At 42.0% G+C, this 72089-nt stretch overlaps 1 protein-coding gene across 1 annotated transcript; it reads right to left on the reverse strand.

The window, feature by feature from the left end:
* Positions 1-10082: 10082 nt before the first annotated feature.
* Positions 10083-42198, reverse strand: LOC148019962 (ras-related protein RHN1-like). The gene is made up of 7 exons (XM_087700184.1): positions 41964-42198; positions 41724-41801; positions 41038-41205; positions 11756-11804; positions 10930-11003; positions 10703-10796; positions 10083-10394 (listed from the first exon to the last, which is right to left on the reverse strand). Exons 1-7 carry the CDS (start codon positions 42000-42002, stop codon positions 10294-10296), a joined length of 603 nt encoding a protein of 200 aa, XP_087556310.1. The 5' UTR covers positions 42003-42198; the 3' UTR covers positions 10083-10293.
* Positions 42199-72089: the final 29891 nt, after the last annotated feature.

Here is a 72089-nt window from a genome sequence, read left to right on the forward strand (position 1 = left end):
ACATGGATGTGCATCCGACGATGGTAGAGATTGAAAGATATGATAGCACAAGCTTAGATACAGTGAGTGTCATCATAGTAGCACAGGAGGAGATTACCTCAATTAAAGAAGATTACCTTGTGTCGGATGGTAAATTTGAAGCTCTATAGCATGATCTATTCGGACCAAGGCCCTAGCTTCCTACCAAGGAGTTTGTAGATCCCTCTGACCAAAGAGGTACCTCGCTAACACACGAGAAAATGAAGATACAAGATGATCTGGAGAATGTGAGATTTCTAACTACCATATAATTTTTATGCGACGAAACTTGACGGTAGGGTGCATCGAGTCCCCTGGAGTCCACCGATGAAATCTAGGCCAAAAATGATACCTAGAAAAAATTATGTTGTCTAAAGTCTGGCGTCTGGGGCCACTTTCTTCAAACAGGGTAGCTGCAAGCATTATTTTTTGCCAAGATTTCATCGGTGGATTCCGGGGGACCCGATGCACCCTACCGTCAAGTTTCGTCTTCTGATAACTCTAGGTTAGTTGCTAATTATATTGTTTAATTTGACTTTGTCATTCAGGGCATACTGTATATAGATGAGTTTGCATCAAGGCAAGGAGGAGCTCGACATGCAGATCGACAGAAGGATTCAGCTCTAAAGGAGTACATTGGCAACCTTGTTACTTAGTGGTCTTTCATAAGAAGTACTCACCATGAGGGCATTAAACAATTATGAAAATTTGAGCTTTGACCAAGTTTGGACCTTTTCAAGCAATAACTATGACATCTAGCTTGGAGAAGGTGGTGCTAGTCAAGCAATCAAAGCTTCTTTACTTGTTTTACCAAACACATGGTGGAACAATGTGTGTGCTTGCTACATTAGGTGACCTTGCTAAAGTGTCAGATCCGCTTCTCTTGGAGAAAGAGCTGAAGTGTATCATTTATGAAGCAAAGAAGGAACTTATATTTTCATCGGAAGCTGGTCCCTCCTCTCCACTGATGAAAAAGCCAAGGAACGAATGAGATTTCTTTTTTGCTATCGGCTTTTTGTATCTGTCATCACTATCAGCATCGCATGTATTTCTCTTGATGAATATAAGATATTTTACTTTGTCCCTATAAATAAATATTTATTGAATAAATGTGTATTTCGTGTAAGTGTGACGATAATGTGTGGTATGTGAATGATGCATTTGCATACATTAACATAATCCAATTTAATTATGTCAATGCATAGTACTGCACTTGCAATTGTGCATAGGCAATAACGTAAGTCATATACGTACGTATTACTACTTTCGATACGTGTGTACATTAAACAAAAATTAAGAGTCGTGCGTTTCAAGAAACAAAACAAAATAACTTTACTCAATTATTTGAATTCAATACACATCGCATGAGATATTTTATATATACATATATATATATATATATATATATATATATATATATATTCCAATGTGGCAGACTATACCAAATGTTTTGTCCTTCCAAGATGCTATGGTACTATAACACTCATTACAAAACCTTACATCATTAATCTCATAACCTATGAAGGAGTCCCCTTGCCGTGTTGAAGTCGAACAATAAAGTTCATGTCTTTATCTGTGATTGTGATGTGCTTTGCATGGATGGCTGCTAGCTATGTATCATTGGACAAGTCGATGAGAAACCACTTTCCTGCTGCTAGTGGGCCATCCTGCTCTCGTACCCAAAATCTTTTCGTTCCTTTTAGCTCCATGTCTTGCATAACTTCCCGAACAACCTTATGAAAATATCTTTTCGGGATGAGAAGCTCGTATCCGTGCTAGATTCTCCTTATCTCCCGAAGGGCAACACTGCCTGGTTTCCATCTCCTCTTCTTCTGTGGTAGTCATTGTCTCTATGGGGAGCACCTTCTGCTACTGCTGCACTAGAGGAGGCTCCACCTTGTGCTCCAAGTGGCAGGCCTTAGCGTGAGGCCTTCACGTGGCCGAAACGGTGACATGCTTACTTGGTGCAGGCCATGCAAGACCGAGAAGGGCAAGATGGAGAAGAGACAGAGGGTTGGGGGTGTGAGAATGAAGGAAACAAAGAAAGCAAGACGTGAAAATGAGAAGAAAAATGAACTTTTAACCCATTTAAACCCCAAAACCGGGTTAATATGGCTTCATACACACTGTCCATCGTGTAATCATAAATCCATAACCTTTTATCGAAATGCGACGAAACTTGACACGCACACTCGTTAGGTGGCCAAGAGCCCTTTTTGTTTTGGAAAAAAAAATGCATATAGACCCCTGGTCCAAAGTCTGGCATCTGGAGCCACTTTCTTCATAGCCCAAATTATTATTTTTTTGGAAAAAAAATACCTACAGACCTTGGTCCAAAGTCTTGCATCTAGAGCCACTTTTCTTTTCTTTTTTAGAAAAAAAATGCATGTAGACCCCTAGTCCGAAGTCTGGCTTGGGCTCTTTACCACCTAATGAGTGTGCATGTGAAGTTTCATTGCATTCTGATACAGTTTAGTATTTTAAAAATTATCCCACACCAAAATTATGGATGGATTGATAATCAAGAAATCAACATCGCAACTATTGGCCTTTAGAAACTTCGCACCACATAGACTATACAGAGGCATCAAGAGTAAAGTTTGCAACAAGAAATGGCAAATTTTTACATGTTTTTCCTATTGAAATTTACGGTGCTAGCAAAAACTGTAAGTAAGAGTTGAAAATACAACAAAGATACATAGTCAAAGTTGAGAACGAATGACAAGAGTAAAAATTTAATTCATATTTTAAGGGCGCGTACAACTGTTTTGCACCGGGACATAGTCATATGTCTTATACACGAGGAGAACACTATGCCAAAAAAGATAACATTACAAACTGTGTTCATTCCATTGAAACGAATGCATCCTTCACTGCTTTAAGATTTCTTACAAGTTGGAAGTCATTGGGAGTTGCAGTGATGCGCTTCGCATGTATTGCACAATGCTGAGTATTAGTCATCAAGTCAACTAAAAAGGCCTCTGCAGCACATTGTAGAGTATGAAGACATTCTTTTGTGAAGCAATCAGGTCTATCATGTTTGCTCTCTTTTGCGAGAGTTTAGCTTCATCTGCTACTATAATCCTATACCACCAAGATAGTAATTTGATCATTGAATTGCTACCATTCACCCCTCCACCATGATCGGTTTTTCTTTGGTATGCACCATGCGCTATCCAATGTGAATTTTCCATCCCTTGTATGGACCAAACTCCGATACTTCCCTTTTCTGCAAAGTATGGCCCATGTGCCTCAAGGATATGCTACAAAGATACATATCACACATGAGTAAAACTATGCTCAATAGTTTATACAATTCATACAATTTTAAAATATTAACTTAGTATGCACCATGTAATGTGTGATAGAGCTTTTGCCCCATGCTTTCACCATATTTTCGTAGAAGCTATGCACAGCATTGATGAATTCTTGCTTATCTTCATTATTAAACACCATCTTGCGAAGTAAGGGAGCCAATTTGTTAAGACTTATCCAAACCTTAGCTCTTGGCCAATCTTGTTTTTCCTCCATTACTTCGATCAGGAACTGCAAAATGCAACTTTTTCCACCCATCGTAATCATGCGTCCTGCAAACCATAACATTCCCTTCTTCATTGATGTGGGTGCAAAGAGAAACTTCCTAGCCTTTTCTCCTCCAAAGCAAGGCTTTTTTCGCAAGTTACCAGATTTTCCTAATCTCTTCTCATCTTTTCCAATTGTTACTTCATGCTTGTATAGCCCAATTTGTGATAGCACTCACTCCACATTCCTACACGTTGCAATGGCTTCTTTTTCTAGTTGCATCCTATAAGCAAAGAAAATGTATTCATATACAAGTTTCTCCATGATTTTGACAAAAGCATGCAATGAAAAAATGTGAATACGATCCAATGGAATGTTGAAGATGGGCTTCCAAGTGGGATCTTCTCTATTGCGTGTCGGTGCAGCACTTGTCACCCTTTGCCAGTTATTCTTTCTGTCCTTTCCTTCCACTCTCTCTGTCAAGAAATATAGGCATGGATTCTTTGTATTTGCACCATTGAAGATTCCACACATGCATTTTAAAGTTTTCAAGTCTCCTACAAGATGCCATTCAACCAAGTATTGACTATACCCTTCAACCGAGAGCATCTTACCATGTTCCTAATGATCGATGATGTTTGGAATGCTTGTGTGCGTAAAGAACAGCCGCAACGCCTCAAATGTTTTCTTAGAAACTTCAAATGCAGCGAGCCACCACACATGGCGCTCGGATTGAATACTAAAGTTCCATGGGTTGTTCGTGTCGAATTGTAAAGCTCTATTCATCAAAGTTACACTAACTCTTTCAAGCTTTACTCCTTTGATGACCTCACTTTTATCCAATTTTATAACAAATTACAATTTACCATTACATTCCTCAATAAATATATTGTAGTACATTACCATTGCCAACTGCACCTTGTACAAATCTACATAGTAATTATTGAGTTCGGTGAACTTCACCTCATATGCATTTTTGGTCCCAACCTTTAGTGTTTCCACGCATTGAACATGCATGGGATCTCCTATCAGCTCCAAAACCTTTATATTAAGTTGCCGTCGGGCCTCTATTAACTTTGAAGGTTGAGGAAGAGGCACGATTCTTATTTCTCTTCAGCACACAACCAAACCCATCCTTCACACCTTTGAATATTTTTGAGTAAGTCATTGTGCTAGTACCGGCCTTGTCATAAATGAATTGTGCATCCACAGCTGAGAACTCATTTGACACATCTTTTAATGTGCACTCAATCACCTTTTCCTTGACAGTCTTAAACTTAGGATTGCTCAAAGTGTTTTCCAATGTACTTGCCTTCAACAATCTACTAATACATTATCCAACCTCACCCTCACCTAGGTTCTCATTCTGAGCTACCTTGCATGCTTTGATACATTGCTTCCACTGGCCGCTATTCACAATTAACTCATTGATTGGCTTCTTCTTTCGTTTGCGCTCCTATGTTAGCTTACTGTTGATCTTTCTCAGGTCATCCAATTGAGTCTTTGCCTCCTCATATGAGATACCAATGTCATGGATAGTGTCCTGCATTGAAATAATTTGATTATTTTATTGAATTATAGTGTCATTCAGCTGTACCACTTGTCCTATGAGTTGTTGTATATGAAGTTGATGTGCAGTGATCACATCATGACAATTTTTTATGGTTGCTTGGCAAGTTATAAATACTTTGAATGCCTGATCATTGAGCCGTCTAGTGTAATCGAGCAATCCATTTTCACCCTCGCACACATACTTCAGTAAATTTGTGATTCCTGAGAAAGTTGGAGGTCTATTATTTAAGGGATCAATTGGATAGATTTCCCCATCAACCCACAAGTCCACATGTTTCAATCCCACTTGCCTGTAACTCTGTAAAACCTGAGAATTGACACTGGTATGCTGGGTTCTTTTGAATAATGGGATGTATTCAATCTCTACCTCAATATGTAGCTCCTCCTTTCATGTATTCATTTTACTATTAATAGAAATGGGGAGCCTACTTGGTTGTCACTGGCTGTAGAGTGGAGATGCAAAGAGAGGCACACAAAGGTGCCAAGGGAAAGGAGGGTGTAAGTAATTCACTTTGTTATGAAGGTTGCATAAACACAGAGAAGAGGTCATAACAGAGTCATGAGAGAGTATAGATATGCGGAAAAATAGCTCAGAAAGTAGGGATATCCAAGACTTTTTGTATTTTAGACATTTCTATTTTACCTCCAAAAACATTTTCAAAAAACATGAAATTTGACCAATTGGTTTTTTTTTAACCAAAAGCTAGAATATAAAAAATCCCCAAAATATCTTAAAAGGAACTTCTAAAATTTTATTTTCCTTGTTCTCTATTAAAAAATCAATTACCTCGTATCTACTAATCATTTTGCATTGAAAACGAAGCACCACACTCCCGTAACCAACTCCTTTTTTAATATAAAATTTGGTTGAAAAAGACTTCTTGAATGAGAAGAGAGAAGGAATCTAAGTATATCTTTGTAGATAATTTAAAAAAGGCAAAACGAGATTGCAAAAGTGGAGGTGGATTATTTTAATATTCTTCTCTCCTCTTTTTCTTGTTTTAAGGAGAAGAGAGGGGAAGGCTAAAGGCCCATTGGTGAGTTTATTTTTTTCCTAAGGCTACAACGTACTAAAAAGGATAACATTCAATAAAGAAATTACTGAAATTAAAAACTTACATAAACTAAAAATTGTCTGAAGGGATAAAATTCATGTTAAAAACTATAACACATTAGAATGAACTATGACCATCAATCTTAAAGGGCTAGGAAATATAACATGAGATAAGGTCAATTCATTTCACCATCATTGCCCAGAGTTTAAATTGGTTTCTAGAAAAGGGGAAAGGAAATATATGTGGGCATGCACATATATGTGGGAACATGCATGTGCATATGCATGCATATATTTGTGCACATGCATGTGTTTCACATGTGTAGGCTTAGATAGGTGTGGATATAAGTATGGATATTTATATTTTGATTTCTATTATATTACTATGGAATTTTGTATCTCCCCCTTTACACCAAATGTCTCTATGCTTGTTTGTCTTGCTTTCCCCTAGCATTAAGAAAAATCGCATTTCGTTTACAAAATTCGTGCAAGGCCCAATCAAGTATGAATTATAAATTTTCAACCATTAAAAATGTATTGGAGCTATTTTGATCAACATTGAGTTTAGGAGTAACTTACAATCTAGATCTTAGAAGTGTTTTGTCGCTTGTATATCCAACTTTTGAGTGTTATGAATCTCTTCATACTATGGACACATCCAAAAGGTAACGAAATTGATAGGTTGATTCTATCAACATGCCTACATTACTCAAATTGATAAGTGAAAGTTGTTCACAATTGTAACAATGCAATAGTTACATCTATACTATCCATGTTTCACAAAATGAATATAAACACCTAAAAGAGAAGCAAAAATGTCACAATGGCTTCAACATTTTCAATTGCTTAAAGTTGACACACACAATTCCCACTTTGGTTGTTTGTTCCTACATTAACATTACCCTCGCTTGCTACCATCTTCCAAATATATTGCTAAATACCATGCCACAACCCCTTCATAGTCACATGGCATATTTAGAGTTCGTTGAATATCATGTGCTCGGTGTGATTAGGCTTAGAATTAATGTAACATTGAGCGTAAAGTTGGCGGGCGGCCTGAAGGTCGGTGGAGCAGCGAGAGAGGGAGGCCTTGGGCCGAATCGGCGCACACACACACACAGACATCTCTCTCTCTCTCTCTCTCTCTGTGCATGGGTTCGCCATTTCTGGCACACCTATAATAGGATTCAGCTGGGAGGAGGAAACTTGCTCATCACATCACAAAATCAGAATATACACTCTGGTATATAGATTTGTCGTTCTAAAGAGTCGATACACTCCATCGCCATTCATGTTTAGCACGCGAGAGTCGAGACACTCCATCACCATTAATGTTATACACACTGATGTTATACACTGTGGAGAGGGGACTCGGGGGGGGAGAGAGAGAGAGAGAGAGAGAGAGAGAGAGAGAGCGACGATATCTTAAAACATTGAGGCTTGGATAGAATAGATTATCACCACATCGCCTTTCAAAGAAATGAGCTCGATTAAGAGCTGCGACACGCGCAACTCCCTAGACTTGCACATGCAACTTGACCGTGTGTGGTAGTCGTTCCTCGCGCGAGTAGCAGGTTGGCGAACTGCAGAATCAACCACCCCGAATAAGCACCCCCCAAAAAACACAGTGCAAGCTCAATTCGAGTAGAGAGTCAGCACGATAAGAGAGAGACTCGCATTCCCTATCCAATGGTCATTCGCCACATCTGCCAACTCTCCCCGTCGATGAAGTATGTCTCTTTTTGGAGCCATTTCATCGACTCCACTCAATCCATCCCCAGAATTTCGTTGACGGTGGGCCTTCCACATCCTCCAAGTTCCTCGTGTCACAGACATGCAGAGGAAACCGACAACTGAGTGTACTTCATTGGGTCGGTCGATATACTTGCGTGTGACACTGCTCTAGAAGACAAATGAAACATGGACTAGATGACTCAAAACAGAAATTTCCAAAATAATAAAACAAATCTTCAGCACTTGCACTTTCTTTATAATAATAAATACAGTAATTATACCTTAAGCAATCAATAGCTATAATAACATTGCCTACATACATTCAAATTATGGAATGACAAAAGCAAGGAGATTACACGAAACAATCAAGCTCGAGTAGAATATCAACAGGTCTACATGTAGCTGCAATGCACAATATAGCCTCTCCATTAGCGTTGGTATCATCCTTAAATTTAATGATTATACTAACAATGAAGGCATATCTTAAAGTCAAATTTAACACTCGTGTCATACAGCATGATAACTGAACACAAATCATCAACCTAACACCACTAGTTTATGACAATATACACCTATCCAAGAAGTACCCAAAAGCATTCACATTAATACAAATCCTGATCATATAATATGATAACACCACAAATAATTTCTAAAACGTGCATCTACAAAGACCATCCAAGAGGTGCAAGGACTTACGACAAACCTATGTTAAACCGTACTATCACGAACAAATGATAACACTAGAAACGTTCAACACAAAAATGTCAAGCAAAGAATGCAATAACTGAATAATTAACAATAATGTGACCCGCACAAAATATCATGAAGAAGCGCTTGTACAATCTCTCATTGCAAACAAACCATAAATACGTGTTTGACAGTCATCTTGTAGCATATAGAGATACTTGTATTTGCAAAAAACAACTATTAAACCACACAAACTAATACCAAAGAAAAAACTAAAGTCTATTTTGAAGCTTCGTATAAGTTGTGCACACTTCATTATCCAAAAACAAATCCATATTAATGGGAATAATCACTACAAAGAAAAACATTCTATCCACCATGCTAAGCTAGAATCATCGACAAATATGATACTAATCTTATAAATTTCCTTCAAAATAGATTCTAACACACACCTATCTGAACAACAGTAAATGGCTGATCCTCAATGTGGGAAGCTCAGTGTGTATGGAAACAATGGCACTCAAGAGAGATCCAGTGAGCAAATTCCATAGAGAGAGAATATGTCTAAAAATCGAACTTGCACATTGGTCTACTTCAGAATAAAGGATGCACATTTACCATTAGTATGTTCATTTGTCGTTTGTATTTCATTAAAGCCCTAATAGGTTTCGCAATCAAATAGTTGGAGGAACGTACATATTCAAGGTTCATCAATGAAATTGTTGGAAAATGTCAATGAGTATGTTGAACTGGTAAAGAGTTTGGTTGCCAAATAAGTCCATACTGATTTTTTATAGCTTTGATAGGCTTCCTAGATTTGGACTAAAATTGACAGGACAATGCAGCTTCACTCTCTTTCAACAGATCATCATGGTGCTTTTGTAAAAAAACAAGCTATGTATCACCCACTCAATATCTTAATATGGTCCAAAAAGCTAACAGAGCACCCTCGCAAACATGACTTTGAATGACACCCCAGAAAGTCAGCTTCAAGAATATCCATTCTGAAATTCAAAGTTTGACTAGCATGAATTATCATGCACTTCGGTGGAGCTTTCCAATCAGATTCAAGAATATCCATTGTCGTGATGTTCAAAGCTCACTTTGTGTGAAATATTGTGTACTAAAGTGGAGCTTTAAATAAGAAACAATAAGCATTCCATAAACTATTAGACAAATCTATGATGGAAATCTATGATGGTCAGAACAAGTTCACACAAGTGCACTTCCACGCGGGGCGTGAAAAGTTTCATTTTAATTTCAACCTCAACTAGTTGCTCCCTTCACCTGTGAGGGAAGACTTGCCTTCAAATTAAAGTCATTAAAATTGCAATTCAAAAGGTAAAATAAAGTGGTCAAATCATTTCTGGGAAGATGAGAAAGATGAACCTTTAGTACTGTTGTTACAAATTAGGTGTCCCACCTGTAGTTATTTATTGCACGGGACTTTACATTATAATTTAAAAACCAAAGTAGGCAATCAGACAGTCAATCCTGGATAAAATGAACCCTTTCCTATCAACATAAATACCAAGTTTGCATTTCCACTTTCTCAGTAGCGGAATACAACTAGAGAGTTGTGAGTTGTATACAAGATGTATTTTGGATACTAATATTTGTCCACAGAATTTGTCTGTGAAACAATATGATAATACACATGGAAGCAGCTAAATCCCAACACCATGACTTCAGATCATTGACTGGATCTATGAGCAGCATGAACTCTTCGTGGTTCTTTCTACAGGTCTGTCAGTCAGCAACATTCCACTGGGAGGCTGGACAGGTTGAGCTTTTGGTAGCTTTCTTGCTGCATGCATGTCAACTCAAAAGTCAAAAGTATTTTACAAGATTCCTCAAACACTCACCTAACTGTCTCTCCTCTCTATTCTCAACAAATAAAATGTATTTAGCACACTTTATACTCGAATTTGAGTTATGCCTCTGTTATCGAACATTTCATCAAAGTTCTCATCCTCTTGCAGCTTGTCCAATATAGTTGAAAGTAAGAGTGCTCAAGAGAACCTTGAAAGACATTGAAATCCATGAAGTAACGATGGCACCTTCAGGGATCTTATAAAGAGTTGTCAACAAACAGAAAAGCAATGAACATCGTACCGATTTCATAAAATAGCTCATTCACATTTTGTGCAGTCTTAGCTGAGGTCTCCATGAAAAAGAGTCCATTTTCGTCAGCATATGTTTGTGCTTCCTAAAAGGGAGAAAACACAGCATAACGGAGAAAGATTTCAAACCTAAGGCACAGCACGGACAAGAGCAAAAACGTTTGAGCTGTACCATACTTTACGAAGTCTCAGCACTTGAAAAAGGTACAACACTTTTACCTCTGTTTCAATCTTCCTCTTTGATGCCAAATCAGATTTATTGCCTGCAAGAGCCATCACAAGGTTTGCATTTCCTGCAATACAGTAAATCAGGAGTCCTTCAGAAGTCATTTACATGCCATTTCAATTATTTGATTATTGAAAAACCTCTATCAATTTTAGTCCTTACAAAGGGTTGCCATAACCTCTTGGGTAAAAAGGGTTGACCTAATTTGGAAGCCATGCCTGCAAGTATTTCTGCTACTTCTAAACCCATACAAAACTTCTAGGTCATTGGCAGGACATTAAGGCCATAAGCAGTCACTTGATATAATGAAGTTCCTACTCTCTCAAGATCTCTCCAACATCAAAATACAAACACACAACAAAAGTGGACTAAAAAGCATTCATTTTCCTCTCTTTATACTCTTTTAACATATAGTACTCAACCTTGCTTGTCAGTGAGTACACATGCAGCTGTCCACAGAGTGATACAATGAACAGCATACCAGAACAAGTCTTTGTCAGGCATACCCTTTTCTCCAAGGTACACACTACTTACACCAAGGAGACCCTCTCTCTCAAGTGTCTATTAGACGTACACATGCACCTGTGCACAGAGTGATACAATGAACAGCATACCAGAACAAGTCCTTCTCTGGCATACCCTTTCCTCTAAGGTACACACTACTTACACCAAGGAGACCATCTCTCTCAAAGTGTATTAGACTACATGCCTCTAGTATACACTCTGGTAACCATAGTGAATCACTACTCTTTAATAAGTTTACAGTGACTTCACAGTATAAAGTTAGGGTAACAAAAAGTGACTAATTCACAGCACCACCTTGTCTCTGTAATTCTTGCACCCACTTCTTTGCACGAGTGAAGGAATCCTGCCAGAAGACATCTCCCAATTAAATCAAATAATTCAAATTTTGACCTTTAAAACATGAAAGAGCTCCCGTAAGCTTATAAATACACAGATCAATCTCAACTGCAGTATAAGCTGGTTTTCAATCTTAATGCTGAATATGTTACACAAAGAATTACAAACACAATCAAAGCAGCACTCTGTTAGCTGTATTGAGCATATTTACAGTATACAAAATCCCTCATCAATGTACAACTCCCTCTCTAACAACACAAGCTTGCAACACCATTCCCACCTTATACAATCCTTCTCACCTTGCTTTGATTGTGACATTATGATACAAGCCATGTGGCTGCAGCAGCTCTTTGTGAACTCTGTAGACGGACTAGCCTCATTGAACCAGGCAGAATATACTATAGAGTTCACAAGTTGGGTGAAAAAGTTGCATAAACAGCATTTGGCATTGGATTATAACTCCTTGCATACCCCCAAAGAGATTGTTGCTACAACCAACAAAAAAGAAACCACAAACATCAAGGCAGCATTTTCCGGATACCTAAAAGGCAATTTGTCAGTAACAAATCTCTAAGAAAGAGAGTAGCAGAACAACACACATTCATTACATTTCTGCTAGTCATATCCTGTTTGTCAGCCCTAGTCAGAGTCTGATACAGACATTTTGGAGCTCCAATGCTCTTGTAATTCCAGTCTAATCCATTCCCTACCTAGTGTTACACTTATCGTGTTCCTCCATAGTTCTGGTGTGAGCACTCCCTTATCCATGGACTTTTACCTTCTAACTAGATAAGAGTTTTTTCCCCACCCGTCAGTGGGTGTGGTACTTTGGTACCTTAGGGATTGTCCTCTCATTATCATTCTCACATAGTGGATGTGACCTTCCAGCAACTCTTCTCTTTCTTGCTGTTCACTTGTTCATTGTGAGTGTGTGTGAGAGTGTGCATGCTGCTGAATCCTAACCTCACAGCAGTATCAGAGCCATACCTCTTTCCAGCCACCACTTTGCTCGTGAGCCACCATCACCTCAGCTACGATCAAGTCTTGAACTTGGCCACTACTGTTTGCGATCTCTCTCCATTGGAAATATGTCCACGCAATCTACTTGTGAAGCTTCCCACCTTGTGCAACCTATTCCTACTTACTTCAGCCTTCTCGTCATCCGCTTGTCAGTTCCTGACAGCTGAAACCTGTTTGCCCCTACTCCAAACTTCTCACCATCTGCCCCTTTAGTCTATACACCCAATCCACTTCATAATAAGTTCATGCTCGGACTGGTTGCTGACCAATCCGCTACATGCAGCCGACCTGGTATTGCCTATTTACTAGCCCTAGCTTTTGCAGTCCTCCTCAATTGTGCTCCCAGTTTTCAGGCTGCAGACCGTGGAAACTACCCTTGGGGCTGACAGAGACTGAGATCTTCCAGGTGGAGACATACGCAAACATTCTCTCTGCACCTATGTATATTTCTGCATCCTTATACAACATTCTACACTGCAGATTCTCTCTCTCTCTCTCTCTCTCTCTCTCTCTCTCTCTCTCTCTCTCTCTCTATATATATATATATATATATATATATATATATATATATATATGTTCACTCTTTGTCTTGGTCATTTGCTTCTGCATTGCTACACTCTGATAGTGTTCTGCTCTACAACAACCACACGCGCAACAATCAGCTCCCGCACTTGCAGCAGATAGTTTCTCATCATGTCACCAGCAGCCTGCATGCTAAATCTAAAAGCCTCGACCTACAAAAACACATTAGATTGGCCACATCTTCCTACCCCCAACAACCCAACATATAAAAATCATTATTTTCTAAACCCTTATCATCAATTACTTCAATCTTCTCCTTGCATGTGTCAGAGTGCAGCGGTGCGGAAGCGTAGGACTGAGAGAGAGAGAACGCAGAGAGAGAAGGGAGAGAAAGAGACAGTGTACACTGAAGATCTGCTGTATAAAGAATGCTGAATACAAAGATATACACGGGCGCAGTGCGCTGGACTGCGTGTCTCCACCTCGACGATGCGACCTGCTGTCCACCTCGAAGTCTGCTGCAGTCTGCACTGTCTGCTGTCTGAAATCTGCGAACAGAGACAGAGATCTGCACGGCACCGGTCTGTAATCTGCGACAGAGAATGATGGCCAGACTGCTGAAAACGTCAACAATAAATAGGCGAAAAATCACCTAGAACGGGGCGCCAGAAATAGGGCGCAGCCTGGTAAAAACGGCTGCAGGCAGTCGGACTGCCACGTGGCAGTCCGACTGCACAGTCCGACTGTGCAGCTGGTCCGACTGCTGGACCAGCTGTGCTGCTGCCTAAAAAACAGGCTATGATCTCTAACACCCCCTCTCAGAGCCTGGACAGGGCAGAAGCCTGAGGGATCTGGAATGTTGCCGAAGTAGAGCCTGAGGAAGCGCCTTCGTAAACAAATCCGCAAGATTATCCTCCGTCTTGCAATACTCCACAGTGATGGTCTCATCCAAAAGCTTTTCTCGGATGAAGTGGTACTGGATCTCAATGTGCTTCGTCCGGGCATGAAAAACAGGATTCCTCGCCAAGGCAATGCAACTCTCATTGTCACATCGCAGCAATGTAGGACGAGTCTGGGGGCACCCAAGCTCCTCCAACAGTCTCCGAAGCCACACAACCTCGCATGTGGTGGAAGACGCGGCCCGATACTCCGCCTCAGTAGACGAAAGGGCTACCGTGGGCTGCTTCTTGCTACTCCAAGAAATAACACCTGCACCCAAAGTAAAGCAATAACCTGTTGTAGACCGCCTGTGGTCCACGTCACCGGCCCAATCCGAGTCGCTCCAACCTGCAAGTACAAGATCTGACCCATCTGTCCCTGCGGGGTAATGAATCCCCAAATCAGACGTCCCCCTCAGATACCGAAGTATCCTCTGAGCAGCCTGCCAATGCACCGTCTTAGGTTCACTCATGAACCCTGCCAAGAGCCCAACAGCAAAACATAGATCAACCCTGGTGTTGAGAAGCCAAATCAAAGACCCGATCAACTGTCGATAGCGGGACGCATCCGCCAAAGGAGAAGCTGAGTGGGAAGTGGCCTTCCAGTTCGGATCCATAGGAGTAGAGAGGGCCCGACAATCTTCCATCTCAAAAGTCACCAAGAGCTCCTGCACATATCTCTGTTGGGAGAGAAAAATCCCCCTCTGAGACTGATAAATCTCATGGCCTAAAAAGAAATGGAGTAGCCCCAAATCCGTCATCTCGAACGTCCGATGTAAAGCTGACTTTGTCTCCTGGACCTGCTGTGCATCATCAACTGTGACAATCAAATCATCAACATATAATACAAACAGCACACAACCATCCTCGGAAGTGTGAACATACAGCTGCTGATCGGCCTTGGACCGCTGATATCCCAACTGAGACTGGAGGAACGAATCAATCTTCTCGTTCCAAGCTCGCGGGGCCTGCTTGAGACCATACAGGGCCTTCTTCAACCTGTAGACTTTCCCATCTGAAGAACCAAAGCCAGGAGGCTGCTCAACGTAGATCTCCTCCTTCAAATCACCATTCAGGAAGGCCGACTTCACATCCAGCTGATAAACAGGCCATCTCCTATGGCCAGCCAAAGCAAGAACAGCTCTAATGGTTGCCATACGAGCTGTAGGGGCAAAGGTGTCATGACAGTCAATACCTGGGCGCTGGGCAAAACCCTTAGCAACAAGGCGAGCCTTGTGCTTATCCAAAGTACCATCACTGAGATATTTGGTCTTGAAGACCCACTTGACTCCAATCACCTTCTTCTTCGGGGGGCGTGGCACAAGTGACCAAGTGCCATTCCTCTCAATAGCCTCCAACTCAGCTTCCATAGCTTTCTTCCATGGGGCGGACTGTAAAGCCTCCTTCACGGAGGTGGGCTCTCGATCCTGCATAACACGGGACATCAAACAATAATTGGAGCAAACAAGCTCCGAAGAATGCGCCTGATGCCTCCGTGACCGCCGCGGACCATCCTGCGGTCCCCACTCCTCAGGAACCCCCTCGATCCCTGAATCACGGAGTGTGTCACGGGCCCAGCGAGGAGGAGGCCGAACCTCCCCTCGTCGTTCTCCATCAGTAGAAGACTCTGGAATGTCCACCGGTGGTAACTCCTCAGAAGGATCCGGTGGAACAGTAGACTCTGTGTCAGAAACAGAATCATAATCAAACGGCACAGGCTCCAATGGAACTGTAGAAGGAGCCAAACTCTCCCCTGGATCTCCAAGAACGGGGTGCTCCTCACCCGTTGAAGAAGCCGGAACCTCCACAAACCGCACATCACGGCTAGTATATACATCCCGCTTGACGGGATCATACAGTCGGTAGCCTTGGGACTGGGAGCTGTAGCCAACAAATACCTGTTTTCGGGAAGCCGCTTCAAATTTGTCACGGTGAGCTTTGGGAATGTGAACATAGGCATCACACCCAAAGACCCGAAAGTAAGAAACATCTGGCTTCGACCCAAAATAAGCCTCAAATGGAGTCATCCCTTCCACGGCCGAAGTAGGGGATCGATTAAGGATGTGGACTGCAGTAGCCACAGCCTCGGCCCACAGAACCTGAGGGGTCTGTCGGTGCTCCATCATGGTGCGCGCCATCTCGATCACACTGCGGTTCTTCCGTTCGAGAATACCATTTTCTTGTGGAGTATTCGTATTGGCAAACTCCTGGTGAATTCCTCTATCTGCACAAAACCGAGCAAATTCATTAGAGACAAATTCACCTCCCTTGTCGGATCGCAAGGTCTTCAACTTCCGGCCGGATCGGTTCTCCTCAAAGAGAAGCCAATCCTTGAAGTGCGAGAAAGCTTCTGATTTTAGTGCCAAAAAATAGGCCCATGTCATCCTGCTATAGTCATCCACGATCAGCATGAAGTACGAGCTCCCACGCAGGGACTCAGTCCTCATAGGGCCACATAGATCCGTAGATACTAACTCCATCGGTGAAGTAGACCGCCGCGAAGCGGTGTGGGGAATGGCATCTCTATGCTGCTTCCCCCGTATGCAGGAGACACATGGCTGCTGGCTCACCACTATATCCGGCAACCCGCGAACAAGCTGTCCACGTGACGCCTTCCGAAGATAGTCATAGTTCAGGTGACCAAACCGAGCATGCCATAATTCAGACTGTGACTGTGAGGTAAGAAGAAGAGTAGAGAGGGCAGTGGAAGACTTCAGTTTGTAAATGCCGTTCTCCTCATATCCAGATGATAGAACCTTCCTCGATTCACGATCAAGGACTCGCACTGTAGAACTGTCAAACTCCACCAAAAGACCAAGGGAGCAAATCTTATGAACTGAAAGGAGATGGTACCCTAAGCCTGGTACATGCAAAACCTCTGAGGTATGGGTGCCACCTCGTCCATCCGGAATAAGCTGCATCTTACCCCGACCTGCAATAGAAACTGAAGAGCTGTCTCCAATGAGAACCTGCCCATGTGAAGGGCGCAGCTGGGCAACACCATCTGATGAAGGAGTCATGTGCCGTGAGGCACCACTATCAACAATCCACTCTCGAGCTTGGGGAGCTGCCAGCGCAGCATCAGAAGTATTCGGTGAAGGGTCCTCAATGACAACTAGATGTAGAAATGCAGCTGATGAGGGTGCAGCCACCGCTCCAGAATCCTTGGTTTCCTTCTTCTTGGTGTCCTTCGAGTCTTTGTCAGGGCAATCCTTCTTCCAATGGCCAGTCTTTCCACAAATATGACATGTGGAGTCTTTGTCCTTGTCCTTCTTGGACTTGTTATCCCCCTTCTTCTTCTTTTGGTCCTTCCCCTTCTTCTGAGAGGCTTGACCTGTCAACGCCTCCGTCTTGGAAGCATTCTGTCCCTTCAACTGTTCCTCTTGGTCCAAGACCATAGGAACCAACTCCTCCCACCGAAGAGTAGACTCTCGCCCCGAAGCAATAAGGGCAGAGTAAAATGTACCGAATCGTGGCGGCAACTGGGACAATAGTGTGATCGCCATGTCTTCGGAGGAAATCGGCTTCCCCGCATTCTGAACCTGCATCTGGAGCTGCCTTAGCTTGTTAATGTGTTCTCTGAGCGAAGAAGACTTATTGACGGACAAGGTCCGCATCTGTACCTCCAAAGAAACCCTCTTCATCAGGGTCATCCGATTGTACATTTGATCAAGCTCTAGCCATATCTCACGAGCCACCGTCAAGTGCTCGATGTGAGCGATCACGGCTGTAGTGCATGATAGAAAGAGAAAGGATCGAATCCTGGCATTCAGTTTGTCCCAATGAGACTGGGCCCTGGCCAATTCCGCACGAGCATCGGAAGAGAGTTTGGACTCATCTCTTACCGAAGGCCGGTCAATATCCTCCTATACCAACTCTGCCAAATCATAGGACTCAAGGATGGCCAACATCATAACGCGCCAAATGCGGTAGTTGTCGCCGTCGAGCTTCTGATCTGTAGGAAGAGCCGGTAAGACAGGCACCTTCCGGTCCATAATCGCCTGGAACTCCAAGTCCATCTCTGTAGACATCTTCACCTGCAATGCCTTCTCAAACGCAAAAGCAGCCCCCTCTGACTGAGTAAACTCAGCCTGCTAAGGCTCTTCAGCGTCCCGAAGCTCCTTCACCTGCCGGAGGCGATGAAAAAGCAAAACCTGCACTTTTAGGTTGAAAACTCAAACTTTCTCCGCGACAAACAGCAGTAAACAGCAGCAAATCCACCACCTGTACTCCTTTCCTGTGCGCCCACACTCGTTTCAGCCTTGTTCTAAGGCGCAGCCCTCCTGTCTGCCCTTAAACGCAAAAAACGCAAATTTGTGTCGCGATGGAAACTCCTCTTCAGGTTGATTCTGCGCTCAGTCAGCCCTCAAACACTGCTCTGATACCATGTCAGAGTGCAGCGGTGCGGAAGCGTAGGACTGAGAGAGAGAGAACGCAGAGAGAGAAGGGAGAGAAAGAGACAGTGTACACTGAAGATCTGCTGTATAAAGAATGCTGAATACAAAGATATACACGGGCGCAGTGCGCTGGACTGCGTGTCTCCACCTCGACGATGCGACCTGCTGTCCACCTCGAAGTCTGCTGCAGTCTGCACTGTCTGCTGTCTGAAATCTGCGAACAGAGACAGAGATCTGCACGGCACCGGTCTGTAATCTGCGACAGAGAATGATGGCCAGACTGCTGAAAACGTCAGCAATAAATAGGCGAAAAATCACCTAGAACGGGGCGCCAGAAATAGGGCGCAGCCTGGTAAAAACGGCTGCAGGCAGTCGGACTGCCACGTGGCAGTCCGACTGCACAGTCCGACTGTGCAGCTGGTCCGACTGCTGGACCAGCTGTGCTGCTGCCTAAAAAACAGGCTATGATCTCTAACAGCATGGAGCCTCTCTCTAACGTAATGATAATGCACCTCAATGAGCTTAGTGCGAGCATGAAATACTAGATTCCTCGCAATTGCCATGGCACTCTAACTATTAGTATAGATAGAGTGAGTGATTGCTATCCCATACTAAGATCAACCCTATGAGCCATATGATGTAGCTATAAATGCTGCCCTGTATTCAGCTTCACAATTAGATGTGACCACTATAGATTGCTTCTTATCCAACCAACAAATACATGAATCACCAAGTATGAAACAATTGCCGCTAGTAGACACCCACATGTCAAAACGTCCAACCCAATCACTGTCTATGAATACATGTACGCAAAAAGAAGTGCTTTTAGGATCCGAATGGCTTAATGTCTAAGCAACTTTAAGATAGCAAAAGACATGTTCGATTGCTTGTCAATGCGTAGAACTAGGGCTATGCATAAAGTTTGCCAACTAAGAGATCCCAAACTGAATATCCAACCATGCATTACACAAATACAATAGACAGCCAAGAGCTTGCTCATAGAAAGAAGTATCAACTGAATCTCCTGCATCCTCAAGTGTAAACATATGGCCTACCTCAATTGGAGTAGAGATATCTTGCAATCTTGCATCTAAAAACGCTCTAGGAGCTTCCCGATGTATTTAGACTGCTACAAAATAATGCCCCCCTTAAATTGCAATAAACTGTATGCCAAGATAATAGTGCAAATTATCTTGGCATACAAAATAATGCCCCCCTTAAATTGCAGAAGTATCAACTGAATCTCCCACATCCTCAAGTGTAAAGTACAAAATAATGACCCCCTTAAATTGCAAGAGTATCAACTGAATCTCCTGCATCCTCAAATGTAAACATATGGCCTACCTCAACTGGAGTAGAGATAGCTTGCAATCTTGCATCTAAAGACGCTCAAGGAGCTTCCAAATGTATTTAGACTCCTACAAAATAATGCCCCCCTTAAATTGCAATAAACTGTATGCCAAGATAATAGTGCAAATGGCCAAGTTCTGTGACATCAAATGCATGCTACGATTCAATCTTTAAAGCTGCAATTTGTGTCTCATGAGGTCTAGTCAAAAGCATATCATCCACATAAAAAATGAGGATCAAGAGATTATCCCCGTCTTTGGGAACATAGAGCATGCTTTCAATGCGTGAATTATTAATAGTAACTAAGAGCAATCAAATATGCATGTATCTTTTCATACCATGCCTATGTGCCTATTTTAAACCATAGAGGCCTTATACAACTAGCACACCTTGATTAACAAAGCCAAGAGGTTGTTAACATAAACCTTCTCGTGAAGATCACCATTCAAAATAGCAATTTACACATCCAATTGTTACACATGCCAATCAAAATGGATAGCCAAAGCAATGCCACTGTGAATGGTAGTCATACGTGAAGTGGATGCAAACATCTCATCATGGTCAATCCCATGCTATTGGGCATACCCTTTGGCAATGAGACATGCCTTGTAGCAATCAATACTTACATCAGATCTACCTTTTAATTTGTAAACCTACTTTGTGACTATAGCACGCTTGCCAATAGAAAAGTCGCATAACTCCCATATGCCATTTCTATGTATAGAGCTTTGGCTGCATAGATGTCATCCTCTAAAGCATTATGTAAAGAAATAGATTCCTCATTGCATACAATAGCTACTAGTGTCTACACAACCAAGTTAATTTATGCATGGCGAGTAGCTGCTCTAGTTCTACCAAGAAGTGGACCGGACCATTTGTTGTCCCATAATGTATCCAATAGCCATCTAGGGATTGTTTTACTTTCTGTATTGTAACCAATGAAAATGCATTTGACAACCTTGTCTTGCAGCTTACATCTTCATGCTTGTGGAACCAAAGCATATGCCAAACCACCAAAGACACAAATGTGTGACATCACTAGCTTCCAACCATTCCAAGCCTCATAAGGTGTACATTCAGCCAATGCTTTAGTGGGACTGTGATTCAGCATATATACTGCACACATAATGGCATCAAGCCAAAACTTGGAGGGACACCTTATTGTGTGAAAGGATGCAATGTGCCATCTCCATCAAAGTCCATTTTTTCTTTCAACCATACCATTTTGTTGAGGTGTGTAACGCGTAGTACATTGATGTCTAATGCCCCTTTCAAACCCCCCCCCCAACAAAAAAAGGACTCTCGTGATATGTATTCCCCCCTCGATCTGTACGGAGAGTAATCAACTTGCATCCTCTACCATTTTCAGCCAAAGCCAAGAAGGTTTTAAAGCATGCAAACACTTCTGATTTGTGCCTCAAAGCATATGCCCAACAATGACAAGTAATGTAATTAATGAAAGTAACAAAATATAAGCATCCTTCAATAGATTTGACACGCATGGATCCACAAACATCACTTTATGCCCAAGTTGTAATTTTTTATTAGCAAGCATAGACCACTTTTGAAAAATGAAGCACGATGCATTCTGCCCAAGTATACCACTCTCACATGCATTATCAGTATGTACTATCACATGGAGGGAGATGAAACACCATATTTTTGCGCTCAAGAGAAGTAAACTATCATAATTGAGATGACCAAATCGAGCATGCAATAACACAATGTCATTCATAATAGTGGCATCAACCTATAACACATCCTCTAAGCTTTCCTCTCATATAAATCAAGCAAATACAGACCATTGTACAATGTGACAGTGACAAGAAGGATATCCCCGACACTACAGTCATAAATACTGCATCGATCAATGTGGAATTTAACCACAAAACCAACACATCCAATGGCTGAAATTGAAAGCAAGTTCTAAGACTAAGGCTAATTATCCCTACACTACATCACAACACCCCTCAAACCTCACCTCTCAGTAGATTGAAAGGAGGATTGGTCACACAAAGTACCATATATTGTTGTATGAAGTCCATCAGCATATTAGCCTACAAAGGCCAACTACATTGGCGGATGCTAAAACACATGCTAGATGGTGGGAAGAAGTGCAACTCAGCCACCGTTGAAGTAGAAACAACAAGGCAAGAGATTGGGGTTAGGTCTAAATTCATACCCCCCGTAGGGTGACTTTTGAGACAGTTGACCCAATGATTAGTGTCGTTACTAGAGCGCAAAGGCAACAACAAAAGAAACATGGTCTAGAGGAAGAGAGTCCACAATCAAAAGAAACTGTGAAGGAAAAATCTAAGGATGTAGATCCTAACATAGAGCTTCGGGAGTCGGATTCTCCTCAACAGTCTTCTTCTGACCATCTATTACTACCCCTACCCCTGACAAATCCCTTCTGTCTTGGCCGGGCTCATTGTCCTGCACCATCTCCAATGGCAAAGCACGCAATCCCAAACCACTGGCATTCTATTCTTTAGTGCCCATTCAATATGAAACCGGTCCTAAGGCTCAAACAAACCATTAGTCCAATTTGTCCCAATGGCTACCTCTTCTGGCCATGCAAAGATCTCAGCTTAATCCAAGAGAACTCTGGGGGTAAAAAGCAACAGCAACTAAAGAAAAGAAAAATAAAATATTTATATAAGTAAATAAGGAAAGCAACTGCAAAAAGTATCACCACCTGGTGACATGTAGGGCCTTCAAGGCATATCGAGGTTGATGACAATCAAAGTGGAGGAATTTGATGACCAATTTAAGAATTGGATGAGAATAACAATAAATCTCTTTGATGAATTGGCAAAGGATCCTCAATTCATCGGATTTTTGAATGCTTTGAAGAGGAACAGCAAGGGCAAGAAAAAAAAGTCATCTTCTACACCTTCAAGATAGCAAGACGCATCAAAGGAAATGTCAAAGCCTTCATTTGAAGTTCCCAAAGATGTTAATGAAGCTAAACAATTGGTACTTACACGGGAAATGCCAGGCCATCATGGAAGTGCTAATCCAATGGAATTTGGACAACTGGACATGCATGCTATGATGGGGCAGCCAAGATGCTTTAGTGGAAGCACAATTTTTCATGCTATGGTTGGATAAGGACCGCATACAGGAATGTATAGCAAAAATCCCTATGGTATGCAACAACCAATGCATGGTGTGCAAGGCCCAATGTATTCGGGTATGGCTGGAAATGTGCAAAACCCTATGTATGGCAACATTGGCTTGATGTCTGGGGCACAAAGTAGCATGTTTGGTAATGCATCTACACCCCCGAATGCTCATGGGGCTCAAGGAATGAATGCTGGTCATGCAAATCCTATGTATGGTGTTGGTTTTGAAGAGTATGACAACTTGACACCGAAAGGAGCAGCAAAAGACTATGATGAGGGTGGAAAAGCAATGAAGTTTGAGTCCTTCAACGGTGCACAAGATAGGCTGAAGCCTGAAAGCTTTGACTTTCATTCAGCTATTAAGGGGAAAACTTCACCAAGTTCTCAACCATTCGAAGGGCAGCCACTTTCTTGAAAGGAAATGCATTGCAATCGTGATCCACTCTTTTCATGCAAGGTAGAGAATTGTCATCGTGGGTACAATTCAAGCAAATGTTTACATCGAATTGGTTGAGAAGGACCTTTGAGGTGGACATCATGACAGCTTGGAATAAGCTAGATGCTAAGGAATGTAAGAATTTGGAGCAATACAATAACAAGTTTTGGGATGCATTGTTGCCTGTTATAAAGTTTCTGACAAAAATACGGGGTTGTCTTCTACAGACGCCCCTCTGAGCCCCGTCGACCTCTTGATGCAGCACGAGAAGTCTCTCTCTCTCTCCACCCAACCACACTCAGGAAGATGCTAGAGAAAACTGATGTCTCCCTCTTGCCAGCCGTCATTACCTAGTGAGTTATACTAATTTTTATGACTCACTTACTTCCTAAGCTCCACTTAAACCCGTACGGGCGCCCAAGGCCTCAGGACGGTCATCTCTTGAGCTTGTTTCCCAATAAGTTACATTTATTGATGTAACATTTCCTCCCCCTTAAGAATCGGTTTCGTCCTTGAAAACGATACTTGGAAGGTCCAACTGTAAATTGGGAAACCTTTTTTTTTAAGTGCTTACTTGCTCCCATGTTGAGCTTTCTTCTGAACAATCTCTCCATTTTACCAGACATTCTTGATAAATAGTATGCCTTGTTCGTCTATTACGAACATTTAAAATTCTTTCTGGTTCATGTGGAATAGATTGGTCACTGAATAGCTCCTCAATCTTATCATTTAAGACTAGATTATCCATATCACCCAGCTTCTTTCTTAGCTTACTTACATGAAGAACTGGATGTGTTTTACTACCAGTAGGTAGTTGGAGCTTGTAAGCCTATTTCCCCACCCTCTTAAGTATTGTGAAAGGACCACAATACCTGGGTGAAAGCTTTGGAAATCGTCCCATTTTCATGGTTTTAGTTTGTCCAGGCACTTTAAGATAGACCAATTCCCCTTCTTCAAAGGAGATGTCTCTTCAGTGAGATCTACATAAGCTCTAGCTCGATCTTGAGCTTTCTTAATATTTTCTTGAGCAAATTTTAATATACTATTCATATCCTCCAAAAAATCCTTTGCTGCCTGAACCTTTTCCTTATGCAATCCTACTACATGAGGACCTCTGGGCTGAAACCCATACATTAGCATAAATGGACTATATCCAGTGGAAGAGTGATTGGCACTATTATATGCAAACTCGGCTATCAGTAAATACTCTTCCCAATTAGTTTGCCTTTTACTTACATATGCTCTCAATATATCTTCAAGAATTTGGTTAACTCTTTCAGTTTGCCCATCTGTTTGTGGATACTCTGCTGTGCTCATGCTAAGTTTAGTATCTAACTTCCTAAATATTGCACGCCAAAATTGACTATCAAATTTTCTATCCCGATCAGAAACTATATTTGCCGGAAGGCCATACAATCGGTATATGTTCTCTATGAACAATCTAGCCAATTCTGGTGTTTTAGCATCAATTGAAGTTGGAATAAACCTAGCCATTTTGGTTAACCTATCCACAATCACCCACACACAGTCGTGCCCCCTCTGTGTTCTGGGTAATGCAACAATAAAGTCCATGGAGATACTCTCCCATTTTCCCGAAGGAATCTCTAATGGGTGGAAAAGTCCTCCCATTTTCAATCTTTCAGCTTTATTAACCTGGCATTTATTACATTTGACTACATAGTCAAGGACGTCCTTATTCATTTCAGGCCAATAGAACTGCCTTTTAATAAGACTATAAGTCTTATTAACTCCTGGATGTCCCACACTAGGGATATCATGACACTCAAAGAGTATCTGGCGTCTTATTTCATCATCTTTCGAGACACATACCCTACCCTTGTAGAGTAAATAACCATTATCAATGGTAAAAATCTTTCATTTGAATCCCATTTGAGCAACCCTTGATGCTCCATTTTCTTGTTGAACATCCTCAGATGTTCCTTCCTCAGTGGAGGCCCTTCCATTTGGATCCCCATTTTCAATTGCTTCCCATATGTTGGAATATGTTGGATCAACCTGGCATTTCTCTTTTAAGGATTCAAGCAAATCAAAAGAGAATTGAGTAAAACTCAATTTATTTATGATGGACATTCTGCTAAGTGTATCAGCCACTATATTATACTTTCCTTTTCTATACCTTATCTCATAGTCGAACTCTTGAAGGAGTTTGGCCCATCTGGCTTTACGCCCTTGTAGATCCGGTTGGTCATTAAGCCACTTAATGCTTTCATAATCCGACAAGATCAAAAGTTTGGCACCATACAAATAGTGCCTCCATTTCTTCATTGCATGTACTATTGCATACAGCTCTCTCTCATAAACGGAATAATTCCGTTTTGCACAGTCTAATTTCTTGCTTTTAAAAGCAACCGGTCGACCCTCTTGTAATAAGACCGTGCCTATTGCCCTGTCACTGGCATCAGCTTCAACCACGAATGGTTTATTGGGAACCACAATTAATAGTATTGGAGCTGTAGCAATGGTTACCTTGAGTTTTTGAAAACTTTCATTTTGGTCTATTCCCCAATTAAAGCTAACCATCTTTTTTCTTCACCAATAAAATTGGCGAAGCCCAAGGTGAATTGCTGGGTTATATAAACCCCTTATCAAGGTAATCCTTGATTTGTCTTTCGACTTCTTGGTGTTGTGTCCTATCTAGTGGAAGGCCACAGGTAAGTCAAATGGAAACACATCTTTTAATTCGTCTAACAAACCACTTAATTCATTATTTACATTCAACTCACAAGCATAAGAAAATTGCTGCTTTATATTACAAGAAGTAAAAGTGTCATGTACAGGAAGGGACCATAACATATATACCTCACAAGCTTCCTTCTTTATCAGCTTCTGAACTTCAAAGGAACACATCAAAGGGTTATCAGATACTTCATGTTCACCTTGAATCACAAAAGTCTTACCATCCCTTTCAAATTCCAGTGTATTATGATGATAACTACGCTTTAAGGATGGTTCCAATCCCCATAACCACTCCCTCCCCAAAGCAATATCGGCTCTTTCCATATTCATAATTTGAAAATCAAGTTTATCTTTATATCCTTGAATATCGATTTCCAAATTGGATACCATTGTATCCCATATTTTATTATCTTGACCTTGCATCATACGAACAACATATTGATGCTCACTCTTTTGTTAGGAAAGTTTCAACTTTTTGACAAGTGCATAACTGATGAAGTTGTGGGTGGCAGAGTCATCAATCATGACTCTAACCCTCTTCCCACCTATCAATCCATGCACTCTAACTAAATCATGTGGCGTGAAGGTAGGTTGCCACATAGAAATTGACATACAACACCCATGTTGTACATCCTTGTGCAAGACCTCTAAAGATTTATACCTTTCATACCCCTTTAATTCCAAGGTCTGTACTACATGGATTTATTTCTCTTTTCCCTTGCCCTTGTCCTTATCCTTATCCTTTCCTTTATCTTTCCCCTTTTTCCTTTGAGGGCAATTCCAAGCAGCATGGTTAAAAGATAGGCAATTGAAACACAGCCTTTCTTTTTTGGTTCCCCCTTTTTCCTTTGAGGGAAATTCCAAGCAGCATGGTTAGGAGATAGGCAATTGAAACACAAACTTTTTTTTTTGGCCTTATCAAAGTCATCTTGACTTAGCTTCGGTCGTACATATTGTTTCTTTTCAAAGGGTTGTTTCTTACCCTTAAGGAATGGCATTTTCCTTTTGGATTTGCTTACAAATTTGGAGGCCTCAAATTCCTTAGTCTTGGGCTCCGTGTCAATGAGACTAGTGAGTGCACCTGGACGCATATTATCTTCATTGATTAATGCAAATTTAATTGCCTCTTCAAGCGTCTTAGGTGGAGACCTTTTCACTTTCTTTTTACAGGCCTTATCTAGTCCCCTTATGAATCCTCTTGTCTTTTGAAATTCATCTATTTCTTCCAATTTGAGGATTATCTCACAATACTCCTCGAGATATATCAGCAAAGGTCTTCTCTTTTGTTCGACAAAATCCCAATCTTCCCAATTTCTTTCCATTTCATTCTTAGAAAGAAATTCTTTCAAAAAGACCGACTCAAATTGAGCCCAAGTTTCGGGTATTTTATTTGCCTCCTTTAAAGTTCTCCACCACTTATATGCCTTTGGCCCCAAGGTTAAACTGGTCTCCAGCGCTTAAAGATATGATGGAGTATTCTTTAATTTGTGCAAATCCTCCCATTTTTGGAGGAAGTTAAAGATAGTATCTTTGTTTCTATCTTTTTCCTCCCCATGAAAGTGAGGGGGTTTCATATCTTTTAACACTGGGTTTTGGTGGGGTTCCCTAGGGTCTTGCATAGTCACATCTAGATCTTTCGATGAAGATGGAATATCTAAGGTCAATACCTTACCTTTATTCCTTTCTAGTAATAAAGCTAATTGGGATTTTATTTCGGTGAGTGCTTGAGTTAGCAACTCCATTTGAACCCCCTGTGCTTGCACACGAGCAGTTAAATCATCAAATTGTTCTCGTGTAGCAAAAAATTCTTCCCAGTGTTCTTGCATTTAAGTTTCATGGAGATCCACCATAGGGTGGTCCCCGAAACTAGAGCCTTCGATTACCCCCTCTCTCTCTTTCCCCTCCATCTATACACTGGAATTGGAAAGAAAAAGCAAGAAATTTAGAAACAAAAGTGCTTCCCTCATTACAAAGGTAGGACAGATGTCGACAGCCCCTATAGCTCAGTGGTAGAGACGGCGCCAGGAGCAGTGTGGCTTTCCTCAAATCTGCACTAGTTGTGTGCAAGTAGCGTGGCACGAGAAATAAGACATGTTGGGCAGTGTGACAAAACGGGTCGTGTTTTCCTGTCGACAAGAACTCTGGATTACCGTGTCACCGGATGTGGCCCTGAAAATTATGGAAAATCTGGGCGAGTCGTGGCCGGAGTAGTGATTGGCGTGGCCCAAGACGTGGCCAGAATGGCTAAAGGCAAGACGTGGCCGAAATGACTTGAGGTGGGACGTGGTCGAAGTGACGATTGGCATGGCCCGACTACAATTGCAAGCGGCCCATAGCAACGATACCCATTTTCAATTGCAATTAAATCTCCCGTCTCCAGGCCCCCCGCTCTGATACCAGTATAAAGTTTCTGACAAAATTACGGGACTATCTTCTGCAGATGCCCCTCTGAGCCCTGTCGACCCTCTTGATGCGACACGAGAAGTCTCTCTCTCTCCACCCAACCACGCTAAGGAAGATGCTGGAGAAAACTGACGTCTCCCTCCTGCCAGCCGTCATTACCCGGTGAGTTATACTAATTTTTATGACTCACTTACTTCCTAAGCTCCCCTTAACCCCGGACGGTCATCTCTCGTGCTTGTTTCCCAATAAGTTATATTTATTGATGTAACACCTGTCACTTCTTATCATGCCATACCCCTTCAAGAGCAAGTGGAAAAATATGTTTGTGAGGATCTTTGCATTAAATCCATAGTGTCTAGCATATCTCAGCTTATAGAGATTGTTGCTACAGCAGATGCTTTGCTGCGTGGGAAGAACTCGGGCTCCTAGAGAGTAGGGAGAAGCCGAAAAGAAAGTTGTTTAAGGCTAAGAAAAGGGATGGATTTGAAAATCAGCTTGAAAAGAGGCCAAGATAGCAAAGAAAGGGTTTAAAAACATTGGCACAACATAGGGAATAGATGGCTGCAAATAAATGTTTTATTTGTGAGCAAGAGGGTCACATTGGAAGAGACTATCCCAATAGGCATCAAGCTGAAAAATCAGAAATCAAGGAGACCCTAAGGGAAAGAAGCCCAAAACATCAGTGAAATTGTTGCTCGATGTTGTTAGTGATCAGCCCTAATAATGCTACTAAGTTGTGGAGAGCATGAGGCAAAATTAGGCATCAACGTACATTGATTTTCTTTGATAATGGTGCACGAGCCAACTTCATTTCTATTGATAAGACAACCCATCTAGGCATCAAAGAGGATGAGATGGGGCCCATGAGACAAGTTAAAATGGCATGTAAAGGCCATTCAGAGCATGTCACGCCACTCATTGGAAAGCTTCGGTTGCATATATAGGGATATGTGGACATAGAAGAATTCTTCATTGCTCCACTTGAGGGTTATAATGTATTGCTTGGTATGCCATGGTGTCATCGTATACATGCAATGATTGATTCTCGTGCAAAAGAGATTACTATTTAGCATAAGGAAAGATACTCACACTTGATGTAAAATTGAAAGGTGAATCTGTCCCAGTTGTATCTATAGCTGCCATTTCAAAAGTAATGAAAAATCATCTTTCAGCGTGCTTAGATTTTACTAAGGATAAAGACAATAGTGAGAATGTTAGGAATATGTCTAAGTTAGAGAAGGATCGCATGTCATTTCTGAAAATGTATACTAATTGCTTCTCTCAGTCACTTCCTGGGCAGCTACCACCTGAAAGGCTGAAATATCATGGCCTAGATCTTATCCCTAGAAGTAGCCCACCTAATAAGCCAACCTACAAAGTCAATGCAGCCCAATAGGAGGAGATCATGGCATAGATCTTATCCCTGGGAATAATCCACCTAATAAGCCACCCTACACAGTCAGTGCAGCCCAATAGGAAGAGATTATGAGTCAAGTGAATGAGCTATTAAAAAAAGGTTTTATTCAGCCCATCTCATCTTCTTTTTGCTCTCTAGTACTTTTGATGCAAAAAAAGAATGGTTCATGGTATATGTGCAGTGATTATTGTACTCCGAATAAGATCACAATAAAGATCGCTTTTTGATTCCTCGGATCGATGATGTTATGGATAGATTTCAAAGGGCAACCATATTCAATCATACAAATTTAAAAATTAGGTATCCTCAAATACACATTAGACCATAGGATATGCCTCAGATAACTTTCAAAACATCTTTCGGGCTATATGAGTTTCTTGTCATGCCTTTTGGGCTTACAAATGCTATTGCCACTTTCAATCGGATGATGAATCGCATTTTCAAGCCACAAATGATTTGTGGCAACTTTCTTTGATGACACGATTGTCTATTCAAAGAACGAGGCAAAGTATAGAAGACACTTGGACATTGTGTTCAATGAACTGCATGAGCATAGGCTGGTTATCAATGATAAGAAAAGTGAATTATTTTGGCATGGAATAAACTTTTTGGGGCATATTATATCAACTGATGGTATTTGCGTGGACCCTGCAAAGGTTGATGCAATATGATCATGGCCACTTTTGAGAAATATGCATAAGATCTGCAACTTCTTGGGTTTATGTTCTTACGACAAGAAGCATATACACGGGTTTGCTGAAATAGCATCTCCATTGCATGCTTTGGAAAAGAAGGATGTGTTATTTAAATGGACAGCAATGGAAATTTCAGCATTTGAAAAGTTAAAGGAAAAGATGACTTCAAATCCTATGCTTGTATTGCCCGATCTAAGAAAGTCATTCGTCGTTCAATGTGATGAATGTTGTAACATCATTGGAGTTGTTCTTATGCAGGATGGCCGAGTTGTGGTTTATGAGAGCCGAATTCTCCACAATGCAGAAACGATTTTGCAAGTGCTAAGTTTCAAACCACAAGACAAAGTGGGAGCAGTATTTTCCCTTGGTTGAGTTTGCTTACAACAACATAGTGCATAGTTTCACTGGTAAAGCTCCATTTGAGGTGGTTTAGAATGGCAAGAAGGTACCACCTATCTTGCAAACTAAGGATAAGATCTTTGAGGCTGATTTGTTATGTGGAAAACTTGCATGCAACCTATATAAAGATAAAGTATGCACTTCAGAGGTCACAAGAAAAGTAAAAAAAAAGATAGTTGATTGCCATAGACATACTTTGCGATTTAATGAAGGCAATTATGTATTGCTACATTTTGAAAAGACGAGGCTCAAAAAATAGAAAGAAAGAGACTATCCAAAGTTAAGTATGAGATACTATAGGCCCTTCTAAGAGACTATCCAAAGTTAAGTATGAGATACTATGGGCCCTTCTAAGTGTTGAAAAAGATCAGCAATGTGGCATGTCGACTAAAATTAACTCCACATTGGCGGATACACAATGCCTTTTGTATTAGTTTGTTGAGGCCTTTTCGTGGTGATGTGCCAAAGGATATGTTTGTTGAAATTCAGCATGAGGTTGAGAAGCTGGATGAGATTTTGGTACCCGAGTAAATTTCAGCACATAAGGAAAGAAAGGTCAAGGATAAATTTTCCAGGAGATACTTGGTGAAATTTCACAATTATTCACCAATAGATGCCAAATAGATGAAAGAGAATGACTTCGCAGACCATCAATTGTTACAGCTTTACCTAGATGCCTTTCAGTTAGAGCCAACTTCACTTCAAGCTCAGTCAAGTTCAGTAGAGCAAGGTTCTGAAGCATTGCCTAATGCTCAAGGGAAAGATAACAAAGTTTGAGATCAAATTTTCATCAGCTTCAGCTCAAGTTTTTATCATTTTGAGAACCGGTTATGATCACTTTTGGGATCAATTTTTGCATTAGTTACTAATCAATTGTTACAATCAGTTTGTAATCAATTTGCGCCACATTTTGCAACAATTTGTGATCATTTCTCAAATCAACAAGTAATCAATTTATGATCAAATTATGCTCAATTTTCAAAGGTTTACAGCTGATTCCATGGGCAGCAACATGTTAATAAATGCCATTGACAGTTTCAACCATGGTTTATGCTGAAAATATGCTTTACAATGGTTGTAAAGTCAGAATAGTTGAGAAACATGAGTTATGCATGCATCCCCAAGCACGGTTCTAGACTGTATTTTAAATTTATATCATGTTTATACAGGCTGAAAATTTTCAGCAAGGTTTGGGGCATGTAGCATGGTTGGACAACGGTGGCAAATGTTGTGACTATGATGCCTTATGGAAATTCCAATGCAGTATGCTTTTCCTTTGGCATAAGCACAATGCAGTGGAATCAAGGAGATTGCAAGGATTTCGAGGTCATGGGGGCGTGAAATTTTGAGATGCCTTAATCTTGCCGATAACATTTGATTAAGTTATAAATCAAATGTGCAAGGTTGTCTAGCACATGTGATGCACATGGCAATTATTTCATGATAACGGGCCAAGGATCCCAAGGATATAATATGTGTCAAAGGCAAAAGTTATGATACGTTATGCCAATTGGGCTTTGGGGATCAGTTGTTGTCAATTTTGACCCTAGGACAATTGTTTGGCCAATAAGTGTCATTGATGACACTAGAAACTAGCATTTATTAATTAATTAGTGTCAATCTAAGGGTCAACAGAGGTTGGGGACCACTCCAGGTTGCAAATGGCCTAGCCAATTAAATTATAAAGAGATACATTTAATTTTCGGCAAGGTCAAAGAGGGGCTGAAATTAATTTTTTTAATTATTTAATTCTAAAAATTAATTAAATGGCTAGATAATGCTAGAAAATGGGTTTGGAAGGCTATTACTTGGCAAAAATGTCCGTGCAAGACTAAAAACACGTTTTTTGGGGGCTAAAGAGAGGAATTCAATTCATTCATTCTGCAAGACAGAGAAAGAAGATGGTGATGGTTTGATTTGCAGCCATTGGAGGACCATCTGAGGCAACCAAGGGTAGGATAAGACCAAATTGGAGCAAGCAACAACAATTCTTGCCTCCCAAGAGTTGGCGACAGTAGATTGGGGGTGGCGACAACAATTTGAGGCCTGTTTAGCAGCTGGTGACAGCATTAAATGCTGTTTGGTAAAAACAGCAATTAGATTTAAGACTTCTCGCGTAAAAATCAAAAATTTCTCTTCTGGCATTCTCTCACCTTCTCCAACCTTTGCTTAGTCACTCTCAGCATTTCTCAACCATTTGGATCAGATCTCGAACAAATTTGGTGGACAGCATAAAGATCTCTACTACAAACCCTAAATTTCTGCAGAAATTAGGGTTTAACCACCACCTCAATACCCGTGCCAATAGGAGAAGGCATCATACACTGAATTCAGCACCGGAAATTTGTGTAATTGTTGGGGAAGTCAAATGCCAACCCATTCATTGTAAATTGGGGCAGCACTTGACCAGTTGATGGTTCCATTTGTGCAAGTCATGGGGAAAAATCAAGGGGCAAATGGCCTGAATCGCTCGCTAATTGTTATTACAAGGGGCTTTTGGAATAGCTAAGGAGAATGTGAAATCTCAACTTGTACTCATTCCATTAGCAATCAAAGTTAAAGAAATACCGAAAGGGGCACTGGTTTTGGGGTCAACATGATGTCTAATGTCCAAGATTATTGAGGTAAATTGTACATTTCAATTTATGTCTATTTGCTAAGTGCTTAATCAAGGAATTACCACCCTCTCCAAAAGGAAAGGCTGATTTCAAGATATCACCTAGTATCTGTGCAACATAACTAACTGCAACTTTTCCCTTTGACATCTACTGATTCTCTGGAGTCCCAGGCTGAAACATCAATGGCATCATAACATATAATGTTATCCATAAAATCAATTGAATACCACTGAAAATTAATGACCGTACACTGAAAACCATCATTCAATAATCAGCCCCTAATGATCACCAATTGATGCAAATGTACAATTCCAAAGATGCAAATGTTAGACCATACCATATGGAATCTAGATACCAAACATAGCACCTAGGACACAGAATAGTGATCTTGGCAAACATACTATCAGCTACAGCATTCTCAATGTATATTGAATGCATCCGAGATCCACTATATCTAGAGTTGTCCATCACTAAGAAGCGGAGGTACTAATTTCCCTCATGAGCATCAAGTAGTACTCTGAACTCCTCTATTGAACCTAACCGAGCACTGGAAAGCATCTAAGTAAAGCTACAACAATTGAGCATAATCTACCAAGTCATCCTCCTCCATCTATTTGGTATCCATCAGTGAATAGTTCTGAAACTTCAACACGTACCATCTGGAAACCTTACCCCTAATCATAGCTCTTTGTGCACCAAAATCTACTCTAGTACCCCTGCTCTATTAAACCTAGCTGAGCATGATCTGAAGTTGACTCTAACCGGAAAGCATTAAGATAAAGCTACAACAATTGAGGATGGTCTGCCAAGTCATCCTCCTCCATACATTTGGCATCAATTGATGAATAGTCTTGAAACTTCACCAAGTACCTGTCAGAGTGCAGCGGTGCGGAAGCGTAGGACTGAGAGAGAGGGAACGCAGAGAGAGGAGAGAGAAAGAGACAGTGGAAGATGAAGATCTGCTGTATAAAGTGTGCTGAATACAAAGATATGTAGATATATACACGGGCGCAGTGCGCTGGACTGCGTGTCTCCACCTCGACAATGCAACCTGCTGTTCACCTCGAAGTCCGCTGCAGTCTGCACTGTCTCCTGTCTGAAATCTGCGAACAGAGACGGAATCTGCGCGTGTCACCAGTCTGTAATCTGCGAGCAGAGAAGTGTGTAAGACTGCTGGGAATGTCGGCTATTTATAGCCAGAACCAGCCAGGAAATAGGGCGCCAGAAATGCCCAATCGGCTGCATTAAATGCAGCCGACTGCCTGCAGTGGGTCGGACTGCCACGTGGCAGTCCGACTGTGCAGTCCGACTGCATACAGTCCGACTGCATACAGTCCGACTGCACCAGGCTGTAATCTCCTGCCTGGCTGTGATCTCTAACACCCCCTCTCAGAGCCGGGGCAGGGCAGAAGCCTGAGGGATCTGGAATGTCTCCGAAGTAGAGCCTGGGGAAGTGCCTTCGTAAACAAATCCGCAAGATTGTCCTCCGTCTTGCAATACTCCACAGTGATGGTCTCATCCAGAAGCTTCTCTCGGATGAAGTGGTACTGGATCTCTATGTGCTTCGTCCGGGCATGAAAAACAAGGTTCCGTGCCAAGGCAATGCAACTCTCATTGTCACATTGCAGCAAAGTAGGACGAGTCTGGGGGCACCCAAGCTCCTCCAATAATCTCCGAAGCCACACAGCCTCACAGGTGGTGGAAGACGCGGCCCGATACTCCGCCTCAGTAGACGAAAGGGCTACCATGGGCTGCTTCTTGCTACTCCATGAGATAACACTTGCACCCAAGGTAAAACAGTAACCTGTAGTAGACCACCTGTGATCCACATCACCGGCCCAATCCGAGTCGCTCCAACCTGCAAGTACAAGATCTGACCCATCTGTCCCTGCGGGGTAATGAATCCCTAAATCAGACGTCCCCCTCAAATACCGAAGTATCCTCTGAGCAGCATGCCAATGCACCGTCTTAGGTTCACTCATGAACCCTGCCAAGAGCCCAACAGCAAAACAAAGATCAACCCTAGTGTTGAGAAGCCAAATCAAGGACCCAATCAACTGACGATAGCGGGAAGCATCCGCCATAGGAGAAGCTGAATGGGAAGTGGCCTTCCAGTTCGGATCCATAGGAGTAGAAAGGGCCCGACACTCCTCCATCTCAAAAGACACCAAGAGCTCCTGTACATATCTCTGCTGAGAGATAAAGATCCCCCTCTGAGACTGATAAATCTCATGGCCCAAAAAGAAATGGAGTAGACCCAAGTCCGTCATCTCGAACGTCCGATGTAAAGCTGACTTCGTCTCTTGGACCTGCTGTGCATCATCACCTGTGACAATCAAATCATCAACATATAAGACAAAAAGCACACAATCATCCTCGGAAGTGTGAACATAAAGCTGCGGATCGACCTTGGAACGCCCATATCCCAACTGAGATTGGAGGAACGAATCAATCTTCTCGTTCCATGCACGCGGAGCCTGCTTGAGGCCATACAAGGCCTTCTTTAACCTGTAGACTTTCCCATCTGAGGATCCAAAACCAGGAGGCTGCTCAACATAGATCTCCTCCTTCAAATCACCATTGAGGAAGGCCGACTTCACATCCAACTGGTAAACAGGCCATCTCCTATGGCCAGCCAAAGCAAGAACAGCTCTAATGGTCGCCATACGAGCTGTGGGGGCAAAAGTATCATGACAGTCAATCCCTCGGCGCTGTGCAAAACCTTTAGCAACAAGGCGAGCCTTGTGCTTATCCAAAGAACCGTCGCTAAGGTATTTGGTCTTGAAGACCCACTTGACGCCAATCACCTTCTTATTCGAGGGGCGGGGCACGAGTGACCAAGTGTCATTCCTCTCAATAGCCTCCAACTCGGCTTCCATAGCTTTCTTCCATGGGGCGGACTGTAAAGCCTCCTTCACGGAGGTGGGCTCTCGATCCTGCATAACACGGGTCATCAAACAATAGTTAGAGCAAACAAGCTCCGTAGAATGTGTCTGGTGCCGCCGTGACCGCCGCGGACCATCCTGCAGTCCCCACTCCTCAGGAACCCCCTCGATCCCTGAATCACGGAGTGTGTCACGGGCCCAGCGAGGAGGAGGCCGAACCTCCCCTCGTCTCTCTCCATCAGCAGAGGACTCTGGAATATCCACCGGTGGTAACTCCTCTGAGGTGACCGGTGGAACAATAGACTCTGTGTCAGAAACAGAATCATAATCAAAAGGCACGGGCTCCAGTGGAACTGTAGAAGGAGCCCAACTCTCCCCTGGATCTCCAAGAACGGAATGCTCCTCAGCCGTTGAAGTAGCCGGAACCTCCACAAACCGCACATCGCGGCTAGTGTACACATCCCACTTGACGGGATCATACAGTCGGTAGCCTTGGGACTGGGAGTTGTAGCCAACAAATACCTGTTTTCGGAAAGCTGCTTCAAATTTATCACGGTGAGCCTTGGGAATGTGAACATAGGCATCACACCCAAAGACCCGAAAGTAAGAAACATCTGGCTTCGTCCCAAAATAAGCCTCAAACAGGGTCATCCCTTCCACGGCCGAAGTAGGGGATCGATTAAGGATGTGGACTGCAGTAGCCACAGCCTCGGCCCACAGAACCTGAGGGGTCTGTCAGTGCTCCATCATGGTGCGTGCCATCTCGATCACACTGCGGTTCTTCCGTTCAAGAATGCCATTTTCTTGAGGAGTGTTGGTATTGGCAAACTCCTGGTGAATTCCTTTATCTGCACAAAACCGAGCAAACTCATTAGAAACAAATTCACCGCCCTTGTCGGATCGCAAGGTCTTCAACTTCCGGCCCGATCGGTTCTCCTCAAAGAGAAGCCAATCCTTGAAGTGTGAGAAAGCTTCTGACTTTAATGCCAAAAAATAGGCCCATGTCATCCTGCTGTAGTCATCTACGATCAGCATGAAGTACGAGCTCCCACGCAAGGACTCATTCCTCATAGGGCCACATAGATCCGTAGATACAAGCTCCATCGGTGAAGTAGACCGCCGCGAAGCTGTGTGGGGAATGGCATCCCTATGCTGTTTCCCCCGAATGCAGGAGACACATGGCTGCTGGCTCACCATGATATCCGGCAACCCTCGAACAAGCTGTCCACGTGACGCCCTCCGAAGATAATCATAGTTCAGGTGACCAAACCGAGCATGCCATAACTCTGACTGTGACTGAGAGGTAAGAAGAAGAGTAGAGAGGGCGGTGGAAGACTTCAGTTTGTAAATGCCGTTCTCCTCATATCCGGATGAGAGAACCTTCCTCGATCCACGATCAAGGACTCTCACCGTAGTACTGTCAAACTCCACCAAAAGGCCAAGGGAGCAAATCTTATGAACTGAAAGGAGATGGTACCCTAATCCTGGTACATGCAAAACCTCTGAGGTATGGGTACCACCTCGTCCATCGGGAATAAGCTGCATCTTACCCCGACCTGCAATAGATACCGAAGAGCTGTCTCCAATGAGAATCTGCCCGCGCGAGGGTCGCAATTGGGCAACACCATCTGATGAAGGAGTCATGTGCCGTGAGGCACCACTATCAACGATCCACTCTCGAGCCTGGGGAGCCGTCATCGCAGCATCAGAAGCATTCGGTGAAGCGTCCTCAATCACAGCTAAATGAAGAAATGCAGCTGATGAGGGTGCAGCCACCGCTCCAGAATCCTTGGTGTCCTTCTTGTTGGTGTCCTTCTTGTCTTTGTCAGGGCAATCCTTCTTCCAATGGCTAGTTTTTCCACAAATATGGCATGTGGAGTCTTTGTCCTTCTCCTTCTCCTTGTCCTTCTTGGACTTGTTATCCCCCTTCTTCTTTTGGTCCTTCCCCTTCTTCTGAGAGGCTTGACCGTCAGCGCCTCCGACTTGGAAGCATTCTGTCCCTTTAACTGTTTCTCTTGGTCCAAGACCATAGGAACCAACTCTTCCCACCGAAGAGTAGACTCTCGCCCCGAAGCAATAAGGGCAGAGTACAATGTACCGAATCGTGGCGGCAACTGGGACAAAAGTGTGATCGCCATGTCTTCGGAGGAAATCGGCTTCCCCGCATTCTGAACCTGCATCTGAAGCTGCCTTAGCTTATTAATGTGCTCCCGCAGCGAAGAAGACTTATTTACGGACAAGGTTCGCATCTGTACCTCCAAAGAAACCCGCTTCATAAGGGTCATCCGATTGTACATCTGATCAAGCTCCAGCCATATCTCCCGAGCCACCGTCAAGTGCTCGATGTGAGCGATCACGACTGTAGTACATGATAGAAAGAGAAAGAAACGAATCCTTGCATTCAATTTGTCCCAATGAGACTGAGCCTTGGCCAACTCCGCACGAGCACCGGTTGATTCTGCACTCAATCAGCCCTCTAACACTGCTCTGATACCACGTCAGAGTGCAGCGGTGCGGAAGCGTAGGACTGAGAGAGAACGCAGAGAGAGAAGAGAGAGGAAGAGAGAGTGGAAGATGAAGATCTGCTGTATAAAGTGTGCTGAATACAAAGATATGTAGATATATACACGGGCGCAGTGCGCTGGACTGCGTGTCTCCACCTCGACAATGCAACCTGCTGTTCACCTCGAAGTCCGCTGCAGTCTGCACTGTCTCCTGTCTGAAATCTGCGAACAGAGACGGAATCTGCGCGTGTCACCAGTCTGTAATCTGCGAGCAGAGAAGTGTGTAAGACTGCTGGGAATGTCGGCTATTTATAGCCAGAACCAGCCAGGAAATAGGGCGCCAGAAATGCTCAGTCGGCTGCAGCCGACTGCCTGCAGTGGGTCGGACTGCCACGTGGCCGTCCGACTGTGCAGTCCGACTGCATACAGTCCGACTGCACCAGGCTGTAATCTCCTGCCTGGCTGTGATCTCTAACAGTATCATCTAGGAACCTTACCCCTGATCTTCTGCTCTTTGTGTATCAAAATCTACTCTGATACCAGTATCTCATCAAGCTCTTCAATCTCTGGCTGAATTTCAGCTAATACATCTTTTGGCACATCACCGTGAAAAGGCCTAAGCAAGCTCACATGAAAGGTATTGTGTATCCACTAGTGTAGAGGCAATTTCAGCCTATAACATGCACCACTGATCCTCTCCAACACGTGAAATGGCCCACAGTATCGCATACTCAGGTTTGGATATAATCTCTCTTTACCCCTCATCTTTTTCACTTGTGCCTTTTCAAAACGTGGCAACCCATAATCTCCCTCCACAAAGTGCAAAGCACATCTATGACGATTAGCTGCTCTCTTTTGCTTATCCTGTGATCTTTGAAGCACATAGTTAACCTTCTAATAAGTTGCATTGATGGAAGCTCAAAGAAGATGAGAGTATACAGAGATGAAGAATATGTAGAGCTGAACGCTAGTGATGTCAAAGAAGCTGAGAACAGCTTCAAGAGTGTATCATACTCAAGACGGATCCCAAAATGTGGCAACAACATTCCACTATGTAAGCAGGGCAACAATAACCAAGTCAAGACAGTATCTCCAAGCTATGGGTGGCATCTCTAGATGTAGACAACCGTAGGGAAAGTGGTATGACTAATGGCTAACACAGGGGATATTAATGATAAGGGATAAATTATGAAAGTGGAATGCCCACAGCATATCCTTATAAAGGAGATTTTTGGCCATTTGTCCTTTTATCCAAAAATAAAAGCCTTCTTCATGAATGATTCTTTTCAAGCCAATTTTTGTTGCGTCAAATTAGGCCAAAATGCATGATAATTTTCTCTTAATTGAGGCCTTTAATTTTACTTTCTCAACTGCCTTACTCTTGAACACAAAAAACATCTAAATCAGCCAACTCCCACACATTACTAGGTTAGGGTGAGGGTTTTTCCCTGTCACCCTTTTGCCTATCTTAGGGTTAGGGTTTTCCATGTCACGTGGTTTGCCTTACGGTTAGGGTTTTGATTCAATAAAATAAATAACAACCTCAGCAATGAAATTTCATATGCTTCTACCTCCCAATGGGACCATTCAGAAAATAGATAAATTCAAGTGACCAGAGGGCTTTGAATGGAAAATATGGGTTTGTTGTTGTATTCAACTTGCCAACTGTGCAAGTTTCTACCCAAAAAACAAGAGGCTTTACTACATTGTAGTTGCACCTTCCTATGTTATTGAAAAATCTGAAACCTCTAACATGCGCCTTCTAATGCTAAAACTGAACTTTTATCAATTGTCATTGACTAATGATTCAAGATAATTCTTTATGACTCACACTGTTGGTGATATCGAACACAATGATTGCAGCAGCAGCCCCACGATAATACATAGGGGCTAAACTGTGATATCTCTCCTGTCCAGCCGTGTCCCAAATTTCAAACTTCACTGTGGTCTCATTAACTGCCAGTGTCTGAGAGAAAAAAGCAGCACCAATTGTGGACTCCTGTGATATCAAAACCAGAAAGTTACAGCATCAGCAAATACCTGAAAATTATCAGCAATATACTGCATTGATCTTAAACTAACAATGAACCAATTAGAAGGCTAAATTGACAATAAGTCTGAAGCAACAAAAAAGCTACATTGACAATAAGTTTCTGTATCGCTGCAAGATTTACAGTGACTAGGTGATTGATCTGTTACTATGTTTAAACAGAGCAAACATCCGTCGTAATTTTGTCTTAATCATCTCTTGATCTTGTGTCAATATGTAAGCACATTTGCATGTCCGTATGTTGGGGTCGCATAAATATGTTTATATATGTTTGGCATTTGCCTATATTCAGAATCATGTGCCTAAGACTGTCTTCAACATTCACGTGTTCCTGAGTTTCCGAAAGTGAATGTAGCATATGAACGTTTACACATGTTTGCCCGAACAAGGTGATGTGCAGCAAATCCATATGTGATCAGCTGATAAAGAAGCACCTCTGGCGGTGTGAAATAAAATGTTCGGCATACCTGGTAATCGTAGAATTGGCCTTTAACAAACCGCAATACAAGGCTCGATTTACCAGCTCCCATGTCGCCTAGAAGAACCTAATCAGGAGACAATAAAGACCTGAGGACACAGAACGGAAAGACGCAGAGAGGCAGAGAAGCCGAGACATGGCAACACAATTTGCCCCCATATATATTTCAGTCTGGTTAAGAAAAACCCTACCATTCGATGGATATTGACTACCGATCGGAGAAACTTACCAATTTAGCCTGCATATTGGTAGTGCCGGTAGTCGCCATGTCTCCTAATTGCGAGCTCGATCTGCAGAATTCCAGGAACGAGAGAGGGAACCTTGACCCGAGGAGACTGTCACGAGCAAACACACGTACGAGAGAGAGAGAGAGAGAACGCGCCAGCAATAGGGTAACCTTTACCTACCTACGTACATAAGCTCTCCAGCTTTTTCCTACAGCCTCTCTATCATTAAAAGGGCATCTCTGCCCTTTCTTGTTAAAAGGATGTTTCAATCGAGAAGAACTTTAAATGTGTTCTTTTAAGGACCAATTTAAGGTCTTTGCCTATGCGGCCCATCCAAACGCTCGTTGCTGAATATTCAAGAATTGAGGGACCTTAAGGAGATAGGGATGATGCATAGAAGAAGAGGAAAATATAGACTTTGAAATATCAAATGTTTTCTAGGGCTTTTATTTCCTATTAAGAGTGTCGCCACATGACAACCATGCATGCAAGGGCCCACTCAAGCTTAGCACCCTCCAAAGAGCCATGGAGAAGGTGAAGGGAATGGCCCTAAAGTGCAAAAAAAACAGTACAACCATGGAAAAGAGTCTGTTGGTGTTGTGTGTTTTATTAATGTGGACTATGCACTCCATGCCTAGATTCTCCTAGCACTTTGCATCAATGTGGTTTAGGACACTTTGACACACTTCATAAGGTAAGGTGGTTCTCACATAAGCATCATATTCTGCTTTTGTGTGTGTGTGTGTGTGAGAGAGAGAGAGATCAACTTTTCAATACTTCTTTGTGAACATTCGCAAGAGTAACGGGTAGTGCAAGCACAAAGAAACCAAACTTGGGAGACCCCAAAGGCTTTGTTCCAATTATTTCTAATTAAATATCTTTGATGCTCTATATACAAAGTACCAAGTTGTAACTTTGAAACCTTGCACATAAGTATCAAGTTGTAGTACCAAATTAAGGAGGTTGGGATTTTTGGAAGGGCAAAGATCAGAAAGCTTTTACATGGGAGAGGGAGGGGGAAAAGAAAGGAGGGAGGAGGGGAGGTTAGGGGAAGAAAGAGGGTTAGTTGTAAGGGAGTGGGTGAGGATTTTGGGATTACAAATTTGGGGTGTTCAGAGGTCATTAGTTTTAGAGGTGGGTTTTAAGCATTAAGAGAGAGAATGAAGATTTGTTGCCGGCTAAGTGTAGCCATATAACATGCCACAACTCCCACTGCAAATGCTATGTCAAGGTGAGTGGCTATCATGGCACACATCAAATTGCCCACTCTAGATGCATAAGGAATCTCAGCTATCTTGGCCTTCTACTCATCAAACAGGGGATAATTGACCTGACTAACCTTCACACATGGAAAGGTATAGGGCAGCCAATAGGCTTAACATTCAATATATGAAATCGCTCAAGTACCTTTTGTATGCACGCCTATTGTGACATGTAAAGGAGCCCCTTAGAGCAATCATGCACACTACAAGATATAGGCCTTATACCGACGTTAAAAGCAACGAAAATGCAAATAACAAAATTTGCCCCCGTCGTCGCAAAAAGCGTCGTTATTGGCGATGCCATAGAACAGTCGATATCAATGTCGCTATCAGCGCCGGTATTAGCGATGCAAATGATACCGACGCCAATACCGACGCTGATAGCGACGGTTTGCGACAAAAATAACGACACCAATAACGACACGAGCATGAATTTGCGTGCTAATAGCAACGGTAACAGGGAAAAAAATTTGTGGCAGGGCAGACATATAGCACTGTGTGCTTTATTAGAGCCATACAAAATAGTTTCTACAGTGTGTATGGTGTGCAGATCGGACGCAGATAGCTCACGTGGTGAATCCCGGAAGGTCCCCAAGAACAAAGTACTCTACTTTTTAGCACAAAAACCCATGTAAAAGCAAGCACGACAAGAGGCAAGAGACAAATTGGGTTCAATCTCCCCCATGCCTTGTGTGAGCGCTTCACAAAGCATGTATTTAATGTATATTTCCAATCTTCATGCTCAATAATAGCCCAATTACAAAAATATGATAAGCTTTTAGCTTTTGAGTTTGCTTTCTACCAAAAATAGGAAAATAAAGCTAATGGACGGTGCCCATAGTGTCTGGCACGCCTAATCTCAATGTCCAAATAGAAATAACATATCCAGGCGCATAAGCGCATACAAAATAATAATAAATAATCGATGTCTCTATAGACATAACAAAATATAGGCGTGGCGCCTATCAAAATCTAGTCCAAGAGTCGAAAAACCCGCTAGACCCCAATGCTTTCCTCCGCCACTGCTGCTATCTCTACACATCAACTGAAGCATTCACAATCGTTAGTAAAATAACACAATTAAACCGACAAAAGTGAATACCTAGCAGTCTTCAGCTACATAAATAAATCAACTGGTTAGAAATAAATCCTAACCTTAATTTATTACGAGTGCGCACTCTAAACTCATAAACGTTTATTAATTTAATATGCATTTTGCGGAATCACCCGCTATGGAATCACCCATGTACACACTAAATTAATGAAACGCCCGAAAAGGACAGGCGTCCCCATCAACTTCTCGCACAAAGAATCCTCTTTGCGTATGAGCCCCGGTCATCTAAGTTTATGGAATCCACCGTAAAACCTCACGGAATCCACCGTGGAATATGCCTCCTGGCATCAGTGTACAATGCGCTTGCAAACAAAAACAAAGTATACTGAAATCATAACACTCATACATGAAATAAATACATGATCGCATAATAAGCGATTGGTACAATCATGACAAGATATCACTAATACATAGAAAATGTCTACATAGATCAGGCGACCAAAAAATAAAGGTGTGTGCGCTCCAGGGATCCAAGGGCGAGCTACATATCCTCGCCCTCTGAAAGCTCGTCCCGTCGCAAAGGAGCATCAAACGGACTCTGCAAAAAAAGAAATAACAACACATCAGTCCACCATACAATAATGCATTCTAATTAAACATGGTAACTACGAACAAGAAAGATGAGTGACCCTAAAGCACTCCCTCCCTCTGGCCCAAGTCTGGAGCGTCGAGCTCGTCCACTCGAAGCTGAAGCATTCGATCACGCTGAAGTAGATCTGGCAGAGCGCCCTGACGAAGGCCAAGACAGCTCCTGGTCTGCCATATCTCTGAATCTCGTGATCTGGTCTGGAGACATGCATGTGAAGAATCCTGTAACTCCTCATCGCTCATCCCTCGACTCATCCAAAAAATATCACCTGCACAGACAAAAAATGATGTTAGAATAATCAATTTAAATCATACAAAGCATAGTAATATAAATCCTTTAAAAAAGATCTCACTTAAAATGTATATCTTATGTATCCTTATAAGCGATTAGTCAACGAATTGAGTAAGTGGATGCTCCAAATATGAAGTATCCTATGGTCCCATGTCAATCTCTTGACACAACTCCGCATACATTAGAAGGTCAATAGACATGTCACCACAAAAGGATAAGTCCACCTCGTTCTCAAAGAATTCTTAGACTCCTGTATTTCCATCATTGTTAGCCGATGTTGGCTCCAAGCTTTCGGTGGCCTCCACCCCTTGCAATATTGACCCCTCTATTTGCATATTGTCTTCATCTATGCTCGGAACATCGCTTTGATTATATACTCTCACACTTCGGGAAGTTGAAGGTATAACATACCACCATCAAGATTGTCGGGGGTTTGGATAGAAAATTACATGTTCACAAACACGTACAAGAGAGTTTAAACCATTGTGACATGTACCATGTCGTAATATAATTAACAAACAAATGAGTCCATGCACCTGTTCAAAATGGGCCAGCAATACAAACGTGTCGCGCAAATCCGTCCATTTTTTTTCGAAATCTATTTTGAGAAATCTAGATGGACCTCGTCGAATTGTTGCTCCAGCTCCTCCAAGTACCACTTTGATCCACTGCACATCAAATAGTTTCATGGAGAAGCTACGGTAATCCACCATAACAATACTTTGCAAGTTTCCAAAATACTTCATCTCATCCACAACCGTGTTTGGATCTGTTGCTCGTCGCTGGCTCTCTTGCTTGAACCTTGCCATGATAGCACAGTCCATTGTGGAGCACATTTTGTCAATACGCTCCATGCAAAAATGTCATATGCGCGACCACGTTGCACTATATTTTGTACTGTACATTAAAACATTCAAATTAGATGTTGCATATAAAATTTAGATACGACAAATCCTAAACACCTCATCACCTTTGGACTACATCCCCTCGAGAATTCCCACTCCTCCATTGAGACCTTTGTTCCTTCGCGAGACGCTGCAGTCAAAGCTCCATTTGACATGAACCGCGACATCTTCTCCATGCCCTCGGGATATCGAATCGGTCGATGACGCGTACTATGTCGGAATTCAGCTCGCGCTTCCTCTCGATCTTGCCTAGCGATCTGGTACTTGGCGAGCCATGTCTCCATAGAGGCATGGTGCAACATACAAAAGCGATTCATCTTCTCCTCCATTGAGGCATCCATTCTTTTTTCTATCCCATTTTCAACCACCACATCTCCAGTCAGTCTATCATCATCCTTCAGCGACCATAGCATTTCGTTGTTTGGATCCACCATTGGTAGCCATTGTGAAATATGTACTAGCGCCTCAGACACCAACCAACCTTCAGCCATGCTACCTTCTGGCCGAGCTCGTTGTCGCACAAAGCCTTTTAGGGTTTTCATGAAGCGCTCCAAGAAGAGCATCCATCACGTATGGACAGGTCCAGCAATCTCCACTTCGTCTACAAGATGCATAATAAGGTGGATTTGTACCGTAAGCATGCTGGTGAGCAGGTATTTCTCAAAGAGACAGACCGTCTCCACTGCTTCCTGCCTCGCGGATTCAATAGAGGATGTCTTAATCTCCTTCTGTGAGATCCATTGCACCAAAGTCGACAACCTGTAAATGGCCCCGTGTATTTCTGGAGTAAGACATCCTGCGATCGCGATCGGTAGTACAAACTGCCACAAATGAGAAAGCATTATGAATAATGGCTACAATCCAAATAACAAAATGTGCACGCCAATTACAATCCATTCGTAGTACAAACCTGACATATCTTATGCCAGTCATGGGATTTTAGCCCTGATAATTGGTCGTCTTTAGAAAATGCAGACCTGAGAGAGCGCATCATACCCGTCGGAGTGCGGATAGACTTGACTACTTGCTTCACAATGCGCTCTTATTTAGTGGACAAAACCCAAGGAGCGCAAGGTAGCTGCATGCGACCATCAGCACTTGACTGCGACCAAAGCGCCTCCATCTTACCTACCTCCTTCAAATCCATTCGTGCCCCTATAGTGCCTCTATTTCCTGTGATGTGGTCCCATAGCAAGCTGCCCACATTCTTGAAAATATGCATGGGATCCAACAAGTGGTTGACCTGTAAGTAGATCCAATATGGCAACTAGTAGAAAACTGAGAACCGCCGCATTCTGTTTGGATGCGATTCCGCGTGGACCATTTTTAGCTCGTATCAGCTTGCGGCGTTCATACGTCTTGGAGGTGGTCCAAGAAAACCTTCCCTGAGTTCATGATTCTCTGGCAAGAAAGCAGCGTGTCCTTTATATACCATCTTCTTCATGGTTCATGACCTTCGGGAGTCAAACTATGGCCCACACAATGGACATACATGATAACCTGAGGTAATCAGATCTGTTCCAACACCATGACCCAGTGAATACAAGCTTGAACGAGATAAAATATAGATATTACCAACGAGAACGGAGGCCTGTTCACATGAGCACTCTCCGAATCCCCAAAAGTCATGCATCGTCCACATGAGAATGGCTCGAATATTGGCTGACCGCCGACCATCGCACCTGCTCATATCTTGCACGGTGACCCCCTCCTCCCACAAAATCTTAAGCTCATTGACTAATGGACAAAGATATTGTAGTTGACAAGGACTATAGGCTGTAAGAAGTTGAGCGCAGACCGAATGGGTTCACGCCATCCATTGCAAGACCGAGCCGAAGATTCCTTGGCTCTTGGGCAAAGCCTGGGAAGGTAGAGTCAATGTGGCTCCATGCGCGTGAATCTGTTGATATTCGTTGAACTCCATCCGTGGACCTATTCTGCGCATGCCAGTTGTCAAGCTCGCCATGCCGGACGTACGAAACATGTGATTTATGCGGGGGATAAGTGGAAAGTGTCTGATAACTTTTTGAGGGATGATTTGCCCTTGCAAGTCCTGTCGATACCTGTGAGCACCACACTTTGGACATATCTCCACAGTCTCGTATTCTCCTCAAAACAGTATGCAATCGTTGATACACGCATGGATGTTGTTGTAGTCCATGCCAAGCTTTCGTAAAACATGTCGTGCATCATCACGAGACTCAAGCATGGTATTTGCAGGTGGTAATATATGTTATTTCAATAACTTGAAAAAAATCATAAATACCTTGAAAAAGTACAAATGTTTTTAATAATAGTGCCGAAAAAAAAATCAATGAAGCGTATGTATAAGGTACCTGAACAACTCGGTCACACTCGTATCACTCCACCCGTATTTTGCTTGCACACTTAAGAGTGCAAGTAGTGTCTTCAAGCGAGATACTTGGCACCCATCATATAATGGTATGGATGCTTCCTCTCTAAGCGGATCAGAAGTCTCGACATCCATGGGAATCAATGCATCAATCATTGCCTCCATCTCAGGCTCCAAGATTGTAGGTAGGTCTGGAAGGTTGCTTGTCTCCTTTGGCATTGACGGTATAGATTGGCCTTGCAAGTGGTGGATTGGCTCATGTACTCCATCCATCGCACGCCCACGAACTCTTCTAATTGGCCGCAAAGGGTGCACTCCTCCTTGGGACGAGACATCACCTCCCTAGATAGAAAATTTGCCGGTGAGACCCAATCTTATTGTATATGGTATTCAATTAGCTTGCGAGTACAATGCATGATTGATATTAACTTTTCTTACCGTTTGTTGAAAATCCGCAATTGCCTGATCAATGATCTCAAATTGAAACTCGCCAAATCGTCGTACGTGTTCTATAGACAATCGACATTTTCGTCTAATTGCTAGCTTGCATTGAGAGCAAGGACATGGGAGACACTGAATAAGATACGCCTTGCGATCTTGAACAACAGGACCTTCATCGTTTTCCATTTTGTCTACGTTATAACAAACAATTTGTTTTTATTATCATTCTTTTTTTTCTTAAATTGTTATCCTCTCCTTCCATCTCTCTCTTTTTTTTTCTTTCTTAAATTGTTATCCTCTCCTTCCATCTCTCTCTCTTTTTCTACGCTACGACTATGACCACGACCACGACGACCACGATGATGACTACGACCACGACCACGACCACGACCACGACCATGACCACGACCACGACCACGACCACCACGACCACGACCACGACCACGACCACGACCACGACTACGACTACGACTATGACCACGACTATGACCACAGCCACGACCACAACCACGACTACGACTACGATGACCACAACCACGACCACGACTACGACGACCACGACCACGACTATGACCATGACCATGACCATGACCACGACCACGACCACGACTACGACGACCACGACCATGACTACGACCATGACCATGACCATGACCATGACCATGACCACGACCACGACTACCATGACCACGACTATGAATACGACCACGACCATGACCACGACCACGACGACCATGACTATGGGTAGGTTGCACTCACTAAGAATAGGATTGGCGATTCACCTCATCTTCTCTCCATCATCAATAGAATTCTCCTTTACCATTTACAACTCACCCATCTTCTCTCCACACTATTGTACACTACAATCTCTATGAGGGCATGAGATTGGGATCTCCACAGATACCAAAGCATGATCTCTAGCTTGATGGTTGCATATATACTACTACTACTCATGGAATAAACCTTAAAATAGTTATTATGCTCAAATATATGCTTGTTAGAGCATAAATTTTTTCCTAAGACTATTCTAAGGAAGAAAGAGGGTTAATGATAAAAGAGTGTCCTTCCTTGCAAGTGATTTTATATTATATTTATTAATTAAAATTGATAGTTGAAGATGAGTTTCCTAAGAGATCTTGTGGTGATGCTGTTTTAGTTTTGCGAAGCATATATATGAATGATACTGTTTTAGTTTTCTGTATTTGTCTTTTTATGAAGAGATTGATTTTAATGGAATATCCAAAGTTATTTTTGGGATTACGTTATGAAAAATGAATGTTTTTCATACTGATAGGCTGATTGCCTTTGTTGTATATTTGCGTGGTGGAGGCTAGGACAAGCCCCATGTATGAGAGGTCTCTTTGCAAGAAGAACATTATGCTAGGAGGCACAAGTGTGCTAGGGCTCTCTAGCCATATCTCCCTTAGGTTTGAGGATCGGCCTAACCCCTATGAGCCTAGGATGAGCTTATTGTTAGGTCTTATTTACTTTTCTCTCCCTCTCTCATTTCCTCTCCCTCCCTCACCCTGACCCTCTCTTTCTCTCTTTCCCTATTAGGTTTAATGATTTTTCTCTCTTTTTGTCTCTCCTCTCTCTCATATTTCTTTTTCTCTCTCCTCTCTATCTCTCATTTCCCTTTCTCTTTCTCTCTCATTTCCTCTCCCTCTCTCACCCTCACCCTCTCTTTCTCTCTTTCTCTATTAGGTTTAATGATTTTTTCTCTTTTTCTCTCTCATTTTTTCTCTCTCCTCTCCCTCTCTCATTTCCCTTTCTCTCTTTCTCTCCCTCTCTCATTTCCTCTCCCTCCCTTACCCTAACCCTCTTTTTCTCTCTTTCCCCATTAGGTTTAATGATTTTTCTCTCTTTTTCTCTCTCCTCTCTCTCTCTCTCACTTTTTTTCTCTCTCCTCTCCCTCTCTCATTTTCTTTTCTCTCTTCCTCTCCCTCCCTTGCCCTCACCCTCACCCACACCCTCTCTTTCTCTCTTTTCCTATTATGTTTAACATCTTCTCTCTTTTTCTCTCTCCTCTCATTCTCTCATTTTTTCTCTCTCCTCTCTCTCTCTCATTTCTTCTCCCTCCCTCTCCCTCTCTCATTTCCCTATTATGTTTTCGTCTCCCCCCCTCTCCCTCTCCCTCTCCCTCTCTCATTTCCTCTCCCTCCCTCTCCCTCTCCCTCCCCCTCTCTTTCTCTCCCTCTTCCTTTCCCATTTCCTCCCCCTCTCCCTCTCCCTCTCTTTCTCTCTCTCTCCCACCCTCTCTCTCTCTCTCTCATTTCCTCCCCCTCCCTCTCCCATTTCCTCTCTTTCCCTCTCTTTCTCTCTCTCTCTCTCCCTCTCCCTCTCTCATTTCATCCCTCTCCCTCTCCTTCTCTCTCATTTCCTCTCCCTCTCTCAATATACACAATTTATACAAAAATAAATAAAAAAGAGAGAGAATACACTCTCCCTCCCTCTCGTTCTCTCATTTCATCCCCCTCCCTCTTCCATTTCCTCCCTCTCCCTCTCCCTCTCTTTCTCTCTCTCTCCCTCCCTCTCTCTCCCTCCCTCTCCCTCTCTCATTTCCTCCCTCTCCCTCTCTTTCTCTCTCTCTCTCCCTCCCTCCCCCTCCCTCTCCCATTTCCTCCCTCTCCCTCTCCCTCTCCCTCTCTTTCTCTCTCATTTCCTCTCCCTCTCTCAATATATATGCACAAATTATATTTAAAAAAGTAAAAGAGAGAGAGAATGCACTCTCCCTCCCTCTCCCTCTCTCATTTCCTCCCCCTCCCTCTCTTTCTCTTTCTCTTTCTCTCCCTCCCTCTCCCTCTCCCTCTCTTTCTCTCTCATTTCCTCTCCCTCCTCAATATACACAAATTAAACCCTAAACAATTAAAAGAGAGAGAGAATGGACTCACCGTAAAGATTTGCAAGAGGGTTTGGCGGCTCCTCTTCTCCTTCATGAACGGCGGCGGCGGCGGCGGCGGCAAGCATTCTTCCTCTCCCTCTCTCACCCTCTATGCAAAACCGTCGCTCTCTCTCTTGCTCTCCCTCTCGAAATGTTTCATGAATGCGCGAAATGAAACACGCTCGGGTTTCGATCCGCTTTTTTTTTCTCTGTGGGGCATCGCTATAATAGCGATGTCGCTATTCCTGTGTCGCTACCCGCCGTCGCTATTCCTTTGTTTCCTTGTAGTGGCATGATACATATACCAAGAATATGTGAGGTTTGCCTCATATCCTTCATCTCAAAGCTCTTGTCGAGCTAAGTCTTCAAAGTATCCAACTTATCATGAGCCTTCCTAGCAATCATTCAACATATGCTCAACATAAAGTACCGAGATAATAAGACTACCATCACGGGCCTTCTTCATATGTAAACACAGATCCATATCACTACGTATATCCTTGTGAATGCATGAAAGCATCGAGCTTATGGTACCATTGCCTAAGTGCTAACTTAAGGCCAAATGCTCTTTCTCAACTTGCACACTAGGTGTTCTCTACCTCGAGTCTCTACCCTTTTCCATAAAGACCTTAGACCGACTTGTATAATAGTATTATCTATCTTAATTTCATTGGGATAACTTACTTTAGAATATTAGAATGTTCCATTAAAGCAAAGGTCCTAGAAATATAGTATTAAGAAACCTAAAATGGAATTTTAGATAGCATTCACAAAGGTTTTGATGAAGGACATTATATATATATATATATATATAGACATGTGTGTGTGTGTGTGTGTGTGTGTGTGTGTGTGTGTGTGTGTGTGTGTGTGTGTGTGTGTGTGTGTGTGTGTGTGTGTGTGTGTGTCCTTTTTAGCCCAGTACAGAGATTACAAAAATATTATTAATAGGTTTTTTTAAAAGGTAGTATGTGATGGAAACAAAAATAGTACTAACCTTACCAATACATCTTACTTAAAAATATCTCCATAGAACTTACTTCATTGAAAGTAGAAGATAAGTATTTAGACACACAAAGAAAAATTAATAGTGCTTAAATTAAGTAATTTATTTGTGACTCTATATTATTGTTACAAAATTATTTAAATAATAATAATAAATTTAAAAGTTAAAGTTACTAATATTTATACCATTTCTTGAAAAGGTTATACATTTATATTAGATATATATATTATTCATTTATTTAGATATTATTATTAGTGTGTACAATCCTATACCTATCCAAATTTTTAAGTTATAGTGCACCAAAATCCTTCATATTAGATGACTTAATTGAGTAAGACAATTTAGTCTAACTTTAGTACATATTAAAATCTAGTAGTCCCACACATCTCTTTAGATGATTTAGTATATTGGTATCCATGAGGTTAGAAAACATTGAAAAGCATCCAAATATGAATTTTGCTTCAAGATTTATTATCAGATATAGCATAATCCTCTCCTCTCACTAACAAATACATTAAAATTTTTTTACATTAGTTGGTTGAAACCATTCAAGGAAATACCTCTAATTACTCCTATAGTTGATGACTCGTCTTTGTTAGAGACCGATACCGAAAATTTAGTTCATGAAGTAATTGTTGACCATGATCAGACTACCCTAAAACAAGAAATCAAAACTATAGGTATCTAGTCAAGTACACAAATCATAATATGGAAGAATCACGATGGATTCAAAAATCGGTGCTAACTCTACAATATGACAATCTAGTCAATACCTACCACTCATAATCACATTGAATATCCCACATGCATAGATTCACTACATTAGGCAACGTTTCGTGTAAAATCTATGGAATTTTATAGTACAGATTCGTCATAGTCATAAGAGGTAGCACTAGCATGTGGTTGGCCATCCTTACATATTTTTCATTAAGCTATCATCTAGAAACAATTATTTTCTAATCTCCACAAAATATTATGGAGTTATACTTATTATTGTGGATTTTTGTCTATTTTTCACATAATCTGTGACTATATTGTGCAAACATGTGTGTAAAATTTGGAATTATTATTTTGGAGTGTGCAATTTAATGCACGAAATTTATGTGCTTTATAGCATAGAAAAATATTATTGGAATCGTTATATTTTGTATACACCTATTAGTGCAAGGACTTCGTGTGTGCACATGCACAATAGATTTATTTTGATGTATTTATTAGAGAATAGAAAATTTAAAATATAGTGTGTTTTGAGTTATTTATGCTAAAGTAAGTCTTGTAAGGTAAGGAAAAGCAAGGACACAAAAAGGATGCTGCCAATGTATTTTGTGCACAAAAGCTTATTCCACTAATATTATAAAATACATACATGGGGGAAGTGCTCGCCCATGCATTGGGGGGGGGGGGGGGGAGGAGATTGTACCCAATCTTGTGTCATGCAAGTCTTGGAATTCTCTTCTCTCATGCTATTTGTTTCTTTCTTATTTTATTCTCAATTATTAGCTAGCAATAGACTGGATCCAGCAGTGGACAACCCTCTCATGAGGAGGGAGTTAATGCCTTGATCCCTGATGGAGGGCCATTTCCTCCACAAGAAATAATAGCAATTCTTCTCTCTCTCTCTCTCTCTCTCTCTCTCTCTCTCTCTCTCTCTCTCTCTCTCTCTCTCTCTCTCTCTTCCTAACCACAAGTTAAAGAAGAAAGGCCCTATAGTGACATTCCTCTCACAAGGAGAGAGATGATGCCCTAATGAAGCACCATTTCCTCCACAAGAAATAGTAGCAATTCCTCTCTCTCTCTCTCTCTCTCTCTCTCTCTCTCTCTCTCTCTCTCTCTCTCTCTCTCTCTCTCTCTCTCTCTCTCAATGCCACTGTGAGAGAGAGAGAGGGAGATATTGATCCAACATCAATTACGTATTTTAAAAAACATTACTTCTTTTATGTTATATAAGCAAATTTAATGTAATGATACATAATACCAAATAAAAATGGAATATCATTTTTACAACGATTCAACATCCAAACATAAATTCCACATAAGAATATGGCTTTTAGTTTAAAAATATAAATTATTTCAATTATTAAAGTTTATCTCAAAATCACATAACTATTAATAATATATACTAGAATTCAAACTAATAATAAAATATTAACTAAAATATAAAATATAAAATATTTAAAATAAAATTATTTACTCAAAAAAATATTTACATTTGCTTCTTCGATCACCCTATTTTCTTCTCTCATCAGTTTAAGTAAATAATCAGATAAAATCAAACATGAAAATTAAGTGTAACTATACTTTTTCTTTTTCTTTTTTCCAAAGCACACAAGAACAAATAAGCAAAAAAAAAATATATATATATATATATATATGATAGGCCCTAAGAAACTTCAAAAATAGAAATATAACATATATACATAGGAACCTTATATTCTAGAGAGTCAAATATCATTTGACTTTTCTTTCTTAACCTTACCCTTGTTACAATTAAATACTATGGTCCTACTCTAAAACAACAAGACTTAGGAAAACAACCATTAAATTTGAAGGGCGGCTACTTGGTATTTATAAAGAGAGCCCTTAAAAGATAACATGTATACATAGAAACCTTATATTCTAGAAAGTCAAAAATCATGTGACTTCTCTTTCTTAACACTACCCATGCAATTGAATACTATGGTCCCGCTTTAAAATAACTAGAATTTAAAAAAAACATTGAAATTGATGACTGCTTAATCCTTATATATATAGCCATTAAAAGATATCCACAAATTTGAGACTCAATTGAAGTTTTTGTGTCTATCTAGACTTTAAATAAATTGGGAGAGAGAGAGAGAGAGAGAGAGAGAGAGAGAGAGAGAGAGAGAGAGAGAGAGAGAGAGAGAGAGAGAGAGAGAGAGAGAGAGAGAGAGAGAGAGAGAGAGAGAGAGAGAGAGAGAGAGAGAGAGAGAGAGAGAGAGAGAGAGATGGAGGAGGAGGTGAAGTTTGTGAGGATGCCGCATGACAAATTAGGTGGATTGCCTATCAGAGATGGGTTTCTCCTAGGCGACAACTTAGAGGTCACTCCTCGCCATACATGGGCTCATGTCTTGCCGCCTCTCAATAATCTGTAGTGAACACATAATTTAACCCCATAACCATTAACATTGCAAAAAATATAATGCTATTATGAAATTGATGCATTCTCCAAACACTACCATTTTATCTATTCAATGCACTAGTCTCTTGCCTTAGTTAGTGCTAGAAAATAATAAATCAATGTTTTCAAGGCTCCTTACAAAAATCGTTTTTCTAGAAACCTCCAAGCCTTGTTTTACTACAAATTGAGAGCGAAAGATATAACATCTTTATCTTTATATAGTAATGGTAGACTGATCTTTGCAATAACTTATTTTAGAAAAGTATTAAAAAAGCCCTAATATTTTTTAAACATTTTCAAAGAAACATAAATGTTTTTTCAAAAATTGATTAAAAAGGTAAGTAAATGCGAAGAAGATAAGGAGATGTCTAACCATGAAAATAGGTAATAAAAATATATGTGTGGATTATGTTGATTGATTTTGGAAATTTGGAAATTAGGGGTGTAAGAGGAAACTTTGAGAGAATACAGGGTGAGGCTGGTGGCTATTGATAGGCCTAGTTATGGTCGAAGTGACTTGCATAGGTGGCAGAGCTTCTGCTCCAAGGCCAAGTCATGGATGCCCTAGTAATGGGCAACAAGGTGTGGCTCTTGGGCATTTCGATGGGTGGAGCCTTTTGTTGTGCAACCACATGCTTCATCCTCCTTTGCATTGCTTGCATGGCCCTTTGGTCTCTTGTCAGCAACTACATGTGGAAGATGATCTTTTTCTTTCTCTCTCTCTCTCTCTCTCTCTCTCTCTGTGTGTGGTTATTTATAGATTCTAGAATATGAAATGTAAGATAATGTCATTGATGATTGCAATCAAAAAGTCCATTTAGAGAGTTTGATAAGACCATTGAGCCACATTAAAGTAAATCAAACCTCAAATAAAACAAGGGTAGATGGGAGTGTGTGCTAGCATTGCCCTTAAGGAACAAATAGGGTGGCCTTGGAGAGAGAGAGAGAGAGAGAGAGAGAGAGAGAGAGAGAGAGAGAGAGAGAGAGAGAGAGAGAGAGAGAGAGAGAGAGAGAGAGAGAGAGAGAGAGAGAGAGAGAGAGAGAGAGAGAGAGAGAGAATTCATGATGGTGGCTAAGGTGAACACGCAATGATGGTGATCATGAGGTTTTTGGGTTCAAATTCTACATTCTGCATGATCATTTAGTATAGGTGTAGAAAAAAGGAGATTTGAACCTAGATCAGAGAGAGAGAGAGAGAGAGAGAGAGAGAGAGAGAGAGAGAGAGAGAAAATTTGTCAAATTTGTGTGAGATTAGACCTTATTAATAGTTTTTAGGCATCTTGAATATTTGGCAAGTTGAATTTAAGGAAACAGAGCTGACATATGTCCTAGCGGACTCTAGTTAACTTTGAGTAATTCAATGGATCCAATTGAGAATGTACCATTATTGTAAAATATCTTATGTGCAATGTTAATTATCACATTCAAAATGTTACCTAGTAGGTCAAATGAAGTTTTTAGCCATTTGAAACTCATATTATTTTAATTTTCTTTTTAGTAAAATTGTCTTGCATCACACAAACATAACGTTAGCCATTGGACACATAAACTATAGGTTGTTTATCATCCAATTACCAAGACATGCATACTTGGGTCTGTTCAAAAGGACTCTTGGGGTTAAGGGACTCGTGTGTTTCTGAGTCCTTGTGAATGTCTTTAAGTACAACTATTCATCTCCTTTCGAGTCTCTATTAAGGATTCCTTTAGGAAGTATGGATTCTTGGGCTAAATCATTAGGATTATTGCCCTTTTCTACTCTAACAGTGTGAGGGAAGGTTTCTTTGCATCCTTAGATAAAGGAGTGAGTTGCATGAGGGTAAAATCATGAGATAGATTAGGTTTTGTGTCACACAATTGTGGATTAAACCACTCAAAGAGGTCAAGGTTGTATTGAAGTGCAACATAGCCATCTAGAAGTATTCAATCATGGGTAAGAAAAATACATATGCACTGATATCAAGGATGATACTTTCTACTCCTAGCCTACTAGCCACATGCAGATCTTCTTCTACAAGGAGTTTATCATACAAGGAATGTTTTTGTATGGTGGTGGTCGAAAGCTTGACATCATGACAATTGATAACACCCATGGGGATGTAGGAGCGACATATATGGAATCATGCAAGGAGGTTTAAAGAGCTTTCCTTTGCTCAGCTATCATCATTAGCCAGTGGCCAATTTTAGTTGCCAAATTGTGATTGGAATACCATTCATGCTTAAAGGCACGTCCATTTCCTTTTCGTTCTAATGCTAGGTTTCATTTGTTTGACTCACGAATGGCAATGTAGAATGAGGGAATTAAACACAAATCTCTAGCTATGGCTTTTGGCATACCGTTCACAATTTCCTCATCAATGGTCATGTAGCGAGAGCAAATGCATTGCTGCTTGTCCCACGTCAATGGCTTTTCTAAGAGCTGTTTGTGCTTGTTTATATGTTTTCCAATGTCAATATAAATATATATACGCTTGAGTGATGTTAGTTGTGTATCTAACTAGACTAAACACTTCATTGTTGGCTCATTAGTCTATTGTGCTATTTTGTTAGCCATCTCCTCAAGAGTTTTCTTCTTCTGCCTAGGCTTTAGATGCATTGGGGGTTTTGGAGGTGACAAAGATGGTTTTTGAAACCTCACTTCTAAGAGTGGATTGATAAGGGCTTGTTCCTTTATGGATGTGGCCTCTATCACAGCCAAAGGTTGTGACTGTTGAGATTCCTATTGGAAAGTAGTAGTAGTAATGTTAGAGGACTAGCTACTTTTGTTGGTCAAGGACAAGTGCATGGTCAAATCCTTATCTTGGTCGATTGTAGCAATATCCATGGCTGGATTTATTTGCATAAGTTGAGTAGTGATATGAGGCTATTGCTATTGGGCTTCTTATTTTCACTTAGGTGAAGAGTTTTTAGGAGACTTGGGACTCCTAAGTGAGCTAGTTAGTGCCTCTAGTAGCTACTCATTGTTTCTTAATGGTGCTACTTTTTCCTCCTTTGAGTAGTCCTGTGTAGCTGGAGTAGTTGTGGGAGCTTCTCGCTCGACCGCCAAGACACATGGACTGCTTATTACTTCAAGTGTTTCAAGCCAAGTGCAATGGCTACCTCTCACATAGCCGTATGCACTATCACACCTATGAGTGTAGTGAGCTTACCTCCATGCTTGATCGAGTTGCCTCCTCCCTCAAGCACTCCGATAGCTCCATGATCCAAGGTGTAAGCTCAAGCAAGCTCGATCCTCAAACTCCAAGCTCCATCCTCCATTGCCGTGCGCAAGAGAAGAGAAGAGAAGAAGAAGAAGAGAGAAGAAGACGGAGAGCTTCTCCACCACAGTCCCTCACCCTCACACACTCACTCCCTCACACTGCCTCTCTCAAGCACAAGCTCAAGCAAGCAAGAACAAGAAGAAGAGAGGAAGAAGAGAGCTAGTTTTGGCCGCACACAAGAACGAGCTTCTTCATTCACTTTTTGCCTTTTATACAAGACCCTAATCCCCTTTGGGCACTCATATCTTTTTTACATGCCCGGCCATTTTAGCCTAGGTCCTCCTTTCCTATTCCCTTCCTATTTGCATTGTGTCTTCACCCATGCCTGTCTACATTTACAATTGCACAGGAGGGAGCCTAGCGCTCTTTTACAAGGATTTAGAGTGCACTTTTATATTTAAAATATGCATTTCCTGTTTTGCACTTGCCCTGAACTTTTAAGGTTATCCTTGCACTTTTGATCTTTTTTCCTCCTATTTCTTTCAATTGGCCAAGTCGTCTTTTTTTGCTTTGCCCTATGTCTTTTTTATTTTCTTTTTTATTTCTTTGCACTGGGGTTAACATTACCCCTCTCCTAATTGAGTGCTAGTCCCATGGCACTTGCAGGCACTTGTTGTGATGAGGGCTTGGGTGGTTGAAGGGTTTCCATGTGGGTCGGTGATTGGGCTTCGTGGAGATTGGATGGGGAGAAGAAGCATCACAAAATTGGATGAGAGATTGCGGAGGTCGAGCATAGATTTGAGTGGGTAATGGGGGTCTCCGATGTCGGTGGTTGATCGCAATTGTTGAGTGTACATGAAAAAGAAAAAGGAAGTGCACCACCTGGGGGTGTGTCTACCTCACTATGTAGTGCATGATGTTTGGGCCAGTGAGACTGGGAGTTGGGTCACTGTGGCTCTGACTTAGAAAGACAGGTCTAACCATAGGTGCGCACAAACTCGCTAGGTGTGTCCTGTCTTGATGTGGCCTAAGTGTGAAGTGGGGGGACAGGGAGAGCTAGGGGATTAGGCAGCAGGGAGCTGGTCAATCAAGGCCACCGGACGCATCTAGCTTGAGAACCCCTAAGTGCAGTGTTTGTGGCACTCTGATGGTACTTGAGAATTTAATTTTGTCATTTTCTTGTGCTTCTTCTCTGTCTTTTCTTTTCCTTTTCCCCTTTCTTTTTCTCTTTTATTTTATTTTCTTTTTTCTTTCTTTTTTTTGACACTTAATACATGGGAAGGAAGTATACTAGGCGTCATCCCTATGCTCTTTAGGGGCTATGCTACGAGGGGGCCTAAGGAACTTGGTAAGGAATGGTTTACTCAACAAGTGGCCTTTTACGTTAATGCATACATTTAGAGGTGTCATTGATAGGAAGGGGTGGTTGCACCTGGTGAATCATCTATCATTCTTATCTTCCAAGATGGCCATTCAAAAAGAGGGCAGGAGCACGGCCCTCATCATTAGATAGGCCATCGCGTAGCTATCAATACCTACGTTTAGATTAAAAAAGAGTGGCGGGAGTTGAGCCTCTTCTACACTGTGGGCTTTTGTTTGAGCAAAATCCTAATTACCCTAAGATAATTACATGTGGTAATAAAGGCGGGTTTGGGGCAGGATGAGAACTGGTTGAGGAAGTGTGTGATGGATGGGTGGATGTTCCACTCAGTGAAGATAAGACACTCCTTTGGGCTTTCTGCATTCACATTTTAGATCCTTAGAAACTCGTACCTACCATGAATATCCGGGTTGTAATCTACCCCTATTCTCTACAGATATGGCATGTAGGTAGGGTCGTTGTGCTTGTTTGTGGTATAGTGTTGCAGAAGGCCATCCAAGCATCAAAGGTTGGTGTCCCAAACCCATCGCTGCCATTGTGGTTGGGTTTCATATGTGCTGAAGGACTTCAGAAATTCTCAAACCTTGTCTTGCTAATAATATGCATGCTCTCTTTGCCACCTTGTGGGGTGTCTTATTCTCTCCTTTGTCCACCTATTCCCTAGCTGTTGTGCGAGCTTGATCACCTACTCCACCACCCTTAGAGATAGAACTCTATCTAAAGAGCAAGGGTAATGGAAGGAAAACTTGAAGGGTCGGCTTTGGTTTTCCCATTGCTCTCAAACAGCCAGTTCTTGCGCCTAGTTTATAGGGTACATTTCTCTCTTTGTGGGACTTGGACCTCAGGAACTTGCTGCGGCCTTGCTTGGAGTCTCCTTTGTGCCAGCTCTACCTGCTCCCTTTGCCTGTGATTTCTTTCCACAACCCTCCCAATCAGGGGTGCTTCCTCACCTTGCTCTGCCATGTGTGCTTACACCAACTGTGCTGGGCTCGGCACTTGCGGTTGTTCTTCTTCATCTTGGCCTTGTTTGAAGTTTGGCCCTTCTTCTCTTAGTGGTTCCGTTGGAGCTACAATGGGTGCTTGAGGTGGTTGTTCTAGCTCTCCAAACCCTAACTCCTCCAACTCCTTCACATCAAGAGCCCAGCCTACCTCAAGTATTATCATTGTTGCTCATGCTTAGGCTAGTACTCTCTTTTAGTACTCTTTCATGGAGGCCATATCTCAGGGCTCATCTTGTAAGTTCTAACTTCCTCCACCGCCCTTCCATGGTACCTTCACCCTCCTTGGCTTGGGTCACATGCAGGACTGTGTTAAAAAAGGCCCGTTGTTGGACCTCAAGACTTGCCTCCACTACTTCCGCTCTTGCTAGCGCCATGATTCATTCGTTTTCTACCAAGGCTAGGCATTCGATGAGATCTATGAGTCTTCCAGCAATTTGTTCCTCCCACGTCTTGGCCTTTTCACTCATCCTCTCTACGCTCCGATTTTGGTATTGAGACATCATTATGACCATCTGCTCTTGCTCCATCTAGATTCCGAGCATTTCCTCTTTCTGTTGTTTGGGGTGGTTTAGCTGCTCTACAAGTTGTTCTCATTCTAAAAGGGCCACTTGAAGTTGGTCTTCCATCTTTGTTAGTTCTTTGGTTGCCACTTTGTCTCTTTGTGCATTGGCCTCATGCGGTTTCTTGAGTAGCTCTTCCTTTTGTTGTTTCTCCTTTTTGCACTTTGCGTAGGCTTGGGTCCTAACCCTTTCTAGTTCCTCAGTGAGCTCGTCTCTGATTCTCTTTAGTTGGTTGAGGTACTCTTGCATCTACTCGTTTTACTCTAGAAGAGGTCAAAAAGTTCCTCCAGCATCACCTGTTCTCCACTTCCCTCGCCATGGGGCTCTTTTGTGACCTCCTCCATTTTTCTTTCTATTGCCTGTTTGGCTTCCAACTCTTTCCTCAACTCACTTATCCGCTTTTGCTGGATGGCTATTTGGCATTTTTTAAAAGTTGGCAAGCTGAGAATGTTTCCTTTTTAGTTTCCAGCTCCACTAGTGCTGCCTTCCTCTCCTCTTTTATTCTTTTCAGTTGGCCTACTTGATGTATTCATTGTATTGTGTCGACCTCGGCATGGCGGAGGGTATATACATGGTTGAGGCTTCCACCCTCGCCTTCTTCGGGTCCTTCTTGGACTGAGCCTCCATAGCGAGTAGGCCTCTTTGTTCTTGGTATGGGGACTCCTCCACTCGATGGTGGTCCAAGATGCTGCATTGTGTTGACTAGGTATTGCACCCAAGCAATCACATTGCTTTGGTCCACTGTGGCATCCATGGTTTCTTGGGTGGTAGTAGAAGTGGCAACCATGATGGGCAGGGGCGGTTCCAATGCGGCTTTCCCTTTGCTTTTTGCCCATGGGTCCTTTGGTTGCTTCTACTTTGCTGTGGAGTTGGTTCCAGGCGCATCATCTAGGCTCCTTTTGACCAGCTCTTTGGCGTAGGAGGGTTGCTCGACCAAAAGCCTGATGGCAAGAGCCATTTGCTCATCCTCTTCTCTCCTTAGCCTTTCCTTCTCCTCTTTGTTGCTTCTTCCATTGTTCTTCCTCCATCCTTCAGGATTCTTCTTATGCCTTATGCGAGCATTCCTCCTCTTCTTCCTGCTTCTTCTTGTTGCTTAGAATTTTTAGCAAGATTTTCTTCTGCTCCCCTTGGCTTGATGGGATTGAACCCTCCCCACCTTGCTTACTCATAGTCCTTTCACTAGACTCCTCTTGTTGCTACTGAGCTTGGGGTTGAACTCCCTCCTTTCTTGCCTTCTCTTTTTGTGGCTTGCTCACTTCTTTGTTTCCCACATTTATTGCTTTTAGAGATGTTGATGGGCTTTGTGGGACTGAGGAGAGGTGTTATTCTTGGACACGAGATCTCTCTAGAGTCTCCCCTACTTCCTCTTCCCTTTCCATCTCTCCCACAACATCTTGGATGATGGCCGTTAGCACCCCTCTAAACCTATCAGGGATGCTTTTGATGCAGGTGTTTTTTGGTCTGATTCAATTGTGGTGGCTAGTGACTCCTTTTCTGTAGGTCTCTGGCTCAAAGACAATGCCTTGGTTGATGATTCAATCGTCTTGTAGACATAGGCATTTAGGTTTACTTCATTTAGGACCCTTGCTACAATACTTTCAAGCATCGACACACTGTAATTCGAGCCATGAGGGTATTGTATCGGTGACTGGAGAACAAGGCATGCACCATCTTGGCATGTAATTGGATGGTAGGGTCATGGATGTCTGCTAGACTAATGATGTCATTGGTGTGAACCTTTGTCTTCAGCATCTTCAACATGCTATAATGTCCCTCTTCGGTCTCTTCCTCTGTGTGTTGGCCAATCCTAAGGCCTTCTCCACTATCTTCGGGCTAAGCACAAGCTCTATCCTTTTAGGGGAGCCTTCCTTGACAGTTGCCATGCCACTATTCTTCCTTGCGTCGAAGGTTCTTAGGAATTCTATGCACCTATTGTGGTCAATCTTCTAGCCCACCTTCTCTTTGTATTTGCGGAGGTTGCATTGGTCAACTATTTGTCTCACTACTCCTTCTTTGTTTACCGGCTCTCCCAAATTGCTGATGCTACAGTACTTTAGCTAGTTGTAGACTTTCATTTCAGTGGCCAGTATGTACTTGTTGTGCTCTTCCTCTAAGAACTAAAGTTGGCCAACCATTTTGAGTTTCTGTTATGGCACAATAGCTTACAATTAGCTCATTTGAGAGTTCCTTTTGCATGCTTCAGGCAATCCACACATTCCAAGCACAAATTGCATAAAAGCTTTTCTTTAAGTACAAGTTCCCTTTATTTATCCTTTTTTGTTTTGGAACCTTTTTCAGTTTGAAGTTCTGAAGTTCAAGTCATGATTTCTTTTCCACCTTACCCCATCCCCTCAAGAATGATGAAAATCCTTCCTAGGATTGGAGGATGAAGGGTTAAGGGCGTGAAGCACTTGCTTGTGGTGCTTTATTTCTTCATGAGCCAAGCATAGAACTATGGGCTATACTCTAAGTGAATGTGACTATCCATGTTTTGAGGCCTAATGCCTATTTGAGTAATGTAGGTTAGGACATCGGTTTAGGAAGTCTCCTGAGTTCATTCTATTGGTGACATGTAATTCTTTCTCAGTCAAGAGTTGATCTAAATAGGGATGGGCCATGACATGTTCCTCTAAAGGTTGTTTGCGCATGATGGCCAAGACTTTGAATGAGGTAGGAGCCACATAGGCAGGGTCATACTCATCAGTTTTGATTGCACGTCTCTGCTCGGTATTGATCATAATTTGGTAGCTCTCTTGTTCCCATTGGAGACGCTGAGTATGCCATTTTTTGCAAAAAGGAAGAGTCAGAGTCGAATAGCTTTGTCAGCTCTTCTAGCTCCTGGCTTGTTATAGATACTTTGCTCCTACTATTTGATGTGATCAGTCATTGTTTGCGAACTTGCTATTTGATGTGATCTCACTGTGGTGATCAATTCCTTGGCTACCTCAGAAATCTTGACGAAACGAGCTCATATTCCTCCCAAGTGCATAGCAAGGAGCGTACTTCCATTGCTAATGTCTCCTCAAGGAGGCCTAAGTCCACCAGCCATTTAGAGCTCCTGGCTAGTGTGGTGAATGTGGTGTCCAATCATTTGATGTAGGTGATGAGGTCGTCCCTCATGTTCGTGGCGAGGTTCGAGGCCAAGGCAAGGATAGATTTATGCTCATAGGAGGGTCTGAGGCCTATGGGAGGTTGGGTAACCTAGAAATTGATGCATGGATTGTGAATTGGTCAATAGGGTGTTTAGTGACCACTTGTACAATGGGTTAGTCTTGGGGCTTAGATGATGTGTTGCTTTCTGCTATGGAGCCGTTGGAATGTTGGGAGTATTAGGTTGAGTTAATCTAGGGGCAATTGGTTGTGATTTTGGTCGATAGACTCATTGATGCTCTATGGATTTGATGCGTTTTGGATCAATTGGCTTCTCATTTCTTGTTGGCTGAGCATTTTGTTGAGATGGGATTGAGGGCTTGGATTGAGGGACACGTGTGCCATTTTGTACTCTTGGGCAACCAAATCCAGTTGTTGCCTTTGTAGTAGCCTTGAGCATACAATAGGTATTTGGGTATCCATCAGCTATTCGTTTGCTTCGGTAGCACTAGCTTTGCCTCTTAGGCCTAGGGCGTGATATTCTATGGTTATGAGTTCGTGCAATTTGTTGGCTTCTAGGCAATTGCAGTTGGCGTTTAGGCACCCATTTGAGCTATTGCTCAGTCGTCTTGGTGGGTGTGGCTCCTTTAGTGTAATGTCCCCATTACTTAGTTTATTTTAAGGTGCGTATATGTGGTGTTACACGTCCTTACATGGAAAAAAATTTAGAATCTCTACAAGATTTACATGAAGCATGGTTGGTTTACTAGAATAGTCTGAAATCCCTCTAGTATCATGTTTAGATGACTTAACTCCCACTTTAGATGGATCCAAATACATACTATGACTTATTTTGAAGGGAATAAATTGTCAAGGACAAAAGATGGATAAAAATAATGCGATTTACAAAAATAGTTATTTTTGTCTATTTTTTATGGACTTTTCCAAATTTTCCCCACTCTAGTTTGTCGATCAGATGCATTCTAATCGTTTTGAGTACTCGGATGACTATGTTTGGAGTTCATATGACAAAGTTATGATCCAAACAAGTTGTAGGGCAGAAAAAAACAAAAATAGTGAAAAAAAAGCATAAGCTTTAAAGCTAAGCGCTAAAAGAAAGAAATCTCTCTTTATTATTGATAACATAATCAAAAAACACTAATAAAGCAAGCGTTCTCTCTTCTACCCCTCCCCCTTGCAAAACTATAAATTGAGGGCTTGGGTATGACCAGAAGGAGTGACAAGAGCAATCCTGATGGGACGAGACGCTAATCGAGAAGGAGGAGACTCTATTCCACGAGACGAAGAGACATCATTCCATTCAACCCAAGAAAGGGGATATGCTGAATGTCTCTCATCCTCTTTTACTCTGATCCGAGAAGAGAAGACACTAAAGAACTCTATCCTATTCTTGTTGGGGTAAAAGGCCCTTGGGCTTGCCTGTGTACAGTGGCTGCCCATATTCTTTATTCATATATATACGAAAGTGCAATAAGGCTGTCATAACATTATTGACAACACCTACATTGTGTGTGCTATTCTCTCTCGCATCTCATGCATCCCTTTCAACTGGTATCAGAGCCACTCCTTCACGAGCTCTTCCCAGCATCTACACAAGGTATGAGATCTTATTCTCTCTCATTCATTTTAGTCCACATAGGTACAGCAGGGTTTACAGGTTGGGGCAGCCATTGATGAGCTTCCCCCTTGAAGCTTGAAGCTTTCCCCCTTGAACTTGGCTTGTTGAGGCTTGGTTTGGAGGCTTCTATTGGCTTCCTTGAGCCCCCTTCATAAAAAACATGGTCAGCCCCCTCCCTACAGTTTGCGCCAATTTTTGGCACTTGAAAGCAGCTCGTGATCCTCTTCCTTCAGGTCCCCTCCTTGTTGGCACTCTTTCGCACTTCAAAATGGCTTCATGAGAGCCCCTAGCACTTGGCATTTGATCTTGGCACTTGGCATTTGACTTGGCATTGATTTGTGGGCTGATTTACTTCAGTCTAGGACTGTTCACAGATAGTTTACAACAGTGCTACATTAGCATTTTATATTTGGGCCACATTGGTATTGACATTGGTCGCCCGGTTGGTCACGAATGCTCTTCGAATGATGTGGGAATGTATGCCTATCATGTGAGATGGTTTTGGAGCTGATCTTGCTCAGCCATCGAGTGTTTTACATAGTTCATAGGTAGCCCAAAATAGGGCAGCTCCCTGTCATTACATATTATGCTCATGCTACATGGTCATTTGATGCCTAATTATGCCCAGTTGGTGCCTACATGTTTGGGAATGTATGCCTATGAGTTGGCACTTGATTTGAGCTTGGTTTGAGCATTATTTTACTCAGTTTTGGACTTTTATTTGTTGCTGGAAACTTCAGGATTGAAGCTATTTTTGCTATAGTTGGGTTATGCCTATTGGTCACGGGGTGCTCCAGACTACTCGGTATGATGTCATGATGTATTTGGACTATGCCACATGTCTTGTTTATGCTCCAGAATGCTTTTGAGCTGAGATTATAGCTCGATTTGGGTTTGGCTGTCACTTCTTTCCAGCTGGCATTTCATCTATGACATGGTTTATGCCTAGGCTACCCAGTACGGGTTATGATGTCTTGGTGAATGCTTTATGGAGATATGCAAAATTTTCTACAATGCTCAAGACACTTCCGCAAAATAATAAACTACCTTTCTCTTGTGGTGGCTACCCCTAGGTCATCAATGAATCCTTTCAACTCCTATGGGGAGATGTCACCAAAGGTCTTGTCAACTGTTCTTTGCCACGAACTAGGTGCATTACATAAACCAAATGCCATCACATGGTACGCAAAGGTCCCAAAGATAGTAATAAACGTCATTTTCAGCTTGTCTTGCTCAGCAATCGCCATTTCGCAAAGTAATCCATGAACAAATATATTCCCTACCTGCTAATTGATCCAAAATTTGGTCAAAAAACGGTAACGGGTAGTAGTCTTTAACAGTCTACTTATTCAACTCTCTAAAGTCTACACAAAGCCGGATTTGATTATTTTTCTTCTTTATGATCACAACTGGTGAACACCATTCAGTATGTTGAACGGGAAAGATCAAACCCTCTTTCTGCGACTTCTGAAGCTCCTCAAACAGCCTGTCCCTTAGTTCAAAAGGCATGCACCGTACTTTTTGACATACAGGATGGGTACCTTCCTTTACAGGAATAGTATGCATAGCCAGACTGGGGGGGATGCCCCTAAGTTCTCCAAGCAAAGATGTCACCGAACTCTCGAATTAAGGACACATAGTCCCCTCATATTTTCAAACTGAGCATGGAACCTAATTTTATTAGCCATGAATCATTAGGCGTACCAGGGTCCAACTCAATAACATCGGCATCTCTTATTCGATCTTGAGGCTCTATCGGCTCATTCAATGTTATATGATAAATGTCCTCTGTAGTGGAGCCTTCTTTAGATCCATCGCTTGATGACGTCTCACTAGCAGATGGATCATCTATTGTTTCTAGTTCAGTAGAGGATAAATTATCTCTCTCACTTTGAGAAGACTCAGGGTAAGCATCTACTATTATACGATTGGCACCTCTACCCAGAATCACCCAACTAGTGGGTATATCGACTTGACAATCTGTTCGTAAAATCCAAGGCCTACCTAGCAAAACTTGATAGATAGGACATCTTGCAAACCTTATCATCCTAACATCCAGGTAGCATTCCATGCTTGCAACAGTAACGTGGACTTTAGTGATGTAACCTTCTGGTTGCCTTAGACTATCATTAGCTAAGTGTGGAACCGACTTTTTGGATTTCTAGACCTAGCCTCTCCATCAAGTTTGAACTCATGATATTGATGGAGAATCTAGTGTCCACAATAGTTGCTCCACTAATATTCCATCTACGTACACTAGAACCCTGGGGGGCAATGCTTTTCAACATGATCGAACCAATCTTCTCCCACTCATGCTATGCCCAAAGGTTCTACAATATACCCAATACATAGGATTTTCTTGAATTCCTTGTGTACTCTTGGAGATAGTTTAATCAATTGCAAGAGATTCACATCTGGTTTAACTTCGCAAAGAGAACTCGCTAGATCAAAGTTGTGATAGTTAGCCAAAGTTCTCTTCTCTCGCCAAACCATTCTCTCCTTTGGTCTTTGTAGTTTTGTTGCCTCTCTTTTAACTTTTTCCTTATTTCTTGGCAATTCTTTATCCTTATCAGGATCAACTTTACTATCAACAGGCCTTAGAGGTCCACCTTCCATATCAGGATTCAGGACTTGCTTTCCCTTAGCATCTTGCTTAGGGTTTCCCTCAGCAGGTTTTATAGTTCCGTTGTCACCCTCTTTAGTCTTTTGACCTCATGTTACGGCTTGTAGATTAGAAGTTTCAGTGTCATTGACACGTATTGCCTCAATAAGGTTGACTCCACTACCATGAGGCAACTCCTCTACAATAGCCTTTCCTCTTTGCAGTATTTGTCTTGGTCCCTCATCTTGCTGGAGAGTATTCCCTTGTGCGTGATGATTAACTGGATCAGGATGCTTACTTCCTTATTGGAGAGAACCGGTCTTACTCCAATAAGTAGCAGCTAAGTGGCCAGACTTCCTGCAAATATTGCATTTGACATTCGGATAAATCCTAGGGAAATGTTGGCCGCCACACCACTTACAGCTGAATCTTGAGGGGGCACCCTCTTCAGGGCGTCGACTCCCTATCAAATTTTGCTGCTTTTTAAAGAAATTGATGTCCATAGCTATTTGTCTATATTGTTTGCTGATCATGCCAGTGTAGTGCTTCATCACGTCCTTAACTTTACCAAGGACATTAGAGGCACTCGACTCATAGCCATGATCGTCTGTCTGTCATCCCATCGGCCTAACCACTTGATTAGAAATTGGCCGGTGACTTATTGGGACAACGTTCGGGTTTGTTCTTTGGCCTCCACCACTTAGTGGGGCTGTCTGACTAGCCATAGGCATAGTCATACTGGGAGGGGCTGGTAACATAGGCAAATTTGGCAAGATACTCCGACTTCCATTCGCATTCGTCATGGGGTACCCTTGACTCCCAGTGGTCAATGCCAAATTATTACCATTCCAATTTATCCTTACTGCATAAGCCGCTTGCAAGCGCAATTCTACTCCTTCTGCTTGGGTAATAGCAGTGTCAATATCGGCCAAAGCAACACTACTAAGCTGCACCTAGATGTTGAAATCTAATCCATGTAGGAAATATTGCAACTATGCAACCGGTGGAATGGGGATATAAGTATTAAGTTTGCGAAGAACTTACTTCAGTTTCTTGGCATAGGCCTAGACATTCTCATTTGGATCTTGATGTGTTACATTCAAGACATGCAACCAATACTGTCCACCCCTCTCAGGAGCAAACTCTCTACGGAAGGCCGTGAAGAATTAGTCAATGCTAGTTATGGTTCTAGCCTCTAGACTGTGATACCATACTGCTGCCCTTCCTTTTAATGTCATGTTGAAGAACATCATTAGGTGTCCTTCGTCTTAGATTCGATAATTGAACATGAGCATTTGAAACTCCTTAATATGGAGTTCCCCATCTTCTTCTACTAACCCATGGAATATGGGCAAAGATGCTCCTAATGTTGGTAAATCCGGTGTCCCTGCTAGAATTGCGATAGGTTGTGCCATGGCTATAACTGGATTGACAACATGAATTTGTGTAGGTAAAACTACACCCCCACTTGGAGCGGGTTGATTGATTGGAAGAACAGAAGTACTAAGACTTCCGCTTGCACTCAAAGGGATGCTTGTGACACTTAAGCTATTAGAATCACTACCACTTATGCGTAGCGGGCTACTCCTTTGAGGAGAATAATGCCTTAAAATCTCCAACCACCATCTAGCCCTCTTAGCATGTTCCGCTTTTTGTATTTTGGCTTGACGGTTCTTGTCAAAGGACATAAACCGAATATTTGGTTCCTAGAAACCTACATTCGGAACCACCACTTATTGGTGGCTCTTGACAAATGCACCACTGATGGGACCTAAAATGGGATGGCACTGGCTATGACACTAGCTAGACCTCATGCACACACACACGACACCCCACACGGCCTCACAGCCAAGAGTGTCTAAGGCTCACACTACACTAACTGCTAATATCAACTTTGTGCTTGTATTAGGTCATAGTCCAACGTTTACCATCCCTTCTTCTCGAAGGGAGATCCCATAACATATAGACATAGTGCTTCGTAGCACAAACATAGGGAAGTACCTCTCGACTGACTGCCATGGCTCCACTGCGACTCTCCTACACCTCAAGGATTGGCCCCAAGATGTGTCGCACCAACATAAAGTATACATGATACAAGCTCCACTCTTTCATTTTGAACGTGTTCTAGGAGATAACATGTGTCCTTACCAAATAATTTTCCAAGAATGATTGGCTAGCCTACAGATTAGGTTGTCTCCAACACTCAAGCACAGGTTATCATAACAGAAAATAGGTGCTATGCATCCATTTCTTCATATTCCGATACCATGACTGATATGCATATGCAAAAGCGAATGATCCTAATGTGCTCAAACATAATTTTCAATCAGAAACGTGCCGTGCACAACTAGGCTTTCCAATGCTCATTCACAAACTCGTTGCGGTAATGTAAGGATAGCACCGAGACAACGATCATGCTACTATCCTCTTAATTAAAGTACAAAGAACCATATATCATGATATGCATCAACAAAATCAACAATAAACAGCACCCAAATCGCATCATTCAAACACCCCACCCCCTACTTTTAGGTAGTGCTTCCGTTGCATAGGTGTAGGGATTCATTTTGTCATGTTTTGATGTATGCAAAGCGATAAATCACGAACTTTGACAAAGAGATAGGGGTAAATTGAGGTTAAATTGCATGCTCCACCATTACCATACATTCACAAACACTCC

Source organism: Lygodium microphyllum, chromosome 19, assembly GCF_053477565.2.
Source record: "Lygodium microphyllum isolate KBCC chromosome 19, Lygodium_microphyllum_v1.1.10, whole genome shotgun sequence".
Taxonomy (NCBI): Eukaryota; Viridiplantae; Streptophyta; class Polypodiopsida; order Schizaeales; family Lygodiaceae; genus Lygodium; species Lygodium microphyllum.

Bases quoted from the DNA above. Each gene is read 5' to 3' on its own strand.
- LOC148019962 (XM_087700184.1), bottom strand. From the start codon at position 42,002: ATGGCGACTACCGGCACTACCAATATGCAGGCTAAATTG. The intron at 41,802-41,963 runs GTAAGTTTCTCC...TCTCCTGATTAG, and splicing joins CCAATATGCAGGCTAAATTG to GTTCTTCTAGGCGACATGGG. The intron at 11,805-41,037 runs GTGAGTCATAAA...GTCTTCTGGCAG, and splicing joins TGTTCGATATCACCAACAGT to GATTCCTTCACTCGTGCAAA.